Source organism: Chenopodium quinoa, unplaced genomic scaffold (genome assembly GCF_001683475.1).
Source record: "Chenopodium quinoa cultivar QQ74 unplaced genomic scaffold, ASM168347v1, whole genome shotgun sequence".
Classification (NCBI taxonomy): domain Eukaryota; kingdom Viridiplantae; phylum Streptophyta; class Magnoliopsida; order Caryophyllales; family Amaranthaceae; genus Chenopodium; species Chenopodium quinoa.
Window position 1 is genome coordinate 5,532,999 of NW_018742390.1, and position 72,089 is coordinate 5,605,087.

Consider the following 72,089-nt stretch of genomic DNA (forward strand, 5'->3'; position numbering starts at 1 on the left):
AAGCACAATAAGCACTACCATCCCATTGAGCGTACCTTCTTTCTGGTGGAGTGGGTGGTGTTGGCCCTGTTGGGGTAAGTAGACCTTTTTCGCTCAATTTTTCTAATAGTTCTTTATAGATCACTGGAAATGGTGTAAATTTTTTTCCTTTTGTCCATCTTCTCCGAGGATCATTAATGTTATTATATTGCGTGGAGGTCGCAAATACATCAATAGAGGATGAAGTATTATCATTCCCCTTTTTGTAGTTATTCGTAGGTTGATGATTATAAGGTTTGTTTTCTTTTTATTTAGCAAGATCATCTTCAATACTATTAGACATATAATAGACCTTTTGGAAAGTATCTAAACAAAGGTAACGTAGATGCTTGTTGTACTTTTCATGACAATTGTCAATGAAATTTTGTACTAACTCGAGTTCAGGTGGCCTTTGTACAAGGTGAGCCGCCTTTTCTCGCCATCTACCGAGAAAGCAAGGAAACCTTCATCATTGCCTTGCTTAAGCATTTTGAGTTCCTGTAAAGTCGATTTGAACTCTACGTGACTCTCATTTTGGGTAATGAAAGCCGAAACTACATCTTTCCATGTTGATTTGAATTTTGGATCTAGCCCATAGTACCACCCTCTCGCGGTTGGGTCTAGGGATAAAGAGAGAGTCAAAGCATAAAGCTTAGGATCAACTCCCTTTAATGCCATGGTTCCAGTAAAACACATTAAATGGTTTTGTGGATTATTGGTCACCTTAAGTATTGGCAAGTCCGTAGCTACGAACATTTCCAATAAAGCAAGTCCTTGGGGAGGAGCAAAGTTTTCTTGCGTTGAAGTACTTGTTCCCCATTATAGAATGAAGAACAAGCTTCTCCAACAAATTTTCTTTGACTGATAATTGTTCCAACTTTTGTGGCAAGGCTAGAGTCTCGGCATTTTTCTTTTCAGCCTTTTCAAGTTTCTTAATTCTTCTTTCCTCGGCCTCTTGAGCCTTTCTTCTCTCAAGCGAGCAATCACTTCTTGAAGTTCCTTAATGGTCGACATTGTTGTTGGACTAGAACTAGTTGTCGAGGGAAGGTGGTTTGAAAGGGGTGGATTGTTTGATGGTAAATGTAGAATGCGAGCGCCCGGGAGTCTTTGTTCCCAAGATTGAAAATCGTCCCTAAAAGAAGTACGAAAGAATAAGTAAATCAATACGCTTGTTTTAGATAAGAGAAGGGGAATGAACGCAAGATATATTCAAACGAATCACATCACCTTTAAACAATTCTTCTATGAAGATATTGTTTAAACGAGCCAATTTATTTTCGCAAAAATCAAAATGGCTTGTAACAATAGGCGTGCGCAAGTGACTAGGCTGTGCGCGGCTGTCGCGTGCATCTGAATCACTTCCGCTGGCTGTGGTCGCGCAACTCAATGAGTTCCGCGTGCCACCTGCTCGTAAATTTTATTTTTAATTCGAGCGTTTTTTTTTATTTACCATCATTTTATTTTGATTTTTTTATATTAGCCTTCGAATATGACTCAAAATTACGAAGAGACAAGTTCTTAATTAGGAACCTAAACAAAACTAAAGGAAACAAAGAATGTTATCCTAACACGTTGCATATAGTCACGTAATCACATAAGCATACTACAAGCCAAGATACACATAATGTCATTCTATGGTCAAAGGCTTTGGTGTCCAAGGGTACCATATCTTAAGAAACAATGCACAAATAAATCACTCAACGTGTTGAATCATGGCATCGCTCTCTCAACGTTTTGTTGACGATATGGGTGGGATGATTGTTATTAATTTCGGGATAGAAGCCTAGTGTTGGAAACCCCTAGTCAATGAGCAAATCCCCCAAAGGCTAAAGTGTTCTATGATTATGCATGATGCAATGTTTCTTTTTTGGTTTTTACTTTTCTGCAAAAGGAAGATATTATGCGTTCAAGTATCGCTCTCTAACTAGAGATTATCAAAGTTAATTCCCATTACAACCCACAGGCAACCTAGTGTTGGAAACCATAGACCACAACTAAGAACTAATCTTGTAACCTTTAAGTCCCCGGCGGAGTCGCCACTATAAGGAGGGTGTTCCCATCGTAGGGGATTCTTCCTTAGATGCCCATGGCCATTTAAAAGCCTAGGAATTTACACTTGTTAGGGTGTATTAGGATTTTTAATTCCTGACTGTTTGGGAGACCTTGAATTAGAATTGATTCTATTATCACGCTTTTTTGTAAGAAACAAGTATGAGTCGCCAATGAGTTTTGGGAAAACCCATAAACCTCGTTCATACCTTTCTCCCATGTGGAGTTAATGGGATAATTAGCACAAATCGTAAGTTCACCCATGCCCAAATTTGTCTACATAAACTAGAAATGATTTCGGGAGCGAGGGTACTAAAATAACGTTCCCTTTAAAGGAGAATCACTATTCTAGCCCTAGTGCGACCTCTACTAGCTCTTCCTTTTTTTTTACAATTTCATCACCAAACAATATATGCAACGCAATACCTAAAACTAAGTTAGTTGATTTTATTTACAAGCATTAATCACGTAGGAATTACATTACAAAGTCGTTATTCTTTATTTAATTCAAATTCGTGAAACGAGAAAAAGTAAACAAGATACGCCTTGGCTTAGGTGATCAATCAATAAATTAATTATTCAATTCTAATCTTATTTAACACAAGATACTATGTGAAATTGATTAATTAAATATCCTTTAAAAGTGGTCAGACAACACTATTTTGTTAATTAAAGTTATTTTAAACAAGAAAAGTAGATGTGTTTTATCTAAGTGCTCGAGAATTTACCACTTCTCTTTGTTATATCTCCTTTTAGAACACTTGTGGACTCCTCGTGTGGGAACTTCCACCATAGTAACAAAGATTAAGAGGGGTGGGTATTAAGGACAAGAGGGTTTGGTAGCGTAAGTTCACAAGAGTTTCTGCCAGGATTTTAGGTTAATTTATGTGTGTTTAAGTCTAGTATTAAGCCCCTATTAATAGGAAATGGGTGCAATTAGGGTGTCGCGCACATCTGGATGAGTTGCGTGCGGCATCCCAGCGCAAGTGATTTAGTTGCGCTGCTATGAGCAACGCAACTGAATGTCTTGTGTGCGATATTATAGTAAGATTCGATTTTATATTTATAAAAAATTCTGAATCTTCCTTGAGCACATCTCTAGATGTTGCGCTGGGTGTTGCGCGCAACAGAATTAGTTGCGCGCTCTAGACCAGCGCAACTCAGTAAGATTATTGAGTCTTAAATCCAGCATTAAATTTAACCTTGGCGCCTTTAAATCCAACATTATTAGGTCTTAAGCATTGGCTTAAACCTAATTATGATCGGGTTTAGTTAATTGGACCTTGTTTTGTATTTGTTTTGGGTTAGGCTAGTCTTTTTGTATCTTTGCGGTTTAGCCAGTCATCCATAAGCATTCTTCACTTCGATCCAACACAAAGATGGTTTTATTTATCGTCATTGCACTTCCTGTCAGGATAGGAGGCCAAAATTAGATGTCTACAGAAAGGCAAGTTTTACTCAACTTTTTAGGGACCTAGGGTTTCTATGTTGGTTGGTTTAAGTGAACTTAATTAATCCTCACAACATTAGAAATCCTAGACATGCATCTAACATATTATTCATATATAACCATATATATTTATTTAAAAAAAAAGTAAATGATGCATTTAACAACAAGCATGACCTTTTGAATCTTCAAGTCTTCAAGGGTCTTGAATTGCAACTTTATGGCTTCGTCTTCCAAGAAATTTCATCTTCATCTTCAAGACATAAAAAAAATAATGCAAATAATACTATCTACAATTTTGAATAATCTAAATATTAAGGTACAAAACTACGCAATGGTTCGCAGACTTTACTTAGATTTACAAAAAATAAATCACAGAACGTAGTCCGTATTTTCTATCCTAATCCGGCCCCACTAGTGTCCAGTTTATAAAACATGTAAGTGAATATACATTCCATTCATCCATTCACTATATGTTAATGGCCCATGAATTTTACAACGAAAAACAAGTAACAACGCATAAAACACGAAACTAGTAACTAATTTAGGTGGTTAATCCGATTAAAGCACCTAATTAACTAGTCAAAGTGTTGTTTAACCGATTATGTGAATGAACGTAATTAAAAAGTGAATCTACAAATAAATGCCGCATCCAACTTAATTAATCCAATTAATTAAGTCGGTAAACCCAAAGTTTTGCCAAATAAAATATTTTGCAAATGCCGCTCATAATTTGAGGCCTAGCCTCCATTTTTAATCAAAATAAATAAACATAATTAAAATTTGGATAAAAAACCACAAAATACATAGCCCCATCAAGCTCGAGCGCCTAGCACCAAGCCACGAGGCTTGTGTTGCTAGGAAATGAGCCTCGGCATGAAGCGTGGTTGCTGCCCGCACAGCCCTTGTTGTTGGGCTCGTGCTGTCTAGCAGCCACAAACCGTAGCTCTCCGCAAGGCCCTTACCTTCAGGTATTAAGCAACGCACCAACTACTCGCACACACGCACTTACTCGCATATCAATGCACCAACAAGTTAGCAAGTGTGGCTATTGTGCCTCGATTTGCGTGCCTGTGCTTTTTGCGTTTTTATTCCGATTTTTTGTTTGACATAACATTGATTCTAAATTTATTTTAGAATCAACTTTTGATCAAAATGAAAATAAAACAAGTCCAACTTAATTAAATTCAATTAAAGTTGACAAACCAAATTAATTCCAAGAACCATTCTTTTAAATAAAAATTGGTTCAACTACATGCAATAAATATGAAGGGCTATACTCACAATTAATTTAACCAAAATAAATTAATCATGAGATTTGACAAAATAAAAGGGATTTGGAATAATGAACATAACCATTCAAATAAAGATTCCAACTTTAACTTGTGAATCCTTGAAAATTTACATCTTCCAATATGAAGATCAATGAAATTTCTATCACAAGTTTGAAACTTTATGACTTTAATCAACTTGGTAAATAGCCATGCGCCCCGAAGGATTAGTTTCCCCATACACACCAGTGACGAGCACCGACTCTCTTGTCTTCTTCTTCGTCACTTATCAGTGAAGAAGTTGAGGATTCGAATAAACATAGTCGACATCGAACTCGGAATTGCGCCAAAGCAAGCAAATACCACCGGAGAACCCCGAAGCTTCGACTCTGATCCAATTGGTAAATCCTAGTCTTTTAAGAATCTTGCTTGCCTTCTGTCCGCTCACTCTAGGCTCCACCACGATCAGGATTTGCACTGTAACACAGGCCTATGAATCTGTATGAGTGTAAGAATTTTACTCCACATCTGCTTAGAAAATCCACATTCAAAGAACAGATGAGCCACTGTTTATTGTCCTTGATCACAGAGAACACAATCAGCTGAACATGGCAATCCCCACTTCAGCATCCTATCCTTTGTATACAACCTGTTACTGAAAGCAAGCATGATTAATTAAATAAAAAAGTTCAATAAAAAATCATGGAATTTAGTAACTCAAATTTCCAATCACTAAAAATAATTAAAGATTTAATCTTTAGTACTTAAGAACCTCAAAACACAAACTTTTCACACTAACTTTAAGCATTTTATTTGCAATTATGTGAAAATTTGAGCCAACTATTAAGCACCAAGTACTACCAAGTAATCATGCTCAAAAGTGGTCTAAAATTGAAGAAGTATAAAAGAAAAAAGCTAAATGCATAATCACAATTATTATGCCATTAAGATTCAAGGTTTAAAAGATTTAAAAAATTTTGTAAAACGAAAAATCCCTTAAAACAGGCACTTTTGGGGAGAATTTGGCTTTTTTGCGATCCTACAAGGGTCATAATGTTTTTATAGTATCGATTCCACCCAAAATTCACTAGTATTGAGAGAAAATCTGGGTTCTGGAGCCAAAATTCTAAATAAAACGAGATTAAAATTAATTTGAGCTACTAATCTAATTAGTAACAACAACCACGAATTAAATCCATTTTAAAAACCTTTAAAATTTTAGTTACAAAAGTAAATGAGCAAGGCTCCGATACCGTTGGGTTTCAAAAAGTCTGACTTTCAACGGAACAAAACTCGACCCCAAGACCCGCTAACAATTAATATAACAAAAAGACATAAATAACAAGATATAGTGAAAGACCATCGTACTCTTTACGCGTGCTTTGCCCAAACTATAGAGCTCTTAATTGAAAAGCCGAGTCATAAAAGTGAAAAGACCTCCAACGGTATCCACCCGCAACATGACCTGATCGGTCTCTTACTCGGAGTTTAGCCGAGTCGGACCAAAAACAACTACTTGAGTTTTATGTGAATTAAATATATTCTCACCTTATGGGAGATGTCTTATTGAGTTTCAACTCAAGTGAGACATTCCCACGGTATGCCTTAGCTATTTATAAGAAAAGTTTCCTTGTGAATTCCTCTCAACTTTCAATGTGGGATTTTTCTAAAAAGATCCCACATGGAAAGAAGTTGAATTGAATTCCAGGTTAAATTAACTAAAGAATCAATAAGTAACAAGTGTCACATAGTTAGGTGAGGACCACTTCCTCACTCGCTCCCCAAGGCAACTCACATCCATTGTGAGCTAACCATGTGGCACCCAACCTTGAGCCCAAAGTTGGGTTTGATTGGGCCGCCACCCATGGGCCTGCGTCCACGACCTATCACTTGGGTCCGCGACCCGCTGCCAACGTGGCGTCCTGCCATATGGCACGCTGACAATTTGCGCTCTTCTATTTGGTGCGCTTCCCTAGTCTTTCGTGTGGCTAGGCCATTGCGAGGCTAGGTTTTTTACTTGTTACTTGAAGAATTTTCCCGTCTCGCTAATTCCCAATTTTTGGCTCGACTTTAGAAATTCGGTTGCAACGCTCTAAGCTCGAAATCTGACATATTTGTTCATAATACTCGAGTGACTCATTGATTCCTTTTGGATCAATTCATCGCGTCGGATCGTTAGTTGCTTTGGTGTGACCCGAAGGATTCAGTCAAGATTAAGCTGTAATGTTAATTATTCATTAATATTACTGATCGGAAGCGGCCTCCGACTAGGCATTCCAATCACTTGACCTCACTGAATAATTAGATTTTTATTAACTCAGAACCCTCTATAAGAATAACACACTTGTTCGAAGGACACCATTCTTATCACAATTAATAATACCTTTAAAGCGGGAATCTACTAGCAATCGAGCAAGAACCAACGGTAGACATAGAACCCTAAACGTGAGTCCTTTACTTTGTCCACGAGCACAGATTAAACCTCCACTAATGTTATTTAATTGTGATAGAACCTTTCAAACAACCTTCTACGGAGAAGAGAAAAACACAAACTAACCACGAACCACCACGAACAATCACCACACGCGCCACTAAGGATGGCCGACCGGATGGACGGGGGGGAGAAAGGAGGGCCGTGAGAGTAAGAGAGAGATTATGTTTTGGGACTTGGTTGCTTGAGTTATAATTAACTGACTTGTTAATTGTTATTTCAATCTAAGTCATGGATCTTATTTATAGATCATATCTCTAATTAAGAGTCCATGTCAAGCCCAAACTCCTTGTCCTAATCAAAATACTCTATCCCAGCACTCCATATGGTTTGTTATGATCTCATGAGGCCCATTAATGGTCCTTTTACTTGTTTAACCCACTACCCTTGTTGTGTGACCTCATAGGATCCATTTTATTAGCTTTAGACTACTTAACTTGCCCAAAGATCACCCTAAAGAATGAACTTATTATCTCCATAATAGTGATCCTTAATATATCTAGTGTAGACACCTACTTTTAGCCTCTTGTCCCGAAAGGAAGTGCGATGTTACAAAAATCCGTTGAGACCCGTATTTGAGACCAATTTATCTTATGCGTCAAATGCAATGATTGGATCCAATGGAACCTACATTGTTGAAAAACCGAGACAAACAGGTAAACCAACCATCAAATTCCCATTCAACGCCGATACAAATGGATAGACCTTTCAAAGAGCTTTCCAAAGGTATATTATAAGTCCAATTCCGAGCCAAAACGAAGAAGTTATGATCAAAACACTAAACAAGGCCCTAAAACCGAAATCCTTGCACTCTGACGGCCATAACTTGTGATCCATAATATATTTTAATCTAATTCTAACGGTATTGGAAAGTAGAAATTTAGATCTTTCCAATGATATTTCATACGCCTTAATCCAACTCAGAAATCAAAAGTTATGGAAGTTTTAAAAACGTGTTTTCGTATAAGGCAAACAGCTAACCAGCGCAACTCAATCAGTTGCGCGCGCTGGCGCATGCGACTCATTAAGATGCGCGCACCCAACGCTACTCAGAGAGTTGCGCGCGCCACCTGACGGCGCATCTCTAAAACTCTAAACCTAGATCCCTATGCCTATAAATAGGGGTCTTCGCTCAGCATTACGAGGACCGGAAAAATCAAAATTAAAATAACCTATTATTCTCAAAACCCTAATCTCTCTACTTCTCTTACTATTATACTACTTTTCACTCTTTCTTCCCAACTAATCTTCAACTCTAATCCATCCATTGAATCTCTTGAAGGTACGAAGAAGAAAGAAAGGCCATATACACATTAAACGGAGATTTAACATAAAAGAAGAACGGTTAGTTTCCTGAGCTCTTAGATAAATCACTTTTCCTTTATTGTTTAAATAACTTTAATTGAATAAATAGTGTTGTTTGATCACTTTAAACAAATTTTTAATTAATTAATTCACATAGTATTCTTTTTTTAACCAAGAATAGAATTTGATAATTAATTGTTGTTTTATCATTTAAGACGAGGCGGATATTGTTTATTTTGTTCTTTTCACTAATATTGATTAAACAAAGAATAACGACTTTTGCAAGATAATTACTACATGATTAATGCTTGTAAATAAAATCAACTAACTTAGTCTTTAGGTATCACGTTGCATATATTGTTTGGTGATGAAATTGTGAAAAAGGAAGAGCTAGTAGAGGCCGTACTAGGGCTAAGATAGCGATTCCCCTCTAAAGGGAACATTATCTTAGTATCCTCGCTCCCGAACTCATTTCTAGTTTATGTAGACCGATGGGCATGGGTAAACTTATGATTCGTGCTAATTATTCCATGAACTCCACATGGAAGAAAGGCATGAACAAGGTTTATGAGTTTTCCTAAAACTCATTGGCGACTCCTACTTGTTTCTTAAAAAAAAACGTGATGAGAATATCATTTCTAATTCAAGGTCTCCCAAACAATCAGGAATTCAGATCCTAATACACCTTAACCAGTGTAAAGTCCTAGGCTTCTAAGTGGCCATGGGCATCTAAGGAAGGACCCCCCCTACGATGGGATCACCCTCCTTACATTGGCGACTCCACTGGGGACTTAGAGGCTACAAGATTAGTTCGTAGTTATGGTTCAAGGTTTCCAACACTAGGTTGCCTATGGATTGTAACGAGAACTAACTTGGATAATCTCTAGTTAGAGAGCGAGACTCGAACGCATAATATCTTCCTTTTTCACAAAAGTAAAAATCAAACAAGTAACATTGCATCATGCATAATCATAGCATAGTTTAACCATTGGGGATTGACTCATTGACTAGGGGTTGTCAACACTAGGCTTCTATCTCAAAATCAATAACAATCATCCCACCCATATCGCCAACAAAATGTTGGGAAGGCTATGTCGTGGGTTAACACGTTGAGTGATTGATTCGTGCATCGTCTCTTAAGATATCGTACCTTTGGACACCCAAGCCTTGACCTTAGAATGACATTGTATTCTTTGATGGTTCCTTTTATGTGCTTATGTGATTACATGAATATGTGCTTCGTGTCTAATCTAATTAATTCCAACTTGTTACCTAGAGATATAATAAAGAAAAAATCGCAAAAATTATGGTTCTGAAAAAAAAATCGTTCTTTTTGCGTTTTCGGAAAAAAAAATGTCGAACCTACCAGGTGGCACGCGTAACTGTCAAAGTTGCGCGCGCCCTCCTACCGCTAGTTCAGAAGTTGCGCGAGGCACCTCCGCGCAACACTGTGTCTGGAGCGTGCCCACTGTTCAACGTTGACTTTGACTCGTTACGAGCAATATCATACAAAGAAAACGATACTACCGCTTCAAGTTTAATCGTTATGTAGGTGCTAAAAATATCTCTTTGGCTAACAACGTCGTCTAAATTTTACTATGATCGTCTTTTTTTGAAAAACATGTTTTTTTATCGATCTTTTTGCGTTTTCGCAAAAAAAAAATTAAAAAAAAAACCCCGCATATGGTTGATGCTACTCTTGAAGATTCGCTTTCCACCTTAGCGCAAGATGGAAAATTACGCGCGATACTATTTTTTATTATGATGATTCGTTTACGTAATTTATAATTGAGCTAATGACATTATTACTTCTTATGAGGTTCGTCATTAGAAGTTCGCATCACTTAATAGGACGTCATCAATATGTTTATTCTTAAACGTGCCTATTTTCTTGTTCATCATTGTTTAAGTTGTAATTGGACAACCTTGATTTAAGAGTATAATTTATTTACCTCTTCTATGGTTTAAAAAGAAAATCCTGAGAACTTTACTTGGGATGATTGCCTCACAAAAAAAAAGAGAGAGAAATAGAATGAAAAAAAATATCGTCCTTAAGAAAAAAAAAAGAAAGTATGATACCAAAAAAAAAATATATTATTCTCAAAAAAAAGAGAGAGAGAGAGAAGATAATGAATGCTAAAACCGAGAAAATGATTTAATTATTTCTTTGATTTTACATTCGGAGGTCATCATTCTTTTTAAACAAATAGTAATATATTATCCTTTAAAGATGAGCAATATGAGAATCATAATTGAAAATAAATGATATAGATCTCTATTGCAATCTAAGTGATCAACAAATACCATAGTATATTTGATCATTTTAAGGAGTATGTTCAGGTTAATTAATATTCCTAAAATTTGATGAGCATTTTCAATCCAACTTTTTTGTCTTTCTCTTCTACCTTTTTTTGAAAACAATTCATTTAAAGCAAAATCCTTAGATGATTATCTTGTTGAAGTCAACACAAATCATGACATTCCATTAATGATTGTTCATGAATTTTTTGACATTCTTCATTAACAAACTTTCTTAAAGAGAATTCGTATTACAAGGATTAAAAAAATAAATAAAACAATCATTTTGACTTTGGTTCATTGTTTGAATGCTTGGCAGAAAAGGTTTAAGTGAACGAGCTCAATTTCTCTTGATACACATTACTAGATCATTTTCCACATCCGCATACTAGTCTAATCATGGGTGACAAAGCAGCATTGGAGAAACTTAGAGTGGAACTCAAAAACCTAAAGGCCTTACGAGAAGAAGAAGCCCAATGAAGGCTCATAAAAAAGCAGAAAAGGCTAAAATAAAAGTAGAAAAAGAAAAAGAAAACATTTTGCAAGAAAAAGCAAGAGCCGAAAGAGTAGAGGCCTTGGAGAAACTTGTCCTTTGAGCCAACTCAGGGAATAAGTACTTCAATTATGAGCTTGCACAACAACCTAATGGCAAGACTCTCCCAGAAAAGTTCATGACTACGGATTTGCCAACCTTTAAGGTTACAGACAATCCTAGAACTCACTTAATGAGCTTTATTGGAATTATGGCATTGAAAGGGGTTTAGCCAAGCATGTACTTTTCCTCTTTCATTGGACCCAACTGCTAGATCATGGTTTTATATCCTCGATGCAAAACAAACTTCCACTTGGAGTGACGTTGTAAAAGCGTTTTTAACCCAATATGGAGATAAGATCGAGCTCACAACTACCTTGCGCGATCTTGAATTGCTTAAGCAAGGGGAAAAAGAAAGCTTCATTGACTTCTTTTCCAGGTGGCGATCAAAGGTTGCTCTTATTCCACAAAGACCTCCAGATCATGAACTTGTCCCAAAGTTCATAGACAATATGTCTCCACTATACAAGTGCCATTTACAATACCTTAGTTTATACATATTTCAAAAAGTCTATACTGTGGGAACATTAATTGAAAGGGACTAGATAAATGAAACCATGAATCTTATAGATGGACTTGATTTTTAGAGAAGATTTAACCTACGTCAGAAACGGACAAAGCTCGAAGACGCAATCTCAAGAAGTTGTCAAGAATTCAAGACGTAGCACCCTAGGTCTTATTTTGTTTCATTCCTTTGTTTTTTATGATGGACTAAAAGATTCATGCTGTCGAATCTACCTTTTTGTACTCTCATTAATTAATGAATAAAAAATATATTTTCAATTACGTCTATCTTGTTCTCTTTTCAATCTCTTTATTGTTATTTACTTGAATTAAATAAAACATATACATATAAACATGCAATATCAAAAGGCATACATACTCAAACACTTTAAGAATCTTTTATGAGCTTTGGCTTACAAGATATATTGAATGAAAAGAGGCCAATCTTAGGCCTACAAAGAAAGGATATGATGATTTCACCAACACAAGAGGCAACTTGAACTCCATAAATATAATCCCATGTTCTTAACCTTAGAAAAAATCCATCTTTTTGGCAGCCCGTTTGAGCCTCGTCAATTGAGCCTTAGTTATTCAACCTACATTATTCCATACCTTTGGACGGGAACGGTGCAAAGATACAAATAGGAAATTAGGGAAACGAAACATAAGAGGGGGACACAAAGTTAGTCTAAACCCAAAAGGAAAGATCAAATCCAAAAGAAAAAATAAAAATTGTTCTAAACCCAAAACAAAACTTGTCAAAAAAAAAAGAAAAAAAAAAGAAAGGAGAGATGACAAGGAAAAAGCACCAAAAATGTAGGAGTTGTCACACAAAGCAAAAAGGTTCTAATTTAATAAGCACCAAATGTAAAGGATTTTGGGAGTATACTAGAGCCTGTCCATTGTTTATAACCCCAAACCTAGCCACGTTACGACCTTGGAAAGGCCCTCCTTGAGGCAGACCATAACCATGTATCAAAATCATCATTACATGAAAAAATGGCCAATCTTAGGCCTTTGCACATATGGACCTACTATTAAGTAGTCATGCCCATATATAAAATGCATGAAGTGTTGAGTTATGATTACAAGATCATATAAAAAAAATTTAAATGATTTGGATGATTTGATAGCCATTGGCTTGATTACATCATGTTAATAAAGCAATCGAATCAAACTAAATTCCATGTTTTCCATATCTTTTGCCAAAGAAAAATGAGATAATTATCACTTTTTTTTTAAAAAAAAACAATCATCTTATTTTCTTTTAATAATAGGGCTATTTATTACCAAGGTAATTCAGGTTCTATATACATTTCTTAGAAATAAAAAGAGTTAATACAATAAATTTATTTGATATGTCGATAGCCTCGACGTCAACTTTAGATGTCTTTTACAACTCTTAAGAATTGGTCCTTTCAATTGTCATGAGCAACTAAAATGTCCACCTACGTGGGATATCTCCATCTTCTCTAAGCGAGGAATATTGATTGAACATGATCGCTACAAGAAAAAAAATGATCTTTATCACTATCACACGTATACCTCACTGCCAAGTCATCACGATGATTCAAATATTTAGTCAATAATCGTTGCTTTTCAAAAACATGTCTCATTCTCTTTCATTATTCTTCTATAGGAAAGTTAGATTCCCCTTCCTTATTATACAAATCCGTCTTTTATGTTCATTTCTTTTTTATACTATACCAAAAACTAGATTAGAGATCGTAAAATATAGAACGGTTATCAAAGGTAGGCGTTCTCCAGAAGAATATAGCTCTTTTTAATATAAGAGGCGTTCGGTATGTTGATACATATGGAATGGTTGGCATAGTTAACCGTTCTCTATTTCTTTTTACTCAAATAATTAAAAAAATAATTTTGTATTATAGATGATATAGAAAGGTCATCTTGACAACCGTTTTGTATTATATTAATTTTTTTTAATTAGGAGGAAATTATATACCTACATACGGAGTAATAATTTACCTAAATTATCAAAGGCTGCTAAAGGTGAAAATTGAAGCGCGCATCAATTTCACTTTCATCAAAAACTGAAACCTCTTTCTCATTCATCAGCCAAAAAAAAAAGTGAAACCTCCATCAAACCTCCATTAAAAAACCTTCATCAGCCGCTTACTGTTCAACAACACCGCCGCTCTACCGCCGCTCCACGTCTGCAGTACCGGACCTGTGTGCTGAGCCACCAGTAAATTGAGGTAGTCTCGATATTTTTTTTGTTCGAATTTTTCTTGTGATAAAGTAATTGGATTCTGATAATTGTCAGTCTAATTGCATGAATCATTCGAATTATGAAGAAAACAGAAGGAAATTCGTAGAATTCGAATTTTAGGTGATTGAAAAAAACTTCAAAGTTCTTGTTTTAGGGATGAATTCATCGATTGTTTGTATGTATATATTTAAACCGAATTATTGAAGTAAGTTCAATCAATTACCCTTTATTTTGTCGAATTTACTTTTATTTCAATTGTAATCAAAATTATTTTAGCCAAATTAATCTTACCTAAGTTCAAGTTAGAGCCCTAATCAGATTTTTTTTTTTTTTAAAAAAAAAAGGAATAAAGAGATAGGACTTAAAACAGTGAGATAAACATACAATTTTTGGTTTTGGTTTAGTGGTGGTTATATATGGTGTTGGTAGAATTGATGAGGATATGGTTGAGCCCATTTTGGTTTTGGTTTAGTTGTGGTTATATATGGTGTTGGTAGAATTGATGAGGATATGGTTGAGCCCATTTTGTGAATGAGGTTTGTTTAAAAACAAAATGTTTGGATTTTTGTGTTTACATTTGCTTTTGAATAAGATTTAGAGCCTACATAGACTTGCTATTTTGCCTCTTCTTTGGCTGAACATTCATATGCATTTAAGGTTAGACAAAATTAGATATAGAGTTTGATGCCCAATGGAACAGAAAATGGTAAGTAGAATGTAAAACAAAGAAGGGTTTATAGGCTAAACATTCTACTTGAACTACCTCTAATAAGAATAACTTTCAAAGAAGGGGTTTAGTCATGTTGGTTAATAACCAGTTGTATTCGTTGATCCCCTCGATCGATCATTGTTCTCTATGATTTCAGTTCTTTGAGAAAAGTATGTGTTGTAGCTTCTACTAATTATTTATAAATCATAATATTATAAATTCATGGCTTAGCTAGTAAATTAGAGTATATTAGTAAGTATTAGCATGAATGTATTCTAGTTTATTAATGTATGTATCTCTGGTATACAAGGTTCCACCTGGAATTTCATGAGAATTTATCCTTTTGATTATAAAGCCTGAATATTGGATCACCTTTTTTTTGTTTATAAAGGTGTTCATTATTTCTTAGGCCTCGCTCTTTTGACCTGAATTCTTCATGTTTAAACATATGTTTGAATGTATCTAATGAGAATGAAATAGTATGTTACCTTCAACTCATAAGCTTCTGGACAGTTTTGAATTGGATTATGGTTGACTAACAACTCATAAGCTTCTGCACAGTTTTGAATCGGATTATGGTTTATTAACAACTCATAAGCTTCTGGAAAATTTTTGTCGTCACTAGACTCTAGCTTTAGTCATTTAAACCTATCTATTTTACATAATAAGTGCATATAAACAAGTTACTTTTGTAGAACAAAAATATTTTATTGAAAATTAATGGATCATAGAACTAATAACCTTCAAATTTCCTAGTAAAGAAACTTCAATGTCTTTACTAGATGAGATCTTCCTGATTAGTTGATCAGAAAATCTTTTTACCTAAAAAGATGACCTACTTGGCTGCATTCTTCTAAGATTTTGACATAGCATCGGTAGAAGATTTTATATTTGCTTGTTTTTGTATCAAATTCATGTAATTTAGATTAAACATTATAGTGAAAATAAGCTTTAGGAATTAATTAAATTGGGATTGCACTCTTAGCTTTAATTGCTCCCTAATGCTCCCTGCTTCTTGAATGGACTCACTAGCAAACTGTACCCTAATCACATGCCATTCTAATTCATTCTATTCTATTTATACTCAGCCTCCCTCATACAAGGACTCTCATACTTAATTGAATTTATCTTATACTGCTGCCAAAACAGAACATCTACCACAGCACACACACCACACTCCTTATTTATCTAAATTGGCTTGTCACTTCCTCGTGATAGAGATGGTGACTGTGGTAGTGAAGGAGATGGAGATGGTTTGGGCTGTGCTGGCGCCACTTCTGCGTGATGGAAAGGGGGCCGCTGTGTAGGTGGCTGATATGGTGCTTGGGTCTCTTGGCTGGGACGTGGAGCAACAGGTGCTTGCTGAGGTGGTAATAGGCTGATATGGTGCTTGGGCCACTTGGCTGGAATTGTGTACTAATATCTACTACTCTGCTTGCTGCATTTTGTCAAAAAATAAAAAAGATATACATATTTATATTTAATTAGATGAACTTATTTCATATTATTAACAAATATGTATGTATTTTACATTGTTTTGTAGTATTTTAAGCAAGTTCCTCCAACATATTCTCAACAAATGATCGACGAGCTTAGGGAAAGGTGAATTTCATATGTTACCGGATACCATCAACCAAATGACAACGACAATGATTTATGTGAATTGTAGATCAATATGGTATTGGTATATCTAAGCATAATTTTTTTTTTTAAATCAACATTAATTAGAAAGGTGTTTTGATATTTAACTCACGTATTTGTTTATATAGAACAAATTTTGTATGAATGATTAAATTTAATTGTGGTTGGATGTTTTAAATTATATATATGAAGTATATTTTAATTGCTTTTGTCGTATCTAGAAATATTTTCGTTAATTTTATTATACAGATATTTATATTGCACGTATACAGGATTATGGATTTATTTTACATAGAAAATGTGGAATTTTTCTTACAGGATAAATGTACAAGATATAATACAGAAATACATACAACAAATACAGGTCTAAAATGAAGTACAAAAAACAGATTATCAAAATATATGAATAATACAAATAAAATACGTACAGGGCTAATTTGAATAATCAAATACATATGGTCGGATTTTTTTTTATTTAAAAAATAACATTAAAGAACTGTTATCTAACTTAACCGTTCTCTACTATAATGCAATACAGAACAGTTAAGTAGCCTAAACCGTTCTCTTTTCCTTCCTTAGTGTACGAATTTAAGAAGGGAATAAAGAACGGTTGTGACTAACAACCATTCTCTATTTGTCAATATATAAAATGCCTAAACGAACCGTTCTTTATGCTTTATACATCGCTTAGCAGAAGAACGCTCCTAAGGCGATCTGTAAAGCCTATTCTAATAGTTCTCTAAGGCTTTTTTTGTAGTAGTGTTAGGGGGTAAGTCGGGATGATCCCTCCCATTTGGCAACTAAAATACTCGAAAAAATAGTATAATTTTTTTTGCTCTTCGCATCAAACTTGGGGCTAAAAAGCCAGGACATCCCCACTTCTCACTATTTACAGATTTGAATACGCTATTTATATGTTGCGAAATCAATGTCATAAAAAGCTTATTACGAACCATCTTAATAACTTTAAATGACAAAGGGAAGAATACAACTTCCTATTATTTGACCAAGATAATTAATTATGACACTTGATCAAACAATTCATGATAAACATATGTAATATTCCACAAATTAAAAATACAAACCTTGGGGCTTCAAATAAACATGAGAAACATCCCCTATCATGAGTATACATGAATTGCAAAATCCACCTAAGGTTACACTTGGGGGCTACAAAAATATAGGTCTCACCTCAACTTTCATTTTGAAATAAGACCATATTGTGGAAAGTGATTCGAATGATTTTATAAATTATTCTAACACTCCATCAAACCTAAGTTTTTTAAATATTCATTTTCAAATTACGACACTTTTTAATTGGAAGAACTTCACTTTCAATTATCAAAGTATGACAATGATGACAAACACTAAAAAGGGAGAGATGACAAAATTGGATATACAAAAGTTTTCTCACATTTTTATATCTTTGTTGAAATAAGTCACACTCAATTACGAGCTAGACTTTTCTTTCCATTTTGGGTCCAGTTTTGAAAATAATATGATTATGATTTTTGCCTACTAGAAAAAGTTGCTTTTCAAAATAAACTATTGGACCCTTTTCAAATTTTGAATTCTTGTTAGAAACAACATGTTTCTAATAAAAATAGTATTCAAAATTTCCTTTCTGAATTTTTTTTTTCTCAAAATAAATAAATTTTCAGATTCTCAATAACCGTTAGGATAATACATGTATATACATAAATATTTCCAAAAGGAATGAATTAAGATTCGACTTCTACTTGACTCGTACTTGTTCTCGCTTATTGACTAAGGGATGGTAAACGAACCACCTACAAGACCAAAATCAAAGATTGACAAGAACAAAGAAAATAAATATTTGTTGTTCTTAATAAACTTTGAAGAATAAAATCACCGCAATGATCTTTACAAATGTTTAGACGTTAGGTAAGAATACTAAACCTTAAACAGAATTGTTTTTGGTCTATAAACAAGCAGAAAACTAACTTACTTTCTTGAAAAGAACTTTAACTAAAATGTGAAAGCCATATCACTATCCTAAATATTTTAAAAATAAAAATAGGATATATACACAGGTCCATCTCAATATCATATGAATGACCTAAACAATAGCAAGTCATTAGCATTTCCCCCCCAATTAGGGGCTCCAAGACTTGCGAAATAGCAAGAATGCGCAATAACCCGACACATAGGGGCTCCAAGACTTGTGAAATAGCAAGAATGCGCATAACCCGACACATGGAGGCTCCAATATCAACAAAAAGAAACAAAATGAGATATTCATGCCATTCGAGCTACTTTCGAGAATCGCCTAAACTACAATTGGTTTACGTAGTTCTTGAGCCTTACCATTTTCAAACGTATTACAATGATTTAATAATCATGTTGTTCCTTTGAAAATTAAGTTTGCAACTAAACTTGTCCATTAAACATGTTACATACTCAAGCCATTTTCAAGTTCAACTTCAAAAACTAATCTTAGTGCATAATTTTTGTTCCAATACTTCAATTTACTCTAGAGATTATAGAGTATGACTAGTATAGAGCAAAAGAAACAAAATCATGATGCATAAAACATTCTTGATCATACGAAAGTTAGTACTCAATCATTCATCATGAAAATTGTATCAAGACACATTATTTCATGAGTTAAAATGTAAACAAAAGACTCCTAAATTCTAAATTAAGGAGTCTTCATTATTCTCCATTGTTCCACACATTAGAATTCCGCAAGAGGGACAACATCTACTTTCTCGAGCTTCATAATAGTGAAAAAAATTCGAACTCAAAAGAAAGAATTCAAAAGTAGCAAGAATAGACAAAAAATGTTGAACAACATTTCATTTTTTCATCTTACTTGTTCTAATGAATGACCAATATTACTAGACTTTGCAAATTTCTTTGTTAAAACTATGAATGGTCAAAAAACGATTTAAACACACTAGTTTAATCGTTTCCAAGATCCTAGTTGTTATCATAATAAGACGAAAAAAGGATTTCTAGACCCATTTCAAGCTACATGAAAAGGTCTAATTATTAAAAACAAACAAGTCATCGAAGTCACCCAACATTGGGGGCTACAATATTCGATAACATAAAATGGGGGCTCAAAAGCCCGAAGTATAGCCAAACTACTCTAGTTCGATGATGTCTTCAAGAATTCCCTAAACTAACTAGTTTTGTGCAAATCTTGAGATCACAGTTTTATAATTGAATAATAATAACCGTCGGTTATTTTTATCATTGATAAAATCAATTTTGAAACTTGCGCATGAAAAAATAAACATGTGTCGCAAGAACAAATTCATGCTATTATAAAAGTTCAAAATTTCATTTATAATTTTAATGCATTATTTTTATTCTAAACACTTCAATTTACATTAAAATTAACAAGTATATGCTATGTGAGCAAAACAAAAGAGAAATAAAGTTCAAGCACAAAGTCAAAATTAGAACAAAAAAAAAAACACATATATGCTTGACACTTTACCACTTCACATAAAATTTGTTGCAATATATTTCTTAAACATGTCACAACGACAAACAAACAAATTCATGAAAGCAAGTCGAATCAAATACCCCCAAATTCAAAATTTGGGGTTTAACGGTTTGAAAATCACCCAAATTCAACCAAGAATGAACGGATTATGGCAAATATGAATAAGGGACGAGATCTACTTCCTTTAGCTTTGAAAAATAAGAAAATCCGAGATCTTTAGAGAGAGAAAGAAGAAAAATCGTGTACGGGTCTATTTTGGACGATCTAACTAATTTATCTTTGTTAGTTTTACTATATATAGACTATCCTTCTATTTTTAGAGAGATTTAATTCTTTTAGAATTTAAAAAAATTTAGGTTAGATTTTGTGGAGAGAGAATTTCTTGATTGATGATTGAGGATTGATGATTCTAAGTCTTTTCTCCATTGATTTGAAGCAAGTTTGTAAGGATTTCTTTTACTATTATGTCATCTTTAGCTTTTGATTTAAATTGCCTTGTTAATTGTTCAAGTTTGATTGATTTTTTTTTATTTTAGTATGATTAATATAATGATAAAGAATTTATTGTTTAGCTTAGTTTTGATTTTGATTTCCATGGAAGTAGTCTACTTACTAGGGAGATGGTGAAGCATATATCAATAATGGATTAATACTAATTGGGTGAAATTGATGGAGTTGATGTTGTGATTAAATTGGTTGATTGATTATGTGCATGTGTGTGTTTAATTTAGGAGTGATTAACCTAGTTACTCGCACTAGATTGCATTGTAAGTTCACATTGATACAGACAATTGATTTGTGGCTTGCATCTGTCGATTGAGTTTGTTTGTGAAGTTCCTAGCTAGAGTCTCTCGTAGTTGGCGCTAGTTTGACCTCTAGGTGAATAGCTTATCAAACTCTTTTGATTGCATTATGTATTTTCCCTCGCAATACTCGAGTTAGTCAATTCCAATCCCAATTAGTTGTATCCATTGCATGTATATGTGGATCCTAAACCCTATTGTTTCATATATTTGATTTCATCTTGATTGTTTGATTGTCTTAGAATGTACAAACCTTACTTCATTACTTTGAAATAGCTTAGTTTTAGCATTTTCATTCACCTCCCATTCCTGGTGGTTGGACCCTTGACTTACTCCTATGCTAGTTATAAGGGTGTGTTGAGTGATTACAAATTTAGTTTGACCAAGGGAGGATTAGTTTCAACGACCTAGTCTCAACCCTTGTTCAAAATGGTGCCGTTTTCGGGGAATGGCGTAGTTGTTTGTTATTGTTGTTGAGTCTATTTCACCTTGTTTTGAAAATACAAAAAAGATTTTTCTCTTTTGGCTACATTTATAGTCGTGCTACTAATAATTTCTTTTTGAGTTTATGTGTGCAAAATAACATGGGAGAAGTCCCAAGGCTTACGTTAAAGGAGATGGGCACTCCGGCTGCATACTATTATGAGAGTGGGATTGCTCCATTATTGATCCTGGTTAGTGATTTTGAAATCATGATAACTTTGATTGAAAGAAGACAATATAGTGGAGGAACAAATGAAAGTCCGCTCAATCATCTTAAGGAGTTCGAGAAATATTGCAACACGATTAAGGTGAGCAGTGTAGCGCAAGAATTCATAAGGCTCTAGCTATTTCCTTTCCCTCTAATTGGAAGAGCTCAAGAGTGGCTAGACAAGGAAGTGAACCCTAATTCTTTGAGAACTTGGGATGAAGTCACCAAGGAATTTCTTTCCCGTTTCTTCCTTTAAAAGAAAACGACAGAGATTAGAGCTTTGATTCAAAGTTTCGAGCAAAGGACTAGTGAAAGCCTCTATGAATCATGGGAGAGGTATATGGATTATCAAAGAGAGTGTCCTCACAATGGAATTCTGAATTACCAAATCATGCAAATTTTTTATGGTGGTTTGAGTCCTCAAGGGAGGTCAAGTCTTGATGCCGGAGCTGGAGGCCCAATCATGAACAAGACGATGGAAGAGGTTGTGGATGTGATAGATGATGCAGTGAAAAACTACATGGATTGGCAAACAGTTGAGATAGAGTCAACAAGCGAAAATGGCTCGATTGATCAACTCAACGCCATCAACAATTTGTCCACACTACTTTCGGACTTAGGGAAAGAGGTGGTTTCTATCAAGGCTAAACTTGAGAATGCTTCTTCACAAGCTCAAACTCTTCCCTCCCAATTTCCGGGGAGAGGTACATCTTCTTACTCTAACACTCTTTTCACTTCTTGTTGCATGATCAGAGAATGCTTGCTTTGTGATTTATGTGGAAAGAGTGATCATGATGCTTCTATTTTCCCAAATCCTTTTTGTGATGGATATGATGACTATGATGGGGATAGGAATTATAATAACCAAAGAAACTTTTATAACTATAATCAATGGAATAGTTATAAGAACCAAGGAAAACCAAGGTTTCCGTGGTAACTATAACAACCATGGTTATAATGATCAAAGTCACGTCCAAGTATATGGGGATCATAACCAATGTTATGGTAACTACAATCAAAATTTCGGCCAAAATAATGGTATGGGTAATTGGAGTAACCAAAGTATGGGAAATTTTCAAAACAATTCTCAAAAAGGTCCCTCACCCGAATCTACTCCAAAGACCCAAGGGCAAGGTGATAATTCCTATGATGAACTATCTCATTCTATGAGTAGGTTAGAGAATGTCATGGTAGATCAAGTCAAGAAATTGAATGATTACATATCGTCTAGTAGAAAAATGTTTCATGACTTGTTAAATCATGGAAAGATGCTTGAGACCCAAATCATTCAACTAGCTAACACCTTGAAAGAGCATGACACCCTTTCTTCTTTACCTTCACAAGGAATTGATCCTAAGGAACCGGTTTGTTATATCACCACTAGGAGTGGTAGGATCCTTCAGAGTGAGGTGTCTAAGAAGTGTGATGTGAAAGAGAGTCCAATTGAGAATAAAGTGATGAGAGCCCTTTGGTTGAGTATGTTGCTAAGGAACTAGTTGGGAAAGTGAAGGAGAAAGAAAAAGAAGTTTACAAACCCAAACTTCCCTACCCCCAAAAGTTCAATAGGCACAAATTAGCTGAACAATTTAGAAAATTCATCGAGATTCTTAAGGAAATTCATTTTTCTATTCCTTTCAACGAAGTTTTGGAATAAAAGCCTAATTATTCTAAGTTTCTTAAGAAAATTCAGAGCGACAAGAGAGATTGTGATGTGGTTGAGCTGGTGAGTTTAGTGGAGTGTTGTAGTGTCTTTATCCATAATGACTTCCCCCCAAAGATGAAAGATCCTGGAAATTTCTCCATCCCTTGCTATATTAAAGGAAAATTGTTCCAAAATGCCCTTTGTGATCTTGGTGCCAGTGTTAGCATCATGCCTTATTCCGTCTTCAAGAGACTTAAGATAGGTGATAAGTGACTTTTATGTCACTTTTAGGGTGTTTATTGAGTCGTTTTCCGGCTTATTTTCCAATAATTTAACCCTTTTTATCCTTTATTTCTATTATTTTCTTATTCTCATCTTTTGTCTTTATTTTGAGTATTTTTGTAGTTTTTAATAGTTTTTAGTTTATTTTCGTATTTTTAGTTAATAATTCCTAGTTTCTCTCTTTTTCTTATTTTATTTTAGTTTAACCTTTTATTTTACTTCGTTTTATTTTATTATTTTAGTCTTTGTCTCGATTCTCCCATGTGTTTGTTTTTGGTTGTAGGTGTTTTCAGGTCCTTGGTCGAATTTCAAGTTCAAATCGTGTTCATGGTCTGAGGTTTGAGGCAAATGCACAATGCTCCATGCTACTAATTGCCCTCTTGCTAGCAGCTTATCCTACACGCCACAATCACCTAAACCTACACCACACCTTCCATCACCTTCTCCCCTGCTCCCTGCTTTCCTTAACAATACCAACAGCAACAACAACAAACTCTCTTACCACCACACCACCAGCCACAACAACCTAACAATGACAGGAAGCCACGCAAACCACCACCTCTGTTCGCAACCCACAGCACCAGCCACCGCCGAAACCGCCAGCAATCACAACCACAATCCCATGCCCCCTCACGCACTCCAGCCATCAATCACCACCAAACCACTCACCAATTAAACCCCTCAACTCACAGCAGCAAACCACCATCAACAACCACCCATCAATTCGACCCCAGCCTGCCACCATCTCCTTCACACAAATCGTTACAGCCACCATCACCTCCAATCAACCCACGCATCCACCACATCAACAATTAGCAGCGGTAGCCCCTCCAATCACCAATCGCAACAGCACCAAAGTAGCAGCACCGCAGCAGCAAGGAGCTGACCCTGACCACCGCAGGCGTGCATCCCTGTTAGAAGGCGCACACAATTGGAATCCAAAATCATATTCGAGACAGTAGCTTTGCGCGACCTATGCGCAATGTCTTCATGGGTGCGCATTTCGAGGTTCATATTGAACCATATTACGAGCTTCACACATGATAATTAATGAGATCGAACGGTTGATATTGAAGGTGAAGGATGATGCTTGATGATTACCGTTGATGATTGTTGTTGATGGTTGATGGAGGGTGATGATGCGTGGTGATGGTGATGAAGGAAATCAGAGCATCCACGAATTGGGTGGAATGTGTGGGTCTGATTGATGTTTAGGGGAATTTGGTTTTATTTTCCCATTTTCATTTTATTTTAATTTATTTCTTTTTCTATTTCCTTTTCTTTTCTTTTTTTTTTTTCTTTTCTTTTTCTTTTCTTACTTGATTTAACTTGTACTATAATTACTCTTTGGGTTTTAATAATCTCTAACACTAATTCACCCTAGATTAGTTTTAGCCTCTTTTATTTTCTCTCTCTTAGGGTTAGATTAGGATTTTCTCTCTCTAATTTAGGAGTATTTTAGAGAGTGAAAGCTTGGATTTCCATGGAGTTTTTGAGAGGTCTAAGAAGCTACTTTGTGGAAATTCTTCTCATCTATTCAATGAGCATTTTCTAACTTTCTCTCATCTTTATTGCTTTGCTTAATTCTTAGTTTTTGCCTTTTTTTTTTTTTATTTGAGTAGATTAATTAGTTTGTTTGTTTGATCTTGTTTTAATTCTTATTTCACCTTGTTTTCCCTGTCTAACTTCATTATGTTAGCTTAGGTCTTGTTCTAGGGAATTGGATGAAGGTTATATTAATGACTTGAATGATTGATTGTGATTAGTATGATATTATTTCTTGATTATTTTGTATGGATGATGCTTTTATGGATTAGAATCTTTCTAGCTAATCGATTCTATGCTCTTAATTGTGCTTTCAATCAATTGTGCGAGAGTGAGTTTGTTCAGAGCCCTAAATTCTTCCATACCTTTGCTAGGCTAGTTGCCCGAGAGTGAATTAGTTTAGTAGGATAATTAACATGATTAATTGTGCGAGAGTAAGTTAAATGTGTTGATGTTCCTAATCGAGGTCCAATTTATCTAATTGTATGATGTTATTGAATGCATTGATGTAATTGGATTCCACTTTCCCAAGTTTAAGTTATTTTCTCTTAGTAGTGTTTGGTTTAATCTCTCTCTATCTCACAACCTTTCCTACTAGTCTAAATTGCACAAATTGATACACTTAGTCTTCGTGGTTCGACCCTTTACTTGCCACTAACTAGTTTAGTGTAAGTTTAGGAATTATAAATTTCTTATTTTGTTAGGGTTAGTAGACCAACGACCTACTTTTACCCTCGATAAAATTTTGGCGCCGTTATCGGGGACTCAAGCGTTCATTAGTTTGTGTTTATTAGATTAGCTAGGTTCTTGTATATTATTTGATTTTTGTTTGTTTTTTTTTTCTTTGTATAAAAATGGCCTGCTTAGCTTTTCCTCAATTTGATGGTGAACCCTTTTATGCTTACTTTGAAAGACTTGTTAGTTTCCTTAGTTTCCATGAGTGTTCTCTTAGTGATGCTTGTGGTATAGCTTTTGGGGGCATAAATGAGTATACTAGGGGAATGGTTGAGAACATGCACAATGGTAGATTCCGTCATTTGTCTATGCATGATGCCTGGAATTTCTTCACTTGGCTTGCTAGAGATTCTTATGATAGAGAAAGTCATGTTTCTTGTTTTGATTATCAATGTCAAGATTCTTTTAATTTTTGCATGAATTCTCTTGATACTTCTAATGTGCCTTGTGATGATCCAAATATGCAAGTTGACCCCTTTCCCCCTTATGCTCATTGTGATGAGGTTTGTGCTAATATTGATGATATGAAATTTGATTTTGATCATGAACCTCAACCCAATAACATTGATGCCCAAATTCTCTCTCAAATGCAATATCTCACCCAACAACTATAAGAGCTTAAAGAGGAATAAAAATTGAGAGAAGTGAGGCATGCCCAAGTGATGAGTGCTATGTTTGATTTAGATGGACGTGAGGCACCTCACTTGGAGTGTGAGAGTGTTTTTGAGGATGATGTAGGGCAAGGGTGTGAAGGTGAGGGGAGATTTTCTTGTGATGAGAGGATTTTTGAGGATTTTGATCCTTTTCATTCCCCATTTGAGCTTGAATGCCATCCTTCCCCTTATTCACCCCATTTGAAAGCTTCCCTTAGTGAGGATGTGAGTGAGCCATCTGCATGTTTTAATGAGGGAGTTCATGAGGATGATGATGGTGAGTTTGAGAAATCAAGAGAAATTGAGAGTCCCTTGAGTGATGGTGAAAAAGTTATGAATGAAGAAAATGTCGATTTTGAGGATTCCAACACCCTTCCCCATCTTGATGAGTCTACCTTGCATGTTTGTGACCTTTCTATCCATGAGTCTTTGGACTCATTTGAGGTTATGGCTAGTATGTTGATTGAAGGTGTAACAAATCATTATAGCCTTCTGAGAGAGTTCATTGGCAATGTTTCATGGGAAAGGGTTGAGTTTGAGAGAAACCTTTATCCTTTCATGCATGGTTTAGAGACTCTAGGCTTTGAGGATCTTGAGGGAATTGTTGTTCATCGTTGTGATAGATAGGAGGATGAGGTTATTTCTATTGGGAAGTTTTTGTTTGAGGGAGATTTGAGTCATGAGCGTTCTTTTGAGGATTCTATGATTGATTTTCATGCCCTTATTCGTGATGTGGGGCTTTGTGAGACCCTTGTTTCTCCTCCCCTACCTCATGTCCATTTCTCAAGGAAATTTGACCACATCTCCTACTATCCCATGTTCCTCCCTTCTTTTGTCAAAGAGCCTATTGAGGACCCTCTCTTCTTTGATGAGACTCTTCCTTTTCATCCTCCCGTTATTGAGGAAATGGGTGATTGTGCCACCTAAATACTTTTTGAGGATTTTTTGCCTTATTTTTCTTCTTCTTTCTCTTCTTATATTCTTGATTTTTCTTTTGATTTTTCTTCCTTCTTTTGGCATCTTCCTCCTCACTTACGTGAAATAATCATGTTGCACGTCCTCCTTGCTTTATTTATCTACTTGTTACCATATGAAATGTGTAGTAGTGCATTTGATAAGCTCTTGCATTCGTTGCAATATTATTTACTAAAGCGGTCTTGCTTGGACGTTAAACAAGCCTTTCTCGGGAAGTAACCCGAGGTTTTTATTGCTTTCATTTCCTTTCTTTTTAGATTAGATTTTCTCTCATGGAAATGTTTGTGTGCCTTTTGCTAGTTACATGACTTGATATACACTTATGCATTGGTTTGGATCAAGAAACAAGGAATTTTGGCTCCTATTTTAGCTAGCATATGGAAACCAAGATTCAATTCAAAAGGAAATCGGCTTTGAAAGGTTAAATTGGTTCATTTGCGGGTATTTACACCCACCAATATCCGGTAATATCTTTCCTAGCTCTTTCTCTAATGATTGGTGACTTGTTGGACATGTGTTGGTTTGTTGGGTTGATCTCCTTCTTTTCCCCTCCCATGGACTCTTTGGTTTACGTTTGAGCATGTTGTCTCATTCAAGCTTGGGGGAGGGTATTCTATCATGCTTAGGTAGAATGTTGGTTCATATATGCCATGAACCTTTGTATATGCATTTCCATGTCTTTTCTTATATTTTAAAAAGTCCAAAAAGATTTTTGTTTACTTTCAAGGTAATTTTGGCAAAATGTGTTTTGTTAGTTCTTGTTTTGGACATTCTATTTCGGGACTTGTATTCTTGAATGTTTTTCTTCCTAAGTTGTAAATGTGTGCACGGTTTGAGAGTGTCATTGGTTGACTCTAGGATACTATATGCTAAGGTAGCCAGTTTAAGAACTTTTAGGGGTCCATGAAGCCTTAGTTCACTGGAATGTGGTAAGATGGAGTTGCTCTCTATAGTGGATTTGAAACCCTTGGTTGGTATTTGTTTGGTTATAATCCCTTGTGAGCTTCATTTGTTTTAGACTTCATCACCTTGTTGAGCGGCTATTTAGGATCCTTGACTGTGCATGTCTTAATCCTTGTTTTGACCTCTAGCTCCCAAGATCGTGACCGAGCCACTCTAGGGGAGGAAAAGGGCACATTTTCTCATTTTTCTTTATCTTCTTTGTGTTTTGTTACAAATTTGATTTTCTATTTTGCATTAACCTACTTGCTAGCCAATTTGAGCCTAATTTTCCCTTCCTTGTCTTAACCACATTACAAACCCAATGGCCTATGTTTACCAACCCTTTTAGTTAGTGAAGCATTGGCATGTGAGGTTTGAGTTTTGAGAGTATTAATCATGAGCAAGAAAACTCTGTGAATTGGTTTAAGTAAGGTCTTGAAAGTTGAGCTTGAAAAGAATATGCAAAAAAGTTTGAGAAGAAAGATGCAATTCAAGAAAATCAAATGAAGTTTCAAGAAAAAGTCGTCAATAGTTAAAAAAGGCAAGGACACCAAATAAGAGTTAAAAAAAATTCAAAAAATAAATAAAAAAAAACACAAAAAAAAACACAATAAAAAAAACACAAAAATATTTTAGTTGGTTTCGTTTTTCTTCCCTTGTTTAAGCATTGAGGACAATGCTTCGTTCAACCTCGGGGGGGAGCGTTACTTCGTTTTTGGTATATTTTGTGTTAGTGTTGAGTAAGCTTCGGGGAGATGGCATTATTGGTATTTTTGTTTGATATTTTGTGACTTCTTGAGTTTGTTTTTGAGGTTTTATCACCCTTTTGCTTCACTTAGGAAATATCACCAAAATTTTCAAATTTTTACCCCGCCTTGACCCCTAGCCTTACATTACAACCAATAAAAGACCCTTAGACTTTAGTGGGGTTAGGTCAAAGAACGGTGGAGGGAGATAGATTTCAAGCCTATGGAGAGAGTATGCGTAGTTGAGATGTCGGGATTACCTTCTCAAAGTTTTTCATTTCTTTATCTTTTTCCGCTTCCTTCGAGGGATCATGAGAAACTAGCTTAAGGGTTGATTTGAAGCTAGTGGAGAGAACGCGGCCCGATTGGTTGGGGCTAGGGTGGATTGAGTCCTCATTAGTTCTCTATGCTTAGCATATTCTATGTTTCAATCAATCATTGACATCTTGGAACGTGCATACATTTGTCTATTTAGAAAGGTTTGCATCCAGGTTTTCCTATGATAGGGATAACCAAGATGGCGCCGGGACGAGTGGTAGTGGTAGCTAGTTCCCTCATTTTTGTGTCGTTTTCCTCCATCCTTTATCTTATATGTGCTTGCTTTGTATTGATGGGATGTTGAGATGTATTTATGATTAGCTTAGGGGAACTTTACTTTTCTTAAGGGTTTGTCTCGGTGGCCAATATTGTTGTTGAGCTTGCCTTGTTTTCTTTTGCCTCTTTTTATGATGGTCTCTATCTTGATCTCTCTTTAATGGTGTTTGCTTTTCATGTCTATTTCTCTCATTCTAAATCTTGTTGTTGTGATGATTTTTCCTTGATGATGTGCATGTGTTGCTCCCACAAATCCAAAACCCCTCATATCCAAATCCCATGAATCCAAACCCTTGAATCCAAATTTTGTAGTTTAGTTCTTTGTAGTTAGTTTTGGTTAACTAGTTTTTATTTTCTTATCTTCACTTTTTGGTAAGTTTAGTTTAATTTTGCTTCATAGTTCCTTTTTATTTTGTTTTGAAGTTACTAACCGTTTTCTTTGTATATTTCCTTTTTCTACTTTTCTTCTCACATGGCTTTGATGATGATGATGCTATTGTCTTTGGAGCTCAACGAAGGTGGTCAATTCTACCACCTATTTTTATTAGAATTGCTCGGAAGCCGGTGAGATCTTTCTTATTTTTCTTTATCTGTTTTCTTTTCTTGGATGCATAGTTTATGATTAGTTTTAGGAGAAGTTGAATGGTTCGAGGATGGATGCTTATAACACCTAGACTTTTTGGGATCATTGGTAATGTTGTCAAATGATCACGTGTTTGTTGATTGGGAATTTTGTGTTAACTTGCTTCTTTGTTCCTTTCTTTCTTTTCCTACTTTTCCTTTATCTATGGTTTTCCATTTCTCTTTTCTTTTCTTTTATTTTTTTTTTCTTCTTGATTTTTGTTTGTGGCATGTTTTGAGGCTTTATTTTTCACTTTTTATCTTTTTTTTTAATTGGACTATATACAACTGATTTTTGCTTTTGAATGAACATCTTTCGAAGTGGTAATGGTATGCAGGGTTTGAGAGTATGCTTGGTTGACTCTAGGATAGGTGTATGCTAAGGTAGCATGTCTAAGAACTAGGCGGATCATGAAACCGGATTCTACTTTTTGTGGCATGTTTGTAGTTGCTTCCTATAGTTGATTTAACACCTATAGTGAGTTTTTGCTACATCCATGTGAGGTTCATCATTTCTCAAGCCTTCAACATTTATTTGCATGAGCGCCATGCATCCTTGACTATTGCGGACCTAATCTTGAATCTTGACTCATAATTCTGAAACACGAGACCGAACCATCTAGGGAGGACAAAGGCATCTTGTTAGGGTGTTACTTTTCTTTTTCTAGGTTTAATCTTTTTTATTTCTAGTTATCGGGTTCACATTTGCATACTTGATAACCATTTGTGCCTTTTCCCTTTTTTTCAAGCCACAACTTTAGAATTTTGAGCCTTTTGTTTCATGTTTTTCCCATTTTTGGTTTTTGTGAAGAAAATGATCATGTTCTTTGAGTTTGTGGTATATGAGTTTGGATACTGGTTATATTCGTAAGCAAGCTTGTGTTGTGTATATATTGTGAATAATGGCAATTGAATTAATGAAAAAAGCCGTCCAAAGTTAAAAAAAAAGGCAAGGACAATGAATAAAGTGAAAAATGAAACAATTGAAAAAAAATTAATATGAGAAAATGCAAAGCAAATTCAAAAAGCTTCTGAAATAAAAAATGAAATAAAAAATGAGAAAATTCAAAAATATCTTAATTTGAATTATTCTCCCTTTCAAAGCATTGAGGACAATGCTTCCTTTAAGCTTGGGGGAGAAGCTTTTACGCTTTTTGTATATATGATTGTGGTTATAGCTTTGAATAAGCTTGGGGGTGTTACTTTGTTTTTGATTGGTGATTACTTGATTGTGATTCTAATAAAGGGCCCGTTCTTTGCTTCACTATTAGGGATACCACCAAATTTTCAAATTTTAGCCTACCCTCACCCTTTTTCCCTTACGTTACAACCATTGGGAAAGACCTTTCGACCTAGAGGTTGAGTCATTTACAGAGGGAGGGAATTATGAATTAAATCCTAAAGAGAGGGGATGCAAAGAAAAGACGTTGAGTAGCCTAAAATAAGTTCTTTTCCGAATCCTTTGAGGAGCTATTAAGATTCTCATTAGAAGAAGATTTGAGACTATAGGGAGAACGCGGTAAGATCGAATGGGATGAAGGTGGATTGTGATAACTAGTTCTCTACGCTTAGCATATTCTATGTTACAATCAACCTCGGATATCTTGGAACGTGCATTCCCCTATTTTCTTAATGAAGTTGTTTATTCATTTGAAGTGTAGTCATTTTGTAAAGTCCAATTTGTGAAAGTTTTGATTTTGTTTTGAAAGGAATGGTGTCCTTCGAACAAGTGTATTATTCTGATAGTGGGTTCAGAATTATTAGAAATCTAATATATTCAGTAAGGTCAAGTGATCGGAATGCCTAGGTTGAGGTCGCTTACGATCAGTAATATTAATGTATAATTAATATTACAGCTTAATCTTGACTGAACCCTTCGGGTCACACCCAAGCAATTAGCAAACCAACTCGACGAATTAATTCGAAAGAAATTAATGAGTCACCCGAGTATTAAATATTTAGACGTTGGAAATTCGAGCTTAGAGCGTCGAAACCAAGCTTCGAAAGTCGAGTAAAAAATAGTAAAAGACGAGACGAAAAAATTCGTAATAAATCAACAATGACCAAAATACCCCTAGCGTCAGAACCCCGAGTGCTAGGGGATTAGGCAAGCTAGTAGCCCGCACCATGTGCGAAGCTTGCTAGCAAGCTACGACCAGCAGCCCGCACATGTGCGAGGCGTGCTAGCAGCAGCCTTCGGCAACAGCAACCCGCACATGTGTGCGTGGGTGTGCTGGCCGAATTGGCTGGCAGCAAGCAGCCCGCATGTGCGGGGCTTGGCTGGGCCGGGTAGCTAGGGTCGTGGTCATTGGGAATGTATGTGAGGGAGGCTTCAAGTGTGACGGACAAATGGCACAAGGAGAGGAAGGAGTGGGGAGCAAGTATGGTCCCCTCCTCTCCAAGTGGTCCTCACTTCCCTTTTGATACAATGATGACACTTGTTGATTTATTACTTGCTTGCTTATTTATTTTATTTTAGCTTTCAAATAAATTGTGGAATTTCATGATCCCACATTGATGGGATAGAAATTCCCACTCTCACTCCTCCCTATAAATACCCACCTTGGGTTTTTGGGGAGAGTGCTTGAGTATGAATTCAATAGAGCATTGCATTTGCAAAAACTCTTAAACTCCTATAAAACTCAGGTTTTGGTCGGACCTCGCTAACCTCGAGGTAAAGGACCTAAAAGTCGGTAGTTGTTTTGCGGGTGGATCTCCGTCGGAGGCTCTCGTGTTTTCGGGACTAAACTTTCAAGTAAGAGCCCAATTGGTCCGGCGAAGCACGCGACAAAGGTATATCCTATTTTGCCCTTTTGTGTTTATTTTATGCATTAGTGATATTATTTATTGCGAGGGTGATCCTTGGCTCGGGTTTTTTCCGCGGTGAGTAGGACTCACCAAACCCCAATAGCAATATCGGAGCCCCGCTCATTTATTTTTAATTATCACATTTTTCAAGGTACTTTTTATGGCTTAATTTTTCTGGTTATAAGTTGCTAATTAGATTAGTAGCTCGTTTTATCTATTTTAACCTCGTATTAGAGCTGACTTCAGCTCCTAACCCAGATTTCGACCCAAAAATAGTGAATTTTAGGTGGAAAAAGCGTTCTAAAAATGGTTTTACCCTTTTAGGACTCGGTTTTTAGTCAAAAAACGACCAGAAATGCATTTTTCGAGGGGGTTTTCGTTTTTACAAAAAAATTTAAGTCTTTCTAACCTTGAAAATTAATTGCATATTTATGGTGGTTATGTAATTGGTTCAATACATATTTTATATGCAATTTTAAACCTCTTTAGGAATGATTACTTGGTGGTATTTTGTGTTTGAAAGCTTGGTTTTATTTTTCACATAATTGCAAATTAATTGCATTAAGTGTTAAATTTTTGTTTTTGAGGCTTCTAAAGTGCTAAAGATTCAATCTTTAATTATGTTAAGTGATTGAAACTTTGAATTACTATATTCCATGATTTTTTAGTTGTTTGGAATCATAAAGTTTGAAACTTGTGATAGAAATTTGTTTATCTTCATATTGGAAGATATAATTTTTCAAGGATTCACAAGTATTAAAGTTGGAATCTTTATTGAACTTATGTTCATTTTTCCAACTTCCTTTTATTTTGTCAAAACTCAAGATTAATTTAAATTAATTAAATTAATAGTGAGTAATTTCCTTCTTATTTTTGTTGCACCAAGTTAAACCATTTTTTAAAGAATGGTTCTTGGAATAATTTTTGGTTTTATGGACTTGGATGAATTTATTTAAGTTGAACTTGTTATAATTTTCATTTTTCCTCATAATTAATTGATTCTAAAATTAATTTAGTAATTGATTAAAAATTTCACACAAAGTCGAGATTTTTCCAAATCAAGGCCTAAGAGCCCCAAGCATGCTCTCAGGCAGCCGAGTTGCTCACGCAACCCACATGGGGCTGTCGAGGCTGCTAGGCGCCTCGAAATGCTGCACATGTGTGTGGTGCACTACACCAAATAGGGGAAAATGGAGCACATGATACACAATTGTCAAGTTAGATAGACGATCCCTAGGAGTATATAGAACATCTATGTTAGCGGAATGTTTTGTATGTTGAATCATATAGAACGTCTGTCTCACATAACAGCTCTATTTGTTCTTTTATGAAAAGTGCCTTTACGATATAAAACGCCTTCTCACTTGACTGTTCTATTTTGTTTTGATATTTTTACTAAAAAAATTAAAAAAAAGGGGGAACCCTAACCGCTGTCTTCTTTTTTCTTATTTCTTTAACTTAATCGCCGCTCATAAAGTTTAATCTCTCATCTCCTTCCTCAAATCAAATATTTCCTCACTTCTCCTCCTTATCAGATTTAATTAACTCTAAATTTAAGAGGTAAAAATGTAAAATGAAGGAGTTATTTATATTCACTCACAATCATAGTGTTTCGTTTCGAAATTGAGTTGTTGGAATCCACAACAACTAGATCAGATTCGCACGAGTGGTTTGTATTCACTCAAAATCACATTTCCGCCATACCAAATCGGATCGTTTACAAGTAATTTCAGGTTTGTTCATTATATTCCACCTATTTAGCTAAATATACAATTTTCTCTATTTTTTAAGCCCAAATTAGGGGCTGATTTAAACCGATTAGAGTTTAATTTTGTTGGTTTGTGATGATTTTTGAAGCACATTCAAAGTTAAAATTGCATTATTTCAGAAGTTTGAATATACTACAGACAGGATAAGAGGAAGAGTGTGGAAAAGATTTGGGCCAGGTTAGAGTTTAATTTGGTTTGTTTGTGATGATTTTTTTTATTGATTTTTGTCTTTTCATTATTTAATCTGTTTGTATAGTTAATGTTTTAGATCTGATTAGTCTATTATTCCTGTAGGGGATACATAGTAATTTATAAAGTATTGAAGATTGAAGAACCTCTTCAATACGAAGGAGACTACCACGAGTATAATTGAATCAAGGTTGGCATTTCAAATTGAAGCTATGGACGATGGGGTAGCGTTTATGGAGCTAGTGGAATTGACTATATCTCTAATTTATACTATACTTGTATTAGTTTTGTATATCGAGTTTTGATTTTTTAATTTTAATTTTGTGAATTGTTTATACTCTGTAATTTTGAATTATAAGTGATTGAAGGTTAAGTTTGTTTACTTAATGAATTCATATGCTTTGTAGTTTCTGATTTTCCTTCATTATATTTCAGTTTCAGTTGCTCTTTTTTTTTCCCAATTTCAGTTTCTAGAACTATTAAAAAAAATAAGTTTCTAAAACACACAGTATGAATGTAGCAAGAAAATAGGGGACATTTTTTATTATAAAGATCAGTTAAGACAGCTTAACCGATCGATCTGTTTTATTTTTTATAAAGATCGGTTAAGACAGCTTAATCGATTTGTTTTCCTTCATATTTTTTCAATTTAAGGAAGAAAAAAGAGAACGGTTGTGACTAAGAACCGTTCTCTATCTTTCATTATACAAAACGCCTATTAGAACCGTTCTATATACTTTACCCATTGCTTAGCAGAGGAATGGTCCTAAAGCGTTCTATAAATCCTATTTTAACCGTTCTGTAAGCTCTTTTTTATAGTAGTGGTGGATGTTGCACGTGCAGCCCTTGGCGCACCATGGCAGCCTTATGGCTTGCCGTGGGTAAGCCGCGTAGGATGCTTGCATTTGAGCTTTCTTGAGGGTTTTTTTTGTGCATAGCTTTGTACATCATTAAGAGGAATATGCGTAGACATTGCTAGTGAAGCAATGTGGTGCAATGAGATCGTGCGAGTTGTGAGCACTCCAAATCTTAGTGCTAGGCACTTGGATATTTTAGACTACATAAAGTTTTGCTTATTTTGCCGTATTAATTATTTTATCAATCTAATTTGGTATTAATTATTTTAATAAATTTTGGAGGCTAGGCCTTGATTTTTATGAGCGGCATTCGTAAAATTTTATTTTGGCAAATAATTGGGTTTTACCAGCTTAATCAATTGGATTAATTAAGATGGATGCGTAATTTAGTGGGAGCTTCAAATATTAATTGCGCTTATTTACATAATCGGTTAAAACAACTTTGACTAGTTTTAATTAGGCGTGTTAATTGGACTAACCACCTAGATTAGTTACTAGTTATCGCGTGTTTATGCATTGTTACTTGTTTATCGTTGTAAAATGCATGGGCCATTCACAAATAGTGAATGGATGAATGGAATGTATATCTCTCACAAGTATTATGAAATTGCAACTAGTGGGACCCGATTAGGATAGAAAATACGGACTACGTGTCGTGATGTATTTTTGTAAATCTAAATACAGTCTACGTACCATTGAGTATTTTTGTACCTTAATATTTAGATTAATCCTAGTCGTAGATACTAGTAGTTGCATAATTTTTGGTTAATTTTTGAAGACGGAGTTTCTTGGAAGACGATGCCTTAAAGTTGCAAGTGAAAACTTTTTGAAGACTGGAAGAATTCAAGGGGTCATGCTAGTTGCCAATATGCATCTTATACTTATGCTTTATATATTTATGCTTGTGCTTATATATGAATGATATTTTGGATGCATGTGTAGGTTTTCAAAATGTTGTGATGATTAGTTAAGTTCACTTAAATAAACCAACATAGAAATCCTAGGTCCCTAATAATATTGAGTTAAAACTTGCATTTCCAAAACAACACTTGCAAACCGAATGGGTGTAATGGTGGGCTACGCCAAAGCGAGGCACCATTACTACTTTGAGGTTGGTAAGGCACACCGGGTGTGCAAGATGGTTTTGGTTTAACTCATCGTTATGAGTGACGAGTCCTCACATGCCGTGGCAAAAGAGATAAATCGTCAAGAGAGCATTAGATGCAACGATTATCTAACCAAGAGTGGCTTGGAGCCATTAGCAAAGAGTTGCTTACCTTAGAAGATTGAGTGTTAAGACAAGCCAAATCATGATTAACCACTCTTTGTTTCTTTGGATCTTGGAATCGACTTATTCTCGCCAAATGGGGAAAAATTTAAGGCGTGGATAAGACGTTTAATAAGATTGAATTTTGCATGAATGCTCTTAAGTTTCAAACTTATTATATTCTTGATAAATGGTTATACTTTGCACTTATATTTATAGTATTCTAAATCAAATAATATTGTTTTCATGATTGGTAAAGGAAATCTTTGAGGATAGTTCTGAAAGAAAGGAAAAGCATTTCTAAAATACAATTCTCATAAATGACTTTTACAACAAAGTCCGAAAGGACAGTTGGACATCATGTATTCAAAATACTAGGTAGTTTTGATAAAACATGAAGTGTTGAGTTGTGTAGGGAATATTTCAAGCATTACCCCAAACTTGAACCTCACTGTTTTCATACACTAAAGCACGGTGGCATCCAAAGGGAAGGAAGCTAGAGCAAAAGAGTCGCCAACAAATTTTAGGAACTTGTAAACCGTTCAAAGGGTGAAGGTTACACCCCTTAACGATCCAGAAAATCAATAACTCCAATAGGACTGGAACCAAGACTGGAAGTTCGGGTATGAAGGTACAAATCCAACCTAAAAGAGACTGAACCTGCCCTAATAATAGGCCTCTACTTTATTCTGATCATATTCATGTGCGCTTTTTGACTAACATGCAATCAATAGGATTAACCCTAAACCTGTTTAATCTATGTTGGTTGAATATTAATACACAAACAAATTTATTATTGGTGATCACTTGAATTATAATCATATTAACCCTAAACAAGATTATTAATTATCTTATTAAGCGTGATTACAAGTACAAATTCCCTTCAAACATCCATAAAAGGCTTGATCAAGCAATAACAATAAATATAACAAATATAAAGCAACATGATAATAATCATAATAATAACAATAATCATGATAATCATGTTAAAGCATAATAATAGCAAGATCCTAGGCATGATACTAACAAGACTAATAACCAACCCTAGCATGTCACTAAACATCAAAGATCAAATATATAGCCCTGACATGATACTAACATGAATGTTAGGAAAGACAGTAGGAAGCATCACAGAAATCATAATAAGCATATTTGATATTATAACCTTTACCCTAAACATGATACTAGGAATCATTGTTGTCATTAAAAACATTAAATTAAGGAAAACATCCAAACATGATACTAGAAATCAAAATAACAACCTAGACATGATTTTTATATCATAATATCAATAAATCAATTAAAGTACTTACTTGGATGCCTCGTATCTCTTTCTAATAACAAAATACAGACATTAGTAACTTCAAGGAAAATATAAAATTAAATAATTAAATGAAATAAAGATTTGGGGAAGTTTATACTAGATTTGAGACCAAACCCTCAGCAACCAAACCTTTCACGTCTAAGGTGAAGGCAACTTCGAATTATGATAGGTTTGTCTAGATCTTGTGAATGCGGAATTTTGTATTTGAGAAAAGGCTAGTTCGGAAAAGAGAGAGAAGATCAAGAATTTCTTGATGAAAGTTGGTGATTCAAAACGGAGGTTTTAGGAGGCTATTTATAAAGAAAATCAACCGGATATGATAAAAAACGAATCAGAGTTTCGAAAAGAATAAAACACGACGCTGTCGCCAAACACACGTCTGTCGCCCGACCCCAGATGTGTCGCCAGACGCTTGATCTGCCGCCTGGCGACATACGTGTCGTACGGCGCAGCAATCAATCTTTCCATGCGTTATCTTATTTTGATAAAATTTAAGCGTACGAGGGGGTAAAACTGTAATTCCCTTAAAAACACTTCTTTTGTTCCAATTAAAACTCTTAAAAGTCAATTTATCAATATTAATTAAATTAGGATTCAAAAGAACCTTCTAGAAGATTCTAGAAGACTATAATCAATCCTAATTGCATTAGGAATGAATAATCATAATAGACCCTCCTCTAGATCATTGGGCCGCATATAAGAATCAAACCGGGCCCAATTTAGTAATTTGGCCATAACTTCCTCATTATTCATCGGAATTGAGCTTATAATATATCATTGGAAAGATCTTTTCGAACCCGACCCAACTACACTATTATTGGACCCTTGACATGGACCAAACTAAACTGGATTGGCTGTTTTCACAAAATAGGTTTTCAAAAACAAAGAGAGAAAAGAATTAAAAACTAACCACAACACTAGACTTTCCACACTTTCACTTCATTCGATTATTATTTGACATGAAAGGTACTCATCACTGGGTTTGGTTTTAGGGAGACACAAATGGGTGTCTACAGAAGCCCCCACTTTGACTGAGTTAGGAGAAACATAAGTTTCGAAAACAAAAGTCAAAGTATCAATAGGGACGGAGAATGATTCAAAACGTTATGCGATCCTAAATCACTCTTGTAACGCCAATACCTACAAAACTAGCGTTAGTTAAAATTGATAAGAGAGTTAAGAAACACGTATCTTGCACCGTCGAGCACACGTCTCTGAAGGTAACCGATTTGTTTCATTTGCCGTTTTGACAACCTTCCATAAGCTAGGGAATGCCATCTTCCTGTTTTGATGTTCACTCGTCTCTGAACAATAGAGCTTTTTGTGATATGTCCATGCGTCTCTAAACAAAGAGCTTTGACGATCTTCCTTTAGCTAGGGGATATAGCCTGAAGACTGCTATGCCTGTAACTGCCTCCAATTTCCGCTGTGATAGTCTTCGAAAGACCACTACTTGTTAATCCTTAATGCTACTTGAATTTTGTTGTTGATGCTTTGGGTGATGACAATCCTTTTTTCTTTGGGAATAGTTGCCAACACAACTCTTGTATGATGTATGACAATCTAATTTAGGGAAAGTTGTCAATGCTATGTAACAATCCATCATTGGAAATGTTGCCACGATGAAGCGACAATCCGTATCTCGGAAAATTTGCCAAAATCCAATTTTGGGAAAAGTTGCCAATGCTTTGTAACAATCTTTCATAAGAACTTTGCTACGATCGACAATCCACATCTTGGAATTTAACTCTAGAAAGCAATCGACCTTGAAAATTTGCCAACGCTATGCGACAATCCTTTTAGGAAAATATTGCCACCATTGACAATCCATGTCTTGGAACATTTACAAAAAAGAGTCAACCGACAATCCACTTCGGGAAAATTTCCCACTTACTGAAATGAATGACAATCCACGTTGAGAAACCTTTGCCGAAATTTATGATGAGTAGAGACCTACGACAATCCTTTTAGGAAAATGTGCCATAGGGATTTGGGTGTATGACAATCCAATCTCGGAAAACTTGCCAATGAATGTATGACAATCCGAACTTGGAAAAATTTGCCAAACAGAGAAGGAGCACGAAAATCCACGCTTGGAAACTTTTCCAGAGATGACAATCCAATCTTGGAAAAATTGTCGTATAAGTGCTTGCTTTTGAACCGATCCCTTGGTGCTTGTAATGAGCCAATGCTTAGGCGCTTAAGCTAAGTGAGACGATCGTCATCAGGTCAATCGTAATCGAGCCGACTACTAATCATGTCAATTTTCTTATATGGGCTAACTGGCGTACCAATGAACCCGAAATTGTTGTATGAGGTCCGCACAATCTAATATGGGGGCCATGCATCTCATCACCACACCCGTGCTTGCTGGAAGACTCTGTTGCCGCGTTCTCGCTCTGTCGCCAGGAAACAGCCTGGTCATCTGGCGCTGCAATTGGGTCTTCCCTATTTTGCTCTTGCTGCTGCTGTTGCTTGGTTTTGCTCGGAACTTTGAACTTGGTCGTTTCCTTTCAACCAAATCTGCTCAAATTTTTTATAAATTAAAGCTCTTCATCTCTAATTTACTAACCTATGTAATTTTTGCCAGAGTTCCTCTCATCTTGGAAGAATCTCTTGTGTCATATTCGCGGTCTTTTCGAAAAAATCCGGGAATGTTCTTGCTTCATAGGATGCACCTGCATTTATGTTTTTTACTATAGGACTTTGCTTATATTTTTTAATTATCTTAGGGTTAACCTAAGGCTTAGTGTTGCTTGACTCATTGACTTGGCATGACTCAAGGTATAAACTTGACTTAATGATGACTCACTTCGTGTGACTTGTGTGTGCATAGTGTTAACTCAATGTGATAACACGACATGACTCAATGTTACATGACTCGTGTGTGCATTGTAATGTGATCGTGCGACTAGAAAATGAAAAAAGCAAAAAATTTCCGTCATTTTTGTGGAGGGTACCAACTTTCTCCCAAAAAATAAAGACGCAAAAAAAGAAAGAAGCGAAGTTTTTGAAGGTGCATTTTGAATGAGCTTAATCCGTTAACGTTGTCTCTCACAGTACAAGGATTATAACATCTTAGGCTATCCTGGTTGACTCGGCAATGAAAGTATTTAGGTAACTTAGGCGTGGAGGCTAAATACTTCATAATTTGTGATGTAATGATGATTGATCTTTATATGACAAGGCATGCTTCAGCGTTATGTTAAGATTTCATGACAAAGGGTTCCTAAGGGAAGTATATTTGGTCATGTATCTATGCAATGTGTTAAAGTGACACAAAGCTAGGCTACAAGGGCTAACTGTATGGAAAAATATTATATTGAGAAGAGTCAAATGATGGTGACTCTTTAGGCTAGGTAGGCTAATGATGTAGGGATCAAGCCCCCAAGTCTAGCTCTACATGAATAGAGATGAGCATTGGAGATCCTTTGATATGATCATTTATGAAATTAGATATGAATGAATTTTTATTACGGCCGCAACTTGATGTGAGGTTGCCTACGTATCCATTAGGAATCAGGCCAAACATAGCTCTAGCCAAACCTCACACAAGTGTGTGTATACCTCAAAGAGGTCTTTTAAGGGTTGTAACGTGGTTAGGCTAAAGGTTGAAGAACAAAGGGATAAAGGCTCAAGACCCTAGGTAATCCCCCAAGGAGTGCAACCTTGCTTTTGAAACTTTATATTTTTATGCTTGAGGCTTTTAACAATTTTTTAGCTCTCTTTTCTTTTTTTTGCTTTTGCGATTTTTTTTATAAGTGTGGGTAATCTCGATCATGCGATCTATCACTCACTTGGCATTCATGATTCTTAGGCACGGTACCAAGCACTCGATAAGAGACGCAATCTGAGACGTGTTCATATCAAAGACATTTTCATATCAAAGACATTGGATCACTTGCCCTTTTGTACACTTTTATTTATTTATTTTGCTTATTTTTTCTATTTTAATATTTTGAAAAAACTCAAGCTTTTGGGAATTGAAATAGGAAAATATAAAATCAAACAATTAAATTAAATAATTGAAATAGGAATTTGGGAAAGTGTAGACTAGATTTGAGACCAAACCCTCAGAAATCAAACCTTTCACGTCTAGGGAGAAGGCAACTTCAAATTATGCTAGATGTGTCTAGATCTTATGAATGCGGAATTTTGTATTTGAGAAAAGGCTAGCTTAGAAAAGAGAGAGAATATCAAGAATTTCTTTATTAGTGTGGGTTGGTGATTCTAAAATGGAGGTTTTAGGAGGCTATTTATAAAGAAAATCAACCGGATATGATAAAAAACGAATCAGAGTTTCGAAAAGAATAAAACACGACGCTGTCGCCAAACACGCGTCTGTCGCCAGACGTGTCGCCAGACACCAGGTTTGTCGCCAAGCAAAAGACGTGTCGTACGGTGCTGTAACCAGTCTTTCCACGCGTTTTCTTATTTTGATAAAATTAAGCGTACGAGGGGGTAAAACTGTAATTTCCTTAAAAACACTTCTTTTATTCCAATTAAAACTCTAAAAGTCAATTTATCAATGCTAATTAAATTAGGATTCAAAAGAAATTTCTAGAAGATTCTAGAAGACTATAATCAATCCTAACTACATTAGGAAAGATAAATCATAATAGGCCCTCCTCTAGATCATTGGGCCGCATATAAGAATCAAACCGGTCCCAGTTTAGTAATTTGGCCATAACTTCCTCATTATCCATCGGAATTGGGCTTATAATATATCATTGGAAAGCTCTTTTCGAACCCAACACAACTACACTATTATTAGACCCTTGCCATGAACCAAACTAAACTGGATTGACTATTTTCACAAAATAGGTTTTCAAAAACAGAGAGAGAAAAGAATTAAAAACTAACCGCAACACTAGACTTTCCACACTTTCACTTCATTCGATTATGATTAGACATGAAAGGTACTCATCACTGGGTTATGTTTTGGGGAGACACAAATGGGTGTCTACAAGTTGCAAACTCTAATTGTCAATATTTGTCAACAGACGTATCTTTTCGCTTCATACATAAATGAGTAGGACTCATTGATGTAGTAATTCAAGTCTGAATTGAAAGAAAAGATATAACTTTGTTTTATAGCGCTCTAGGTACCTTATTATGCCTAACAAAGTGTAAAAGTCAAGGCACTTAAATAAATGGTTCTAAAAGTAAGGCTATGATATATTCTACAATAAGAAATATAGGAAACAAGGAACGAAGAAAAGGAGAGATTCCATTTCAACCCATGAGTTCATGTTATTGTAGTTAACCTAGAAATTTGTTATCTTCACAAGTATGGGATGCTGCTTGAGTGTTCCACTTTGAAAGTGACCTCAAACTATTGAAGTTAAGCTAAGTTATCGACTTACAAGATTAGAATAAAGCAAGGAGAGCTACATAAGTTGTAAGGTCGTATGCTTTGTTTAAAGACCTTTTAAGCAAAAGGCTGGAACATGTAATGGTTATTATTATGTTCCAAAATCAGCAATTGATCCATTTACACACGGAAAGACTCACATTCAAAGTAAAAGCAATAGTTTCGAATTTATTTGAATGGCATGGTGTAGGGAATAATTTCAAGCGTTAACCCCTAGCTTGAACCCCACAGTGATCATACACTAAAGTACGGTGGCGTCCAAAATGGAAGAAGATAGAGAAAAAGAGTCGCCAACAAGTTTTAGGAACTTGTAAACCGTTCACAGGGTGAAGGTTACACCCCTTAACGATCCAAGAGATCGTCAACTCCATAAGGTCTTGAACCAAATAAGGGTTCGGGGATGAAGATAAAAATCCAACCTAAAAGAGATTACACCTGCCCTAATAATATGCCTCTACTTTATTCTGATCGTATTCATGTGCGCTTTTTGACTAACATGCAATCAATAGGATTAACCCTAAACCTGTTTAATCTATGTTGGTTGAACATTAATGCACAAACAAAACTATTATTGGCGATCACTTGAATTATAATCATATTAACCCTAACAAGATTATTAATTATCTTATTAAGCGTGATTACAAATACCAATTCCCTTTAAACATGCATAAAAGGTGTGAGCAAGCAATAACAATAAATAATCATCATAATAATTATAACAACTATAATCATAAATCATAAAGTATAATCATAATCATAATCATAAATCATAAAAATAATCATAATCATAAATCATAAAAAATCATAATAATAGCAAGATCCTAGGCATGATACTAACAAGATTAATAACAAACCCTAGCATGTCACTAAACAATAAAGATCAAATCTTTAACCCTAACATGATACTAACAATCATAAATATTAGGAAGAACATAGGAAGCATCATACTTTTAATCATACTTGATATTAAAGTTACCCTAGACATGATACTAGGAATCATAATAACAATATAAGCATGATTCTAAATAATAACATCAATAAAAACCATTAAAGTAATTACTTTGATGCCTCGTACCTCTTTCTAATAACACGTTAGTAACTTCAAGGATAATAATAATCAACAATTAAATTAAATATTGGAAATAGAGATTTGTGACCAAACCCTCAGAAATTAAAGCTTTCATGTCTAGAGCGAACGCAACTTCGAATATGGCTAGGTGTTTTTAAATCTAATGAATGCGGAATTTTTATATTTGAGAAAAGCTAGTTTAGAAAGAGAGAGAGAGAGAGAGAGAGAGATCAAGAGAATCTTGATGAGAGTTGGTAGATTGTAGATGAAAACTGGTTATCGATGAAGACTGGTTATTGAAAACGGAGTTTTTAACACGTTATTTTTAAAGAAAATCAACCAAAAAGAAAAAATATCAAAACAGAGTCCTGGTGCACGTAAAACTGAACTAGCGCCAACGCTGGCCATTGGCGCCAGGCGCCAACGTTAGCGCAAGGCGCCAAGCGTAGCGTTTGGCGCTGGTTCCGAAAATCACACGTTTTCTTAAAATCTGATAAAATTGCCGTACAGAAGGATAAAATCGTATTTCCCTCAAAAATGCTCTTTGATTTTAATTAAAACTCTGAAAAGTCAACAAAAGTCAATTTATCAATGCTAATTCAACTAGGAATGAAAAGAACCTTATAGAAGAATTTAGAAGACTAAAACCATTCCTAATTGCATTAGGAATTATAAATCCTATTAGGCCCTCCCCTAGATCATTGGGCCGCATATAAGACTCAAACCGGTCCCAGTTTACTAAATTGGCCATAACTTCCTCAATATTCATCGGAATTGGGCTTATAATATATCGTTGGAAAGCTCCTTTCAAGCCCCATCCAACTAAACTACTATTGGACCCATATCATGTACCAACCAAACTGGATTGGTTGTTTTCTTAAAATAAGTTTTCAAAAACAAAGAGAAGAGAAAAGAAATTAAAAACTATCCGCAACACTAGACTTTCCACACTTTCACTTCATTCGATTATGGTTTGACGTGAAAGGTACTCATCACCGGGTTTGGTTTTAGGGAGACATGAATGGGTGTCTACAGAAGCCCCTACTTTGACTGAGTTTGGAGAAACGCAAGTTTTGAAAACAAAAGTCAAAGTATCGATAGGGACGGAGAATGATTCAGAACGTTCTGCAATCCTAAATCACTCTTGTAACGCCGACACCTGCAAACTAGCGTTAGTTAAACAGATAAAAGAGTTAAGAAACGCGTATCTTGCACCGTCGAGCACACGTCTCTGAAAGTAACCGATTTGCTGCTGCTTTACTGTTGTTTTGATGACCTCCTGCCAAGAGAATGCCATCCTACTTGAAAACTACTACGCTTGTAACTGCTTCTAATATAGAAGACTGCTTTGCCTGAAACGATCCTCTCCCGCTATGATAATATTCCACGTCCAAGGGAATACCATCGTAGATTGTTTCGCTTAAAACAATCCCCATCCGCATTGATAATATTCCACGTCCAAGGGAATACCATCGAAGATTGCTTCGCTTGAAACAATATTCTTTCGCATTATAACCATCTTCCACGTCTAAGGGGAACATGGTCGAAGACAACTTCGCTTGAAATTACCTTCAGATGTTTGTGACAACTCTCCGCAATCTAGGGAATTCCATCAAAGATATCCTCGCTTGAAGCTATCCTCATTTGTTGCGATAATTTTCCAAAGGAAATTACCGAAGATCTCCGCTTGTCGATCTTTAAAAGCTCGCTTGAACTTTGCTCTCGCTATGCCTGTACGTCAGTGCTTTTGCTGCTTCTGAACCTAAACGTTGGTGCCTTTTGCGAATGAACCACTACGTCGGTGTCTTTTGTTAATGAGCCAATGCTTAGGCGCTTTAAGCTAAGTGAGACGATCTTTCATCAGGTCGATCACTTTGTGCAATCAAGCTGATTACTAAAAATCGTGTCAAATTGCTTAGAGGGGATAACTAGCGTACCAAGGAACCCAAAATATATTGCAAAGAGGTAGAACAACCTCACTGAGTGGCCGAGTGTTCTGGCGCCGCTGAAAAAGCATCAGCGCAACACAACTACCCTTAGCGTCAGGCGCTGGGATTGGCGCTAGGCGCCAAGCCTGATTTTTGACGCCAAAGCCTAGCGCTTGGCGCCATAACGAGACTTTCCTTAAATACCCCTTTCTTCTTCATTTTTGCTGTTTTGCTTGTCGTGCCTTGCTCGAAAAACCGCAGAATTTCATTTACTTCGTTCTTGCTCGTTTCTCACCCAAATTCACTCAAATTTGTTGCAAATCAAAGCTCTTTTTTATACATTTTCCCGATCTATGGTTGCCTCCAGCGGGGGTCACCACGTAGTGCGTGCTCTGGTGGAGTTCTTCTAGGACACCACCAACACTTTTCACTTTCCTTGGGGTGAGATGATGGTCACTCCTACCGACTTCAATCTCGTCATAATACTGGAGTTCAGCTCTGTGCCACTGCCGTTCGACAGTGGGATCGACGTCTTTTCTCCCGAGGTCGAGGAGCTGTTGGGGCCGATTACCATTCGGGCCCGAGCTGAGGTCGAGTCGTCTTAGTTCAGTGCTAGGGGATTCGCCGCTCGACTCTGGCAGCGGCTTTCGATGATGGTGTGACCACCCGAGAGCACTGGCTGCACATATTTGCGCTTATTTTGTTGTCTGGGACGTTCTCCCATGACAAGGGTAGTAGGGCGCTGCTTTACTATCTTCCTGTTGTCCGCGATCTACACCGGATTGGGACTTATGACTGGGCCAGCTTGGCCTATGCTGACTTTATTCGTGCACTGAGGGACTCGTGTCGACAACGGTCCTTTGGGACGAATGTTGCTTTGTCCGGCTTTTGGAGGGTCGTAGAGGTAAACATTTATTCCTTATGAAGTTTAGCTCTAAAGTTTAGGTAGCACTTGCTTATAATTTTAACTTCTTGTAGATCTGGTTCTACGAGTACTTCCCTTCTGCTGCGCCGGCTAGACCGTCGCCGTGCGGGTTTCCAGTGAGTGCTTCTTAGGGCAGCCGCCGTGTGGGGATGTACACTGCATATGTCCGAGAATTGGATTATCGCGGTACGATTCTTTCTTATTTGCAATTTTGTGATGCTCTAGACAGATCCTTGCCTAATTGATGCTCTTTTTAGGAGCCTAAGGTGGTGTACTGGCCATGGGTTGGCTTGGTAGTCCCTGGGTTAGCCGCACAGTATTCTGCTGAGCGTCGCTATTTCCTGGGGACTTATGGAGCGATCGCATACCTAGGAGAGAGGGTTGCTAGACAGCATTCCTCCGACGTTTTTGTCGTTCCTGCTCCTCCACCACGTCACATTTTTGGCGCCGCAAGGTTGTTGAGCATGTCAGAGGGAGCTGGTACCCCTTGGCGATCTTGCACGATCCCCGGGCGATGCTATGCGGAGGAGATACTGCCATTGTTAGGTCCAGTTCCTGTACCGGCTGAGGATGTGGCGGTAAGATTTTTTAGCTTTTACTTTTCATTAAGTAGCCCCCAAGTAATGCTTTACTAACTTGGTTTTTGCTTTATCAGGACGATGCTGCTGAGTTCATGCCACCCCGTATGTCTATCCATTACCAGGGGACATACGGGTCGATTGAGGAGATGATTCCTCCGGCTCCCGAGGACGAGCGCTTCATAGAGTGGTCAATTCCTCGCCACCAGACTCGGGTAAGCTTATTTATTTGCAACTTTTGTCCATATATATTATGCATGTTTACTGACTTATTTCTTTAACAGTTTTCGTGCGAGGTGGTTTCGACGATGACACGATGTATAGATTCCTTCCGGAGCCAGCTCATCCGGATAAGGAATAAGGCTACCGGCCGTCGGGATGACGCCGTCCAGGAGGTAGTCTTTCTTTCATGTGTTTTGCATTACCGCTCGATTTTGCCTTGTTTCTGATTTAATTCTTTTTGCAGGGTCAGCCTATTGCTTCTCATACCCGCACGAAACCTGAGGTGTGGAGGGATCCAGCGAGGTCTAGCTCAAGACGTCGCCGCACTACATCAGGGGGTAGAGGAGGTTGCTCTGAGGCTGCCCGTGGTGATGTGGCGGAGGGCTCGGGTTCTTCTTCTGAGGGTGCTCATGCTGCACCGGTAGGCCAGGGAGAGGCTACCTCGGCTCTTAGAGGTGGTGGGATGTAAGAGGTTGGCTCGTCATCGCAGCAGCCTCTGCAGCCTCAGCCTCAGGTTGATCTCGGGTGGAGTGGACCCACGTTGAGCTTTCCTCCTCCTGCGGAGACTGGAGCTAGAGCCGGAGCTGGTGGAGAGGTTACCCCTCATACGGCGCAGTTTTACGAGATGATGGGTGTACGCCCCCCGGCGCCGTAGTTTGTTCCTGTACTTTTTTTCATTTTTACTTTGTATAGAACTTTGCCTTAGACTCATTTTTTAGACATATTTTGTATATACATACAATTATGAGTTTATTTTATTTATCATGTTTTTTTCATTTTTTTCATTTATATTATTATGTGCATGTTTGTGTGTGCAAGAAAGTGTGACAAGTAATTTTGCGCAAAAATTCCAACATTTTTATTATTAATGGAGGCTATCCGAATTTCTTCCCCAAAAAGAAAAATGAAAAAAGGAAAAGTCAAATAAAAGCTTGGGTTTATAAAAACAAAAACTTGGAAATTAGTTTAAATAAAAATCCAAAAAGGAATAATATAATAAATATAATAGCTATATTAATTTTAAAAAGAATAAAAAGATGTTTAGAAAAGATAAGGGAGCCGTAAAGTCATTAGTAGACTCGAATTAAGGTAAAAACGCGGTTTTAGAAAGCGCGCATGACGTGGCAAATTGGCGCCAGCTGGCGCCACGCAATTGGATGTAGCGCCAGGCGCTACACTTAACGTGTGGCTCCAAGCTTTGGCGTCTGGCGCCAATCGCGGCGTCTAGCGCCAAGTAGCGCTGACTCCGTATTCTACCCCGATTAAAACTGCTCCGAATTCGTGCATAAGTAGCCCCCTGCCTAGCCGATTCTTTTCATAATTTCAACAAAAAAAATAATTCTTGGCCTTGGAAAAAATAATATCATGTCTCTTGTCACCAAAACGTTTACCCAATACACCCACGAATGGTGTCGGTCTCTTAATGCCAAAGAAAGAAAAGAATTAGATTTGTTTCACTTGGGGGGAATTTATGGTATCAAAGGGGTAGATCTTGACTTATATTTCATTCATACCGCTCTAGAATATTGGAATGTTGATACTCATTGCTTGAGAATAGGGTATGATGAAATTAGCCCTTTGCCGGAAGAATTTGGTGCTATTTTAGGTTTCCCTGCAATAGACCTCATAGTAATCCCTAGAATAGATGCATATTATTATAAGGATTTTGAATGCTTCTTCAATTTAAAAGAAAGGGATTTATTAAAAATAGTAGATGGCAACATAGTTAATTTGAAAGAATTTGTTCGCCATTATTTTGATAAACCTCTTTCTAAATCTTTTCATATTTATAGAAGAAGGGCTTTCTTATTTTGCATGCTTAATCAATTTTTTCTTAGTAGTGGTAAAAATAATGAGGGTCAATCAATTATAAACCCCGTACTAGAACAAATTGAATCAGGGTAAAATCCAATGCCATTGATAGTTGGAAAGACTATGATTTGTCTTGATGAATTGAAAAGGAACCCAAAAGCACCTTTCCGAGGCTCTCCAATTTTATTACAGGTAGAAAAATAATATTTTTAATTGCAGAAATCAAAAAATATATTTTTGTATAGTAATAATAATTTATTTGCATTGCAAATTTTTTTTACAGATGTGGCTAATGGAAAGGCTAGAATTAATTAGCCCTCCGGAAAACATTGAGAAGTACACTCCAAATTGCTTCGTGAGGAGGAAGAAACGCTTCTCTAAAATAGGGCGCCATGAGTGGAGAAGGGTCTTCGAATCTCGCAATTTTTCTATCAAGTGGGTCATCCCATGGTGGAAATTAGAAAGGATGGTTGGTGTCAGCAAGCAACCTTTCTGCCGTCTTCCAAGTTTGTCTCGTATGACTTATTACTATCCCTGCAGGGTAAAAAGACAATACAACTTGGTTCAGAATATTCCTTCCGGAGATCTTCGTCCTCCCTACGAGTTCCCTATCTCCGAAGAAGTAAACAGATTTGGTGCTTATTGGAGTACTAGACCTTTATGGGAAGTAATTACCTAAAAGGTTCCTCCTTCCTTGCCCAATGATGTGAAGAAGTGGTTGCTGAGGAAACCTTCAAAGGACTTGAAGAAAGATCAGGGTAAAACCGATGTGAAGAGTCATCTAGGTGATAGGGTGATTCCTGCCAAGGAACGCTTAGGTTAAAGAGTTGAATTCAAAACACCTGCAATGCCTAGGAAGAAGAGTACTACAAAAGATAAGGGAAAAAGGAAAGCTGACACCACAGATAAAAAGGTTTGGGTAGAAAAGAAGCATGAAGTCCTAGCTGAAGAGGAAACTATCTACTCTAAGATTGAATGTAGGTCCTCTAAAGGATGCCTACTAGCTAAGGTTATGGATGAGGAGGAGAAACAGACAAAAATTGGAAAAGGGCTAGGAAAGAAAAGAAAGATTAGGAGCATTGCTTAATTTCAAATTAATAGACTTAGTTTATATTTTTTAAATTTAAAGTTAATTTATGTCAGCTTTATTAAAATTCCATCAATAATGTAATTTTATTTTATTAATGAAATTTCAGATTTTAATTAATTATTTACTTTAAATTTATTTTATTAAAGCAATGAAAACCGAAAAAAAAAATTAATTTTCCAGAAATTCTTCGAGTACGGAAGTCGAAAATTTTCCGAAAACACCGAAATATGCCCCGAATTTAGCTGTGAATTGGCGCCGCTTGTGTGCGACTAGCGCCGGCCGCAGCAGTCTGGCGTCAGGCGCCAGTGATGTCGGCTGGCGCTGATGGTCGTTGGCTGGCGCCAGAGTTTTCTCTGCGACGCCGATATTTCGCCGATCTTCTGTCGAATTTTTAGTTGATTCTGGGACGCGAGAATATCGAAAAATAAAGTGGCCGCACCCATAAAGGGTTGCCTACGTATCCTTTCTTAAGGAATCAGGCCAAACGTAGCTCTCTTGAGTATCCTACTCAAGTAATTATGGGTAGTACTTCTTAAGTTGGTCAAGATTTGTCATGTTCGAGAACTCATTGCAACCCATATCAGTTAGTTTTGCTGCACCTCCTGACAAGATTGTTTTGACAATGTAGGGTCCAGACCAATTAGGTCTAAATTTTCCCCTTGGATCTAAAACATTTTTTCTTAATGCCTTTAACACCAAGTCTTCTACTCTGATGTTTCTTGTCTTGACCTTCTTATTAAAATGCGTAGCCATACGAGTTTGACAACACTGAGTGTGATGTAGAAATTCTACTCGTTTTTCGTCGAGTAAAATTAACTCTTCATATCTTGCCCTAGTCCATTCAACTTCATCGAGTTTGCTCTCTAACGCGATGCGTAGAGATGGAATTTCTAGTTCGACAGGTTGTACGGCATCCATTCCATATACTAAGGAAAATGGCGTATTACCTGTTGATGTACGGAATGACGTGCGGTAACCCCACAATGCGAAGTGAAGTTTGTCAGGCCAATCCTTATAATTTTCCGTCATTTTCTCGATAATAGTCTTTAGATTTTTATTAGCTGCCTCGACTGCTCCATTGCTTGAGGTCTGTAAGGGGAAGAATGATGATGTTGAATGCTATATTTTTGTAACAATTCTTCACATTCGGCTTGAAAGTGAGTTCCATTGTCACTTATCATTTCATGTGGGACTCCATATCGACAAATAATATTCCTCTCGATAAAGAGTGCTACATGTTTTGCAGTGAGTTTAGCGTATGATTGCGCTTCGACCCACTTTGTGAAGTAATCAATTGCTACTAATATATATTCGTGGCCTCCTGTTCCTGGGGGAGTGATTTTGCCGATGATGTCAATTCCCCATGTAGAGAATGGTCATGGCGACGTATAGGTGTAGAGTAAGGATGGAGGAACATGTTGTAAATTGGCATAGATTTGGCACTTAGGGCATCTTTTTACATATTGATGGCAATCCCTATTCATTGTGGTCCAATAATATCCTTCTCTCATTATTTTTTGGACTAAATTTTTCCATTTATATGAGTGCGATAGATTCCTTCGTGGACTATTCTCATTGCTCTTTGTGCATCCTTTTTTCCTACGCATAAGAGAGCTCGACCCTTAGGTACCCTTTTAAGTAGCTCGTTGCCTATAAGTACATATTGGGAAGCCAAGAGTCTTAATGCTCGTTTTGCTCTTTTTTCAGCATGGGGAGGGTATTCTCCTTTGGTGACATAATTGAGTATATCCGTGTACCACGGTTCTTCTTCTTCCTCTTCTTCGTCTTGGACTACTTCGTCGTCTTCTATAGCCTTGATGTATGCTGGTTTGTGCCTTTTCTCTATAGTTGCAGGCATTTGCTCGATTTCCGTGGGAATCCTAACCATTGAGGCTAGTCTTGCCAAGGCATCAGCAAATTGATTTTCTTCCCTAGGTAGATATGTGTATTCTACCTTCTCTAACTGATCGGTGAGAGTTTCCAAATAGGTTTGGTAAGGGGCTAGACTTTCACTCCTTACTTTCCACCTTTTAGATATTTGATTGATAATTAAAGAAGAGTCTCCGAATAACCTTAACTTTTTTACTCCCAATGCCAAAGTTGTTTCAAGGCCTACCATGCATGCTTCATATTCAGCAGCATTGTTGGTAACGTCGAAATCAAGCTTTATGGAGATTGGAACATGCTCTTCTTTAGGTGATACTAGTAATACTCCGATGCCACATCCCTTTTGGTTTGAGGCTCCCTCGAAGTATAAGGTCCAGGTATCATCTTCAGTGGCCATTAAGTATTCATCTGGAAATTCATTGTCATGTATTGGCGTCGAGTCTTCTATTGGGAAGTCTGCTAGAAAGTCTGACACCACGGATCCTTTGATAGCTTTTTGTGGCATAAACCTTACATCAAACCTTAAATCTCCCATTGTGCTAGCATGACTCCCATTGTCTCTTTGGTAACCGTCAAATATAACCTAAGAGGTATTCCAGGAAGTGCTGGTGCTAATACGGGAGGATTTGCAAGATAGGCTTTGATCTTTTCAAAGGATTTTTGACACTCATCATCCCATATCACTGGTACATTCTTCTTAAGCTTTTTGAAGATTGGTTCACATATTTTTGTCAATTTTGATATGAACCTACTTACTTATTGCAACCGGCCAATAAATCCTCGAATCTGTTTCACAGTCTTGGGCGGTGGCATTGACATGATTGCTTTGATCTTGGTTGGGTCTATCTCTATTCCCCGAGAGCTTATGACATAACCCAAAAGCTTTCCTGAAGTAACTCCAAAAGCACACTTAGATGGATTCAAACTCATATTATATTTTCTTAGCCTTTCGAAAAATTTCCTTAAGGCTACTTGATGGCCTGGACGGTCTTTTGATTTCACAATCATGTCGTCGACATATACCTCGACTTTTTTATGCATTATGTCATGGAGTAAGGCAGTTGCTGCGCGTTGGTAAGTAGCACCCGCGTTTTTCAACCCGAATGGCATTACCGTGAAGCAGTAAGTGCCCCATGGTGTTATAAAAGTTGTTTTCTCCATGTCTTCTTCTGCCATGAGAATCTGGTTGTAACCTGCGTACCCATCCATAAACGAGAGGAGCGCGTGATTTGCCATGTTATCTACCAAAATATCGATGTGTGGAAAAGGGAAGTTGTCCTTTTGACTTGCCTTATTTAGACTCGATAGTCGACACATTCTTACCCTTCCGTCTTTCTTCGGAACTGGGACGACGTTGGCGACCCATTCGGGGTATTTGGATACCTTGATGAAACCTGCAGTTATTTGATTTTGTACTTCTTCTTTTATTTTAAGAGCTACGTCGGGTTTCATTTGACGTAACTTTTGTTTTACGGGTTTCATTCCTAGAATTAGTGGTATAGTGTGTTAAGCTATTTCTCTATTAATGCCTGGCATATCCTCGTATGACCAAGAAAATACATCGATAAATTCTTTAAGTAAGTTAATTAAATCAGTTCTTTCTTGTTCATTAAGTGTTAATCTGATTTTAACTTCTCTTTTATTGGTTGAATCATTTAAGATATCAACCATTTCAGTTTCTTCAATTACCGGTGTTTTCTTGTCGAGTGTTTCCATTGCTTTAATAATTTTTTTGTCTTTTTCATTGTTAGTTAAGCAATGCTCGTCATCTTTGGTTAGAGAAGAACACTAGAAATAAGGAGAAGGAGAAATATTATTATACTCGGAGATCATTACATCAAAGAATGATATGTCCTCAGGGACTTGATCACTAACTATTCTAGGAGAAGAAAATAGGAAGGGAAGGTGCTACTACTAAAGACCTAGAAGACTCTATAGGGAGGGACTCCGACTCAGACTCTGACTCAGACGATTCTTCAAATATTGGTCCTTGCCCTGTCGTGATGGATATTTTTCTTCCGCTTGGAGTAGTCACCTTGATAGTCTTGTGCCACCCTTGTAGTTATCCTTCAGCTGGAGTGATTAGCTTTGAGGGATCGAAGCTTTCGCTTTGTAGGACTGTCTGAATGAGCGAGGAGTTGTCTTCTCTGTAAGTTGGCTCATTCGTTTCTCGCCCAAATAGTAATCTCATGATGTTGAAGTCAAAGCATGGGGGTTCTTTCTCCTTATGGATAGGAGTTGGGATTTCATCTGTGAAATAACAATCCAAGAAAATCTCAAATCCCGGTTGCCTTATGCCGTTTACAACAAATGGCTCGGGAAATTCATGGCATGGATAATCCTCTCCTTCTTTTATAAATTGGCCATTAAGTGTAAGAGGGTACTGATCCATTGGGATTGTTTTCTTCTTAATACGAGCGTCTCTACGTGCCTTTGACTTTTCCTGGGCTCGCTTGAGATCTTTCCGAGTCGGTTCAAAACCAAGTCCGAAAGTGTCTAACTTAGGGAGGCCTGGTGACTCCAGCGACTTTGCTATTCCTTTCTTCTTTCTAAGGGTCATCCCAGGAAAATGTCCTTGTTTCTTCAACATAGCATTTACAACCATGTTGGAATAGGGGTCATGGCAAAGAGGGGTCCTTTCATCCTCCTGGATTAAGGAGACTTCTTTGTTAAAGCCCCATAAGTCTTCATCATCCTCGTCGTGCTCCACATTAATGATTGGATTTTCTATAGACTTGATCCTCATAGGCGAAGCATCGATGGTGATAGGAATTCCTCCAACTATAGCTTTTACTTGTTGGTGGAGTGATGAAGGGACGACCTTTAGGTCATGAAGCCAAGGGCGCCCCAACAGTAAATTGAACAAAGCTTTAATGTCTACAACTTGAAAAGTAGTAGCATGTTCTATTGCTCCCGTTGCCACGTTCAGGGTAATTTTACAAAGAGCTTGACGTCGAGTGTTGTCGTAGGCCCTTATTCCTTGTGTAGACGGAGTTAAATCTTCATCCCTTATGCCTAGCATCCTCGCAGTTCTAAGTGGACAGACATTGATGGCCGACCATTGTCTACAAGAGTCATAGGAACATTCATTCTCTTGCAAACGACTGTGAGGTTTAATGCCTTGTAATGTTTGTCACCTTCTAGAGGTCAATCCTTGTCAGAAAAGGTGATCAAATTAATTGGACTAGGAAGATCACTTGTGAGGAAGTTGGCTATGTTCTCGAGATGTCGCCAAAAGTTTCCATACGTTCATCTAAACTTTTGTCTTCTTAAACTACTTAACAACATCATTGTCTTCAATGATAGGTATGGGAACTTGTTGTGTGTTCGGCATAGGTTCTGTTGAAACGGGAGGTTGCATTCTCCCGGATCTTGTGAGGACGTCTATCGATGAGTCTTCTTCAGCCTAAAAGTCATCCATGGTGTACGACACAGAAGGTGGAGATCCTACTATGTCTTTTAAATAGACGTCTTCTTCATCACTGTCCCAAACTCCATTGATGGTTGCATCGTCTTCTTGTGGAACTTGGACTAGTTGCTTTTCATCAATCATTTTTTGAACTAAATCCTTGAATTTAAAATAGTTTTCGATAGTGTGACCCCCTGATTGATGATACTGACAGTAATATCTATCTGTCCTTTTCAATGATTTGAATGGTCTTGGTTCGAGAGGTTTGATCTCGCCACTCTCGGAGAGCATTTCGAACATTTGTGCATATGGGATCCCAATTGGAGTGTAAATTATATTACTCTTCTTGGGTTTTTCAGTGACTTGTAAAGGAAAATTCTTTGCCTCATAAGTCGTTCTCATGGGTGTGAATTCTCTCTTGGGTTCATCTTTCAGGAGTGGAACCTCGTCATTTTCTTTTGAAGTTCCTTTATAGCTTTGAGAGTTTCACGTAGAAAGCGTGACCCTTCCTTCATAGACAGTGTGAGCGATTTTATGTCTTCTTTACTTGCCGGTTCTGGAAGGCTATCCATGGCGTCGAAGAATATCTTCTCGTCTTCTTCAATGGCATGGATTTATTTTGCGGGTTTAATGAGAGACGAGGGGTCAACCTCGTTTTCCTCATCAGAGATAGCCAAGGCATGAGCGAGAGGTGCATTATCAATGCTTGGCTTCTTACTGGCAGGGGGCAATGGAAGCTTGTTGTTATCGATTAAGTCTTGGATAGCTTCCTTAAGCTTCCAACAGTTTTCGGTGAGATGGCCCCTACCTTGGTGATACTTACATTGTGCATTGGGGTTCCAATTAGCCGACCTCTTTTCGACTGGTGGGTCTCCAAATGGTCTAATAGGAGTTATAAGACCTTTTGCATTTAATCGATCAAATGCGGTGTCATAACTCATGCCAATAGGAGTAAAGTTTCTCTTAAATAGTTTCTTTTGTCCTTAATTGTTCATAGCAAGGACTTCTCCTAAATTAAAAGTGCTAACGTTGTTTGAGTGGGTGGGTTTGAAAGAAGAAGGATTTTCGTTCTTCTTTCCTTTCCAGCCACTGTTGGAGTTATTGTTGGCAGCTTTTAACTTAGCCAGGTCGTCTTCAATATTGATCCCAATGTCGTAGACGGCTTTGAAGGTATGGAGATTATTTTGATACTTGAGATGCTTGGAATATTTTTCTTGAAGGTTCTTGATGAACAACCTTACAGACTCTTTTTCACTTGGCACCTCAATCAGCTTAGCTGAGGTTTCTCTCCCTTTGTTAAAGAAAGAGGTGAAGCCTTCGTTCTCTTTCTGCTTGAGGATTTCAAGTTCCCTATGGTCAGTTTCAACTTGAATGTTGCACTTGTATCTATCAACGAAAACATTTTCTATGGACTTCCAAGTAGAGGTATTTTCTTTCTCGAGAGAAAAGAACCATTGTTGGCAAACGGTCTCGAGAGACAGTGAGAACAGAGAAGGGAAGACCTTCTTATCGATACCCTTAATACTCATTATCGTTTCAAATGCTCTTAAATGAAAAAAGGATTATCAATTGCTCTGAATTTTGGGATGTCGTTGGCATTGAACTTCTGCGGAAGAAGATCTTTGTCCACCAAGACCCCTTGTGAAGTAAGCCCTTGAAACTTGTAGTCGCTAGATAGCTTGCTTAGACTCTCTTGCATGAGGTCCATGTGTTGTTGTTTCACGGGATCATCGATCTTAAGTGTGAGGAGCTTCAGTGTTTCAGTCACGGTAACCAGTTGGTTCCTAAGCTCATTGACTTCTTCGTGTGTTGCCATTATGGTCTTAGCTTTCCTCTAACGAGCTATGGGTTTGTCGAAAAGTTGGACTTGTACGAAGATGTTGTCTTTGATTAACCGTCCTTCCTTTCTTGACCACGCGCTGTAATTTAAACCATTTTGCGTTTTAATTACTTGACTCAAATCGACTTGACTTTACGGTTTTTTTAGAAAGAGAAAATAAAAAAATGGGTGCATATTTTTGCCAAAAATAATGTACATATTTTTAGGAAACTAAGTATAGTTTCCTAAAAAAATTGGAGGATTAATATCCGACTTACCTCCCTTAGACATGGTCAAAGTGTATGTTGGTGTGTGTGTTGAGTGTAAGTGACATGTTTAGACTCTTGTTTAAGACCATGGGACTTAGTGCCTAAACTCGATTAATGACTCAACCAAGTACTATTGACAGCGAAAATTAACCGAATTATTTAGCAAACTGGTTAATTAGACACTGGGTGATGACTCGACCAATAATCCAAACTGTCGGCAAAACGACAGGACTGTTGTCGCACTGTGTAGCGTGGCGCCAGACAACAGAGATGTCACCAGGCGCCACATTCCATAGAGTGGCGCTACAGTCCAGACTTGGGCGCCAATGCTGGAGCTTCAATCTGGGAATGTTTTCGGTGTTATTAACCAACAGGGGTATGCCTAAAGTCGTACTAGGTCAATTCTGATTAAAATATTAGACTTTATTGAGTCAAATTAATTAATCAATTAATTAATTAGGCAAATTTCTTTAAGTCATTAATTTATTTAACTTCAACACAAGTCAAAAAAACGGTTAAGAAAACATATGCACAACAATTAATGCACAATTAATCAAGTAGGCACAATATGATGCAATGAGTTTGCAACCTAACCATGGCTCTAGTTCTCTAAAGTTCGGGATATGGTTTAGTCAATAGAGGGTCCATGGTTAATTGTACGGATGCACCGCGTGGAAGCCTAACCATGAAGGGTTGGCGCGAGTGGATGGGACATCGCGAGTTTTAGAAAAAACTTGCTTCCATGGTTTGGTGAATTCAACATTCTAAGATGCACCCTTTGTTGCTCAGAGAGTTCAATCAGGTAGATGGAGCATGAATTCCCAGAGGGTTATGTCCATATGTTGAACACATATGGGTTTCAGAAAAGTGAGAAAAAACTCAATCAGGAAGTAGGATCGAGCAAACAATACGAAAAACTGGTCGAAATTATAACGCATATTTTGGCTCGGTATTGGAAGAATTTGGCGCCAGCAAATAGAGCTTGGCGCCAAGTTTTAGCTGTAGTGCCTGGCGCCAATGCTGGCGTCTGGCGCTACAGTTAAAATCCTGGCGCCAATGCTCTGGCCCTAGCGCTAATTCCTACATGCCTCAGCAGCTTTCTATGCTCGATAAAATTTTCCAGTTTCGCGCAGTGTTATTTCGGTCCTAGTTGTGAAAGATATTTCTCAAATTTCCTACGTGTAAAATCCTATGTTTTTAACTCATTACGGATGGTCTTTCCAATGAGATCTTTTTTATGCATATGACAATAATGTTAATCAAAATTACGCACATGAAATACTTAGAACGTTTCGAGTTTCATCCACTCATTCTAAATCATTGCCAAAACAAATTCAGGAATTAAAATAGAAATCCTCCCCAGTGGAGTCGCCAAAAGCTGTAGGGAATAATTTTAAGCGTTAACCCCTAGCTTGAACCTTACTGTGATCATACACTAAAGTATGGTGGCGTCTAAAAGGGAAGAAGATAGAGCAAAAGAGTCGCCAACAAGTTTTAGGAACTTGTAAACCGTTCACAGGGTGAAGGTTACACCCCTTAACGATCCAAGAGATAGTCAACTCCATAAGGTCTTGAACCAAATAAAGGTTCAGGGATGAAGGTGCAAATCCAACCTAAAAGAGATTGAACCTGCCCTAATAATAGGCCTCTACTTTATTCTGATCGTTTTCATGTGCGCTTTTTGACTAACATGCAATCAATAGGATTAACCCTAAACTTGTTTAATCTATGTTGGTTGAACATTAATGCACAAACAAAACAATTATTGGCGATCACTTGAATTATAATCATATTAACCCTAACAAGATTATTAATTATCTTATTAAGTGTGATTACAAGTACCAATTCCCTTTAAACATGCATAAAAGGTGTGAGCAAGCAATAACAATAAATAATCAAGCAATATAATAAATAATCATAATAATAATTATAACAACTATAATCATAAATCATAAAGTATAATCATAATCATAATCATAAATCATTAAAATAATCATAATCAAAAATCATAATAATAGCAAGATCCTAGGCATGACACTAACAAGATTAATAGCAAACCCTAGCATGTCACTAAGAAATAAAGATCAAATCTTTAACCCTAACATGATACTAACAATCATAAATATTAGGAAGAACATAGGAAGCATCATACTTTTAATCATACTAAATATTAAAATTACCCTAGACATGATACTAGGAATCATAATAACAATCTAAGCATGATTCTACATAATAACATCAATAAAAACCATTAAATTACTTACTTTGATGCCTCATACCTCTTTCTTATAACAAAATACACACGTTAGTAACTTTAAGGAAAATAATAATCAACAATTAAATTAAATAATGGAAATAGAGATTTGGGACCAAACCCTCAGAAATTAAACCTCTCACGTCTAGAGCGAAGGCAACTTCGAATATGGCTAGGTGTTTCTAAATCTAATGAATGCGGAATTTTTATATTTGAGAAAATCTAGTTTAGAAAAAGAGAGAGAGAGAGAGAGATCAAGAGAATCTTGATGAGAGTTGGTAGATTGTAGATGAAAACTGGTTATCGATGAAGACTGGTTATTGAAAATGAAGTTTTTAACACGTTATTTATAAAGAAAATCAGCCAAAAAGATAAAATATCAAAACAGAGTCCTGGCGCACGTAAAACTGAACTAGCGCCAACCGTGGCCATTGGCGCCAGGCGCCAAGCGTAGCGTTAGGCGCTAAAGCTGGCGTTTGGTGCTGATTCCGAAAATCACGCGTTTTCTTAAAATCAGATAAATTTGCCGTACAGGAGGATAAAATTGTATTTCCCTCAAAAATGCTCTTTGATTTTAATTAAAACTCTGAAAAGTCAACAAAAGTCAATTTATCAATGCTAATTCAATTAGGAATGAAAAGAACCTTCTACAAGACTAAAACCATTCCTAATTTCATTAGGAATGATAAATCATATTAGGCCCTCCCCTAGATCATTGGGCCGCATATAAGACTCAAACCTGGCCTAGTTTAGTAAATTGGCCATTACTTCCTCAATATTCATTGGAACTGGGCTTATAATATATCGTTGGAAAACTCTTTTCAATCCCCATCCAACTACACTACTATTGGACCCATATCATGGACCAAGCAAACTGGATTAGATGTTTTCTTAAAATAAGTTTTCAAAAATAGAGAGAAGAGAAAAGAAATTAAAAACTATCCGCAAACATTAGACTTTCCACACTTTCACTTCATTCGATTATGGTTCGACGTGAAAGGTACTCATCACCGGGTTTGGTTTTGGGGAGACACAAATGGGTGTCTACACATGGTTATCCAAGCTGGAGTCAAGAAATGCTTGATTATAAACAAACATTTCCCAAAACATGATCAACTCACTAATTTCAAATCATGGGCATGATTTGCGTTCTGAACATCTTTAGCAATGTCACATTGACAAGAACGTACTCAAGGCTCTATTAGATAGGTTCTTGATAGTTGCTCGATTCAAAATCGTTCTAAGACAAGAAAGTCTTACTTATTGAAACCGACAAAGCAAAGAGCTATTGTTCTTGGTATAGACAATTGACTCCGAAGGCTAAAGAAGATTCAATTACTCCAACGTTTCACAAAGAATTTGAAAGGATATGGATGTATTCATCAAATGTGAACAAACTTTACTTCAGTAGCTCAAGAGTCCAGTGAAGTACAGAATCGACTTGGCAGGATACCAAAACGTCTAGATTAGATCGAGTGATGTTTGCTTGAGCCAAGAATAACCATCTCAAAGTTATGAATGGAATTTTCATAAACAACTCCACAAAGAACATAGCTTGTCTTCACAGAGATCTTGATGTCATTTGAAAATGACTCGAACAATTATGGTTCACAACCCTTTCCTATAAAGTTCTTAAAGATTTTCTCAAATGACTAATGTTACACTAAACAAAATGTCGAAGCTAAGAAAGGACTCCATATTCAGTTACGGATAGAAATAACTTCTAAATGTCTTTTCAAGTATATGTCTAAGGCTCTTAGTCTTAGTGGGAGCTCACTGGCTCAGTGGGAGCTAAGTGACTCAATGGGAGTTCACCGGATAAGTGAATCTAGATGGATCAGTGGGAGCTTAGTGGTCATTAGAGGCTATTATAGCTCAAGTTGGAGCTAACTATTTGTTTCACAACGAACTTTTACAAAAAGACAATATACATGTCTCTTTGAAAGCATTCAAGTGAGACTACGGGCATTACCTCAATTGATAACATAATGTTTGTTGCTCTAAGTGGTGTCTTTCTGGAAAGTAACACATTTCCAAAACGACAAGTGGGAGGAAAATGAACTCGATGTCCATCGAGCTTAGCAACAAACTATAACTGAGAGTACTGAGAATCTCGGAAGACCTTAAAAGGACTTCGTGAGAATACTTGATCAAGAATACTCAAAAGGACTTAACAAGTGCCTTAAAAGAGAATTCATTTCTCACAAAACTTTTGAAAAGTTTGAGTAAGATCAAGAAAATCAAAGGGCTTTTGGAAGCGCCTTGAAACTTAGTGTTTAATGCAATAACCCTTATAGGTATAGAATTCACCAAAGGCTTGGGTTGAATCCTATAAATTTTCTATTATATATAAACCTAAGACTTACAAGCATACTATTTATTATTAGATATTAAAGGAATAATGCCTTGTAAGATAGATATGACAAATCCAAATTCCAAATAATGGTTAGAGGCCATAAAATCCGAGATAGACTCCATGTTTGAAAATCATGTTTGAAACTTGATTAATTTGCATAAAGGGTGAAAGATCCATTGATTGCAAATAAGTTTTCAAGGAGAAAACTAACAAATGTGGAAATGTATATGCATACATAGCTAGATTGGTTGAAAAGGATATAATTAAATTCACAGAGTTGATTTTAATAAAAACCTATTCACCAATCGGAATGCTAAAGTCTTTTTGTGGTTGTTTTAGCAAAATTGCTCATATGAAATATGGAAAAATAGATACCAAAACCGCCTTCCTAAAATAGGATTTTGGAAGTGACTATGAAAATAGTCTAAGGGTTTTGAAAATCTAAATAAATGCTAGATTTAAAAGCAAGCTCAAGGAATCCGTCATGGGATTAATGGAAGCATTGCATATAGGAATTGGAACATGTTTTCTCATGAAGTTAATAAGAGAATTGACTTATGGAGAAACATAGAAATTCTTATGAATAAGAAGTTTAGTGGGAGCAAAAGTAAATTATATAAAGGTCAAACGAAAAGCTTATGAACTCTAATGTGAAATAATTATCGAATGCTAAATGCTTAGATTTGAAAGTATTTTCGACAATGGACCAAGAAAAAGACGATAATTAGTACATATTGGTATTAAGATCTATTGTATAGACTTAATAAAATGTTTGAACGTGTAAAGGATTTACCGTGTTAAATATGAATTGAAGGACTTTGAAAGACTTTCGACCAGTATGTATAAAACTAAGTAAATGTTTGAACTAAGTATAAGCTAGGATAAATACTAAGTCAAACATGAAAGACTCTAATAGAGAGTTTCAACCATATCACACAGCAAACAGTTTTTAGCAAGACTCGGTGAAACTGAATGAGCTAAAATGTCACATGGATGGAATAAGATTAAGAATTACTCTGCAATTTAATCCATCATGTACGCTGTGATATGGAATCGTCGCACGACTTATATGCTTAGAGCATGTGAAGTATGTATGTAGTACCAATCAAACTGAATCTATGTAATAGATCGTTAGATTGTGGCCAAGAACATCCAAACACTTGGATGAGTTAGAGGATGAGTTCTTGACGCATGGAAAAAAAATATAATTTGAGCATTGATGATGCAAGAACAAACCTTAAATAAGGATGAAATCCTTAATAAGGAAGCCATTTGTAAGCACGAGGTAAGAAGCGTCATGGCTTGAGAAATGGTAACATGGATGTGCATCCATGTATAATGTGGGGAAATTTAAGGTAAATTTCCATGATCACAAGTGATTAGAGTATTCCAAATCATTGTGAGCCGTTGGGAGTGAAACCCAAGCAAGGCATCATCAAGAGTTTCAACCATATCACACAGCAAACAGTTTAGCAAGACTCGGTGAAACTGAATGAGCTAAAATGTCACATGGATGGAATAAGATTAAGAATTACTCTGCAATTTAATCCATCATGTACGCTGTGATATGGAATCGTCGCACGACTTATATGCTTAGAGCATGTGAAGTATGTATGTAGTACCAATCAAACTGAATCTATGTAATAGATCGTTAGATTGTGGCCAAGAACATCCAAACACTTGGATGAGTTAGAGGATGAGTTCTTGACGCATGGAAAAAAATATAATTTGAGCATTGATGATGCAAGAACAAACCTTAAATAAGGATGAAATCCTTAATAAGGAAGCCATTTGTAAGCACGAGGTAAGAAGCGTCATGGCTTGAGAAATGGTAACATGGATGTGCATCCATGTATAATGTGGGGAAATTTAAGGTAAATTTCCATGATCACAAGTGATTAGAGTATTCCAAATCATTGTGAGCCGTTGGGAGTGAAACCCAAGCAAGGCATCATCAAGAAGTCTACTAAAGTATATAATGAGAATATTGTTGCCTTAAAAGGAAATAATAAAGAAGATGTTAAATGGAAAGTTCGTTGTTGAACGTTGATGATTGTAGGTTGTCAAGCTGAAGGTTACAAATCTTGAAAAATGAATGGGATTCATTTCTTGGACAATAAATCCTAAATCACATGTAATCCATTAACACTCTCAAAGTTTTATCATCTTATTATGGAAATGGTGGATAATGAAGTAATTATAACTAAACCTATGCAATAAGTGAACGACAACATTCACAAATTGCGTGAAAGAAATCAAGCATATTAGATATGGGTGTGATTTCTATAAATATTTTATGAAGAGTACCACTCTTACAACATTTGGGAAAACCAAGTATCATAAGATGAAACATTGTGAAGTTTCATAGTGGAAAAAAATTTATCTAAATATTCCATAAAACTATTTAATTGTGGTTTAGAATCAAATAATGAGTCCATTCATTTTTTAATAATATTCAAAATAGGGTATCAAGACAATGTATTGGATAAAGAAACACCTATTAAGTGAACATTGAGTATTTTAATCGAAAATTATCCCTAATTGTAGACACCTAAAAATGTCTCCCCAAAACCAAACCCGATGATGAACAACTTTTACCGCCATTATTGGTCGGGTTGATTATTTAATATTTGGGTTTCTTAAATCCATAATCTATCAAATACATTTCATAAACCAACCCATTTCCTAGCTTATTTCCCTAAACCATAACTTGTTTTCCTCTTTTCGTGTCCACATCGCAAAATCGAGAGAAACTGATTTTTTTGGTCTTATAATTTTGATCCAATTATTATTTGGTTGGATAGGCCTTGAAATAAGCTTTTCAACCATATATCATAAGCCTAATTCCAAGCTATAACGAAAAAGACATGAGCAAAACACTAAACTCGGCCCAAAACCGACACTCTTCTATTAAAACGGCAATATCTTAAAATATAAAAATTATTTTGACCTGATTCTAATCGGGTTAGAAAGTAGACTTGATAATATTTCCAACGATATATTATATGCCTTATTCCGAGTTACAGAATAAAAGTTATCGCAATTTTAAAAACACGTAAAAAACTGGAATTACCGCAGAGTAGTTAAAACTGCCGCGACGTGGGGCGTGATGATGTGGCACAGGGCCTGGTACCGTGAAACGGGATTTTTCACCATTTCTGGGTGCTTTCTAGTATTTTTTCGCGTTTCTTTCCCCACGCGCCTTAGAATCCGGACACAAAACTTCCCCGCGTCACGGGAAACTGTGCCGCGATACGGGGAAAACTGCCGTGTCACGGTGCCCATTCCTGTGACACGGGGCAGCTCCATGTACTTTCCACATTAACTCGTCACGCGTTTTATTTCCCATAACCTAATTATTTCCCGCGTCTGACGGTGCCTAGCACTATGTCGCGGTGTGCCCTGCCGTGTCGCGATGTTATTTTTTAGGGTTTTTATCTTTTTAGGGTTCTGTGTGTTCCCTCTACTTATTTTCCCTATAAATACCCCCTCGATGTACGGGGGATCAAATCATTCTCTCTTTCTCTCTTTTACACCAAAAATCATTCTTTTCTCTCTCTCCCATATTCTAAGCCTTAAACCTATATTACTAATTACACCATTCTTCCCTTAAGCACTCCAAGGAGTCCATACTTAACCCAAGGTTCCGTCCTTAAACCAAGGCGTGAAAGGTACAAATAACTGATGGTTTGGACCAAAACAAATCTAGATTTAATTATTTAATTATCATTTGATTTATATTTTTTTTTTATTGAAGTTACTAACAATTTATTCATGATGTAGCAATTTAAAGGAATGCGCAGAATGTGAGTAATTAATTAATTTAATTACTCTTTTTTAAAAAAATATTGCTAGTATCATGATTAGGTTTATTTATATTTGATTTGACTCACGCTATTATTGTTAAATTGCTTCCAATATTAATGTTTATTTTATTATATTTTATGATCACTATGTGTAATTAAAAATCACACCTAATAAGATAATTTGGACAACCGGTTTAGGTTCCTTTTTAATCTTGTTGTTTAATCAAGTGATCACTAATATTTTAGAATTATGTGTTGCATCAATATTAAATCAATTTAGCTTAATATTAGTTTGGAGCAAATTGAATCTCATTTTTTATGCCTTTGAGATCGCAGGAATCACTTTTCACTATAAGAATCGAGTAGAGGCCAATACGGGCGAATGTGTGATGAGTGTCATTTATGGCATTCATTTGGCTTCTTTTAGGATGAATTTCATGCTATTTTATAGCTCTTTTCTTTAGTTTTCCTTAGTTTTGTTCTTTATTTCTTTAGTTTGTGCTTTCCTTAGTTAGTTTTCTTCCTTTGTGCATTTCTTTGTTTATTTAGTATTTTTCCCTTTTATTTGCTTGTTTTCGTGTATTTTCAGGTTATGATCGTGTTCCAAGAATTCCCGAGCCTTTCTCTCATATTTCTCATCATTTGGATGTCTCTTGCTTGTCATTTGGAGCTCAAGTTTAAAGGAATGCAAGGAGCAAGTTCATGAGATCGGTGCATGCATGCGGTGGGGGCATCATCTTTCGTATGAACCCACCAAATTGCCATTTCAAGACTGCCTACCTTAGTGTTCATCATCATCACCAAGACGAGCGCACGAGGATGAGCTAGGACGAAGAACAGGATTGCTCCCTTGCTGCCAGATGCGGGCGCGCACGAGGGTGGTGCGGCCGCGCACCAGGGTGGCGCGGGCGTGCCTGCATTGGTCCCTGTTACATACCCTTTTGCCCGCGGCCGCGCCTCTCCCTTGTTGCGACCACACCTTTCGGGGTTTCTTTTGGATGATCTAACTAACTCTTCTCTTGTTAGTTTTACAATATATAGTTTTTCCTTCTATTTTTAGAGAGAGAATGATTAGAATAGAATTAGAATTAGTTTTAGATCAATTTAGAGAGATTTTTAGAGAGAGAAAATCTAGGTTTTAGTGAGAGAATTTCATGGTGGATTGTTGATGATTGAAGATTTCTCCATTTCCTTTGATCTTTGATCAAGTTTGTAAGGATTCCTTTTCTTTAATTCAATCTTTAGTTTGATTTCAATTATTTTGTTGAATGTTCAAGTTTGATTGAAGTTTAATTGATTTGTTATTTGATTTTAGTTTGTTTAATTTGATCATGATGAATTTGTTATTTACTTTTGTTTTGATCTTGATTTCTATGGATTGTGAGTAGTTTGATTGCTAGGGTAATGGTGAAGCATATATGAGTAATGGATTGATGTTAATTTGGGGAAATTGATGGAGTTGATGATGTGATTAAATTGGTTAATTGATTATGTGCATGTGTGTGTTTGATTTGGGCTTGATCACCCTAGGTTGTATTCACACTAGATTGCATTGTAGGTTCACATTGATACGGACCATTGATTAGTGGCTTGCATTTAACGATTGAGGTGTCTTATGACGTACCTAGCTAGAGTTTATCGTAGTTGACACTAGTTAGACCTCTAGGAAAATAGCTTGATATGATCTTTTGGTTGCATGATTGGTTTTCCCTCGCATCACTCGACTTAGTCAGCTCTTTCCCAATTAGCGGAATCCGTTACAAGTATATGTGGATCCCGAGCCCTAGTGTTTATTACATTTGTCCTAACCTAGCTTGTTTAGTTGTTTAGCATTCACACCCTTACCTCACCTTTCCGGAATAGCTTGAATTGACTATATAAGATCGCCCTCCATTCCTTAGTGGTTCGACCCTCGACTTACCATTATAATTGTATAAGGGTCTGTTAAGAGATTACAAATTTTATTTGTCCTAGGGTAGGGTTAGTTTCAATGACCTAGTTCCGACCCTTGTAAATGTGACTCCATGACTCACTTCGTACCATCATCCCCGATCCTCCTTTCGTGGTTCCGAACCATATGGAGTTAGTAATCTCATGGATTATGAATGGGGTGTAACCTTCACAGGTCAATCGTTGTTGCCTTTCGTTGTCCTTCATTCATGGTTGCCTTTTATGATCCGTGAACGGTTTACAAGTTCCTTAAAAACTTGTTGGCGGCTCCCTACTTTCTTTATCCCTAATCGTATTATGTCAATTCCCACTTTCTATGAGTGCCAAGCATATTCACGACATGCTTTTACGTAGGCGCACTTCGAGCGACGCCTACACTAATCAAGGTCATTTATATGGTGGACGACTAATGACCAATAGAGATTAGTGTGTAGTATTATTTATAGCACCGTTTCTTGTGCTATAAGGACATAAATCATTTGCACAGGTATTGGTTTAGAACCATACTGGATCGACCTATGAGAATACTTTAAGAGATTTAAAATTGTCATAAGTATATTTCTCATTATTGCTATCGGAACTCTTCCTTGACCATGAGTATTGTGAGGTCTCTTGTTTAAGTACTAGTCCGTTTTTTATGTCGGTCAAACGTCTTCCGTAATTGAGGATTATAACGACGGCTATTAGGTGGCTAGGTCCTATTAGTAAGAGAAGCTACATTACAAGACTGGGAATGTCCCCCTACTAATAATAGGGAACATGTCTTGTTGTTTACAAGGCCTCTCGAAGAGCGAGACTGTGAAAATGCATGGCCATGCTCAGATGGAATTTATAAATCATATACTTATTGACAGTAAAACTCGGATTTTGAGAAACACTTCTGGACGTAACAGGGATGACGAATAATCTTACCATGTAGTTCATGAATAGACATGATGTGACATAGGAAAGGGGCTATACACTGAATGCGCACTTGTCTGGAAGGACAAGTGGGAGATTGAAAGGAATGGTGTCCTTCATTATTCTGATAGTGGGTTCAGAATTATTAGAAAGCTAATATATATAGTAAGGTGAAGTGATCGGAATGCCTAGGTGGAGGCCGCTTCCGATTAGTAATATTAATGTATAATTAATATTACAGCTTAATCTTGACTGAGCCCTTCGGGTCACACCCAAGCAATTAACAAACTGACTCGACGAATTAATTAGGAAGAAATTAATGAGTCGCCCGAGTATTAAATATTTAGACGTCGGAAATTCGAGATTAGAGCGTCGAAACCGAGCGTCGGGAGTCGAGTAAAAAATAGTAAAAGACGAGACGGCAAAATTAGTAATAAATCAATAATGACTAAAATAGCCCTAGTGTCGGAACCCCTAGTGCTAGAGGATTAGGCAAGCTAGCAGCCCGCAACATGTGCGAGGCTTGCTAGCAAGCTACGGCCAGCAGCCCACACATAATGCGCGTTGTAGCTAGCAGCTCGCACATGTGCGAGGCGTGCTAGCAACAGCCTTCGACAACAGCAGCCCGCACATGTGTGCATGGGCGTGCTAGCCAAATTGGCTGGCAACAAGCAGCCCGCATGTGCGGGGCTTGGCTGGGCCGGGTAGCCAGTGTCGGGTAGCTAGGGACGTGGTCATTAGGGAATTATGTGACAGGCTAAAGTCGTATCACCCAATCAAAAGTAATTCCTAAATCCTCTAGCTAATGCAGATAGGGAAGTAGAGTCGAATCCACGGGGAAACAAGTCTTTCTATTCCTAATTAATTCAAGAAATCTAAATTATAAAGTAACCAATATATTATAATCAAAGGATAACTAAACTAAAAGAGTAAAAGTAGGGAAGAATAAGAATAGAGAAAATCAATTAATAAACGACCTAGGGCATAGGTTCACGAACAAATAACATTTCAGGGTAAATCATAAAAATAAAACTTCAATGCATCAATTAATAAGATCATAAAGGGCTTTCGCTACGTATTACAATCATAGAATTAATCTACCGGTATTAAATCTCATATCTCGAATCTCGACTTAACCATTTATAAATTAATCTGCCTATTGAAACTAGACCTAAACATCAATTCTCATCTCTCGAATCTCGAATCAATATTGTCAAACTCATGCATAAAAGATCAGACCTAATCTAGTCGCAGAGTATTAAATCAATCGATAAGAAATTAATCTAGCATTGATAATCAACAACAATATTACCCCTTCATATAATTTATGGATCCCCACAAACCCTAGAAATAAAACTACTCACACTCTTCTTTTTTTCACATTGTGCAAATTATGTGCACACCACAACTCCCTCACCTCACTCACTAATAGCTCCCCCAAACCAATGGGGCAAAATAGGCTTGTAATGTGGCTAATAAACAACAAAAAGTCAAGGCAACAACATGGGTAGAAAAAAGGGAACAAATGTATCTAAATCATCTGAAGGCCACCTATAAGAATAAATGTCTTCGTCCTCCACAATGTTCATAATAATGAGTCATATAAAGATTACTTATAGTTGCAAACCAATACTCAAATTCATTGACATACCAGGAACTAACACACATTCCTAACCAAATCAACTAGTCAAGCACTATATTCACAAGCAGTTGGACAAAATTGACGCATGTTAGGACATTTAAGAAATCAAACTTCAAATCATGATCAACAAATCCACAATGCTTATCATCATGTACCAAGAATCAAAACAATATTTTCCAAGTATGGGGCAAAGGGAAGCATGATTTACAATTCATTGGAACGTTTTTTTCGATTTTTTTTAGCAATAAATCTAACCTAAGAAAGAAATAAAAACTATACTAAGCATACCAAAAGGAAAAAAATAAATAAATAAATAAAAT

General features: G+C 36.5%; 2 long non-coding RNA genes across 2 annotated transcripts; both read left to right on the forward strand.

Annotated features, from left to right (window-relative positions):
* Positions 1 to 13,781: 13,781 nt before the first annotated feature.
* Positions 13,782 to 16,754, forward strand: LOC110700299. Its single transcript, XR_002507185.1, has 2 exons — positions 13,782 to 14,194; positions 16,067 to 16,754. It is a non-coding gene; the product is annotated as an uncharacterized LOC110700299 (long non-coding RNA).
* Positions 16,755 to 34,431: 17,677 nt separating this feature from the next.
* LOC110699444 lies at positions 34,432 to 35,445 on the forward strand. Its single transcript, XR_002506895.1, has 3 exons — positions 34,432 to 34,806; positions 34,931 to 35,019; positions 35,137 to 35,445. It is a non-coding gene; the product is annotated as an uncharacterized LOC110699444 (long non-coding RNA).
* Positions 35,446 to 72,089: the final 36,644 nt, after the last annotated feature.